Here is a 72089-nt window from a genome sequence, read left to right as displayed (position 1 = left end):
ACCTCCGCCAACCAAATTTAGAAATGCCCACTGGCCCTATGCACTTTTTTCTATATTGTCAGGAACCACTATCATGGTAGTTTTTGTTAATGTACAGAAAATTTGAAGGACGGTCAGCCACGATGGCCAATAGTCAAACATTTTACATTTATTTAGTTTTTTCAAAAATAAATCCCAAAGCGGTAATTTGTTTTTGGAAACCAAAAAAACGAATGACCCCACATCTTGGAAGTTTTCCTGCTGGTTATTGACTGGAATAAAAAGGCATTACACTCTGTGTTCTTCATTGGGTGGACAGTATAATGCCCTTCCTCTGACTTCCCTTACTCCATTGGTCGATTGGAGGAAGTATTCTGTCTATGGAGCCAATTGGGGCTCTGTCAATGGAATCCTTAATGTCTCCACAGTCAGCCTGTCTCTAAATGAAGAGGGTGGACCAAGAGTCTGGCTGCCAGGGTACTCCGTCTAATTTGTGACGCCCCACTTTAAATAAGGACCCTAGCATTTTTTAAGGTGCTCAAAATCCTACAGCAGGGCACGCCTTCAACTGAATCTGACAAAGTCCTCTCAAAATTATCTATAGTTGAAGTGAGGTTTTACTGAAGCTCTGGTGTTCTTGGAAGGCCAAACATTGTTCGAGTAACAACATTTAAGATTTTTCAGTATCTGTTCGTGGTCACCTAAAAGGAATACCAGGACCTCAGGGACAGCCTTTTAGGGACAGTACTCACTTTATTATAGTCTACCAGTAGGAGCTATTCCACTTTTTATTTGCTACTAGTCAGCAGGGCACTTTAGGAAAAAGGCCTTTTGAAGCTTATTGTGACCTTGCACCTCTGGGGGATTTTGACTTCCATTTCGGAGTCCTGGGTACAAATGGGAGTGGGATCAGCCCTTCAAGACCCCTACACAAGGCTCTCAAACAGCAGATTCAGTCCGCTTCTGTTCTTCTGTAGGTCCAGGAAGTGCTCACCCAGGAATGGCCAGCTGTTAAGGTTTCAGGAGTCAGTCGCTGGGGGTGACTACTGGATACTCCCTTACCATGAGAAAAAAGTTACAAAGGGCAACCCTTACCACTTTTGCAGCGGCCCTGTGATTAAAAACATAGAAAACATGACTCACTAGCCTCAGGTGCCCCTTGCCACAGCTTGTGATGGGACTCATCATTTTGCGTTAGACCACTGAGTAGTGATCTCAATTATATCGCTACTGTCCCATGTTAGTCAAGAATTAGTTAATGATACTTACCTTCTCCTTCCCAGGTCTTTGTCTTAAAATAAAATTCTGTTTCTTGGCAGGACCAACGTTATTCTCCAAAGACATGCAACACAGATCCTTAAAATTGATTTGGGTGAGATCCTTCCTAAAAATTGATATTGGCATTTGCATTCCTACCAAAGTTCCTGAGACACACCAGTAATGCACTCACTGTACTCTTTGACACTATTCCATGACTTCAAGAATCTTAGTACCTTTGAGGTATATTTACCAAGCCATCCTTTGAGAATCAAGTTTATCTTAATGTTAAGGCCAGTTCTGTGCTGCTACCGGTATTGCAAAGGATTGCGCCAAGAAAGCAATTGATAAATACTGTAACAAAGACATTGATTCACAAAATAGCCAAGGGTAGCAGAGGGTATTTTCGTTTTCAGAAGGAGAATCATGAAATTGGGGCTGTTCGCTACTGGTTGGATACATCCCCTCATTGCACTTTGCTTCTTCATTCCAAACAGCTCTGCATCCAATTTTTAAATACATGTGCCTAATGGCAGCTGAACAAACCTGTAGCTGAGTTGTGTGAAATTAGCTCATAGTTCACTACACATGCACTTGTGTGAATATAAAATATGAAACCAAAGCACTCATTTGTGACTGTGCAAAAATGTATGGCATCCTAGCAGGTTGCATAACTGAACATGAAGGGTAGTCTGAACTTAGACACACCTCCTTCTCATATACAGTCCCACCTGAAGTAGCACAGCAATATTGTAAGCCTCTGGACCTGCTTGAGTTGTCTGGAGTCTACACTTTAGCTGATCTGGCTGAATTATAACAGTTGTAAGTTGCAACTATTACAATCCTGAGGAATGCTGCCACAGAGCCTATGGAGCATTTTGCATAGTAAAATGCTCCTGGTCCTCTATTCCTGGGGGTGCTTATGTACCCTTATGTACTGTTGTGAGACTTTGCGCTCCAGGACCCTTAAGGTTATGGGTGGACTCAGCAAGGAATTACGTAACATGCTGTGAGGTGTTAAGGTGTGGTTTTAATGGTTATGGTGTAATGAGAGTGCAGTGTGTGATTGTATGTGGAGGAATAAAGACATACAATCTAGAGTTCCATGTGTGGCATATTCATTTGAATGCACCGGGGGCTTGGGAGGAACTACAACTGGTGATAAGTGGGGGATCCGAGCCCCGAAGAAACAAGACTGCTCTCCCTGAGAGTTTGCAACGCTACAGAAAACTGCTTGTGTGCACCACATGCGCCCCAGGCGATGAAAAGCAGTATGAAATTGTTGTGTGTAGAGTGGAAGCCCCGCTCTAGCCCATATATGGCCCTCAATGAAGTTGAACACCCTGCGAAGGAGCGCATTCTAAGTGCTCAGCAGGAAACCCCTGGTAAGGATAATGAAGAGATATTGAGCCACATCATAAGACAGAGCCATCATTAATACAAAGAGAAACTCTAAAGGCAGCCCCAAACAGGTATGATACAAAAAGCTAAATGCAACACTGATCAAGTGCAAGAGACAGAACCGCCATCCACCATCGAGAAGGAAGATGACAGCAAAGACAATCAGGTGTGAGAAACAGAAAACTCACCCACCATCCAGAAAGAAGGAACCGCAATACGATCTCTGAGTAGGCATGGAGGCCCAAGCTCAAGGAGGGTACTTACAAAACGTACACATTTAGGACCACAGCAAAAGCTGTCTGAACAACATATGCTCTCATATGCATTAGAAAAGAGCACAAAGTATGATGCAGGTGTGTTTCTGAAACCACCACAGCCATTCAACAACGCTAAGAAGCAGAAAATTGGCACCAGGTGGACTGTCTGGATCGAAACGTTCAATGATTTCATTGATGTCCTAGAAGAAGTGGAATATAAGGAAATCATTGAATATTTATAGACTCTTGCTGGTGATGAAATGAAAGAAATGATAAAGAAAATATCACAAGCTGATGCAGAATATTAACGTTAAAGTAAGGAAGCAATAGAAGCCAAGTTTAATCTATACAGAATATTGGCTATGAAAGGTACATTTTCAATCAAGCAAGACAGTAAGCTGGTGAAACGCTGAATGAGCTTGTTGAAAGACTTGATGTGCTTAGCAAACACTGAAAGTTTAGTGAATTTAATAATGAAGAAGCCATACGTCTCCAAGTCATCGATGGCTGTCTTTCAGACTCTTTTAGAAGACGCATGCTGAGAGAGACGCACAGTTTAGAGAAAGTACTAATGGCTGCTAGTGCTGAGGAAAGTGCAGATCGACAAGATACTGATATGGAAGCTGGAACAGCACAAAATAAATCAGCGTTGGTCCTGAACAGCAGGCACAAGTACAAGGAAGATGCATGCAATTCGATGTCTACAAAGAAGAAAAAGTTGTGCTTACAATGTCGGTTTTCATTTCCCCATGAAAGCAAATGTGTAGCCATAGGACAAATGAACAAAGGCTGAGGTAAAGAAAACCATTTCAATGTATTTGGCACAGTGAAACTAACTATATCACAGCGAGAAGTGAAAATAGACACCAGAATGGTCCACAAAGTCAACACTTGTCATCAAGTTCATCCACAAAGTCTTGTCAACATCATTATCGAGTGCCAGTGTAGAAGATGGCTGTGCGATGATGATATCAACCAAGGAAAAACAGGCACATGTAGATTTGGCTGCCTGCAAAGAAGAAGAGAGACAAAGGCAAACCACCACATGAAACAACAGAATTCATGTGGATATTCTCCAAGATTACAATAAAGGTCAACGGTTGCCACATAAACTTTACTATAGACTGTAGTGTGCAAATTAAAATTGTGCCGGTCAAAAAGCTCAGCAGCCTGTCTTCTATGACATGCCTCAGTCCGCCAAACATGAAAGTATACATATGAGGTGCTTCTACAATGTTTTAGAGCCAAGGATCTTACCTAGTGACGACACACAAGACAGTATCAGTTCAAGTGCCAATTCACCACTTTCTTCAAGGAGCCTCCTCCAGGGCATGCCTACTCAGTTTTGCCACCGCTGCTGACATTGGACTAATACCTCTCAATTACAGCCTCCACACTCAATCTAAAGTTGTGAGTCAGTTATTTCATGGCCTAGGCAGGTTCCAGACAATGAAAGTGCGACTTGACATCAATGATGAGGTTCACCCTGTTGCCTAGTGGTACCTCAGAGTCACTTTCCACTTCCAAGAAGCTGTTGAGAAAGAACTAGAAGCACGGTTGAAGCATTAAATCATTGAGAGCTCCACTGGTCTTATGCCATGGGCTTTGCTCATAGTGGGGGTGCCAAAAAGGACAGTGGAGGTGCAGTGTGCATCCGTGTTGATATGCACCAGGCCAACAAAGCAATCAAGAGAGAAAGATATCCTGGCCCACACATAGCGGGCGTGATCATGCAACTGAATGGTGTCAAAGTCTTTTCCCATCTTGACCTGAACAAAGGATACCATCAATCCGAGTTAGAAGAAAACTCATGTTGGTTTGTACAGATATAAAAGGTTGAGTTTTGGCGTGTCATTAACTGCAGAAATATTTCAGGATGTTATACGTCGAATAATTCAAATTGTTATGCATGCTTTTAACTATAGGGATGACATACTGGAATTTGGGACACAGAAAAAGGTGCATGACAAGGCTCTTATGCAAGTGTGCAAGTTACTAGCTGATACTGGACTCACTCTAAATACAGCAAAGTTTGAGTTTCACAATATCAAACTCAAATTCTTTGGGCACATATTTTCTGATGGGGGATTGACTCCAGACCACAATAAAGTGCAAGCACTATCAGCTTCCTGTCCCAAGACATCACATGCTGCGATCCTTCTTAGTGAGGGCCAGTTATTGCTCAAAGTACATTTGTGACTTTGCTACGGTGAGTGCCCTATTGTGAAAGTGACAAAACAAAATATCCCTTTGAGTGGTCTGCTAAATGTGATCAAAGCTTCAAAAGAATGAAATAAGTGATTGAAAAGGCAACAGAGATTACCTATTTTGACCCCAAGTTACATACTGGGAACACAATCAATGCAAGCATGGTGGAGCTGGGAGCAATCCTTGCTCAGCATAGTGGTCATCCTAATGCTCAGAGACACATTGTGACCTATGCCATTCTAAGCCTGTCTGACACAGAATGTGACTATTACCAGCCGGATGAAGGGACTCTGGATGTAGTGTGGGCCTGCCTGCAAACATTTTCATGTATTTCTATACCGAAAACGTTTCACTAACATTGCACATCACCAAGCACTGCTCGCTATTTTTGGAAACCCGAAAGCCAAGATGCCCCCTTACTTTGAGAGGTGGGGGCTGGGACTGCAGGAGTATGACTATGCAACTGTACACAAGCAGGGTAAAGATCAGAACCATTACCATTACATTGACATAGTTCGACATCAAAAACAGCTGAGGAGTACATTAACTTCATTTTGAGATCCAACAGCCCTATCCATTGAACAGATCGTTGCTGCTACTAATGCTGATAAGACCCTGTTTATCCTCAAAGACATCATTTGAGCACACTTTTTCTGACCAAGTTGAATTTCAGAAATTCAAAAATGTACAGGATGGACAGTCCATTACCAAGGATGGTGGTGTATTGAGAGGCTCACAAATCGTAATACTTGAGAGATTAAGGCAGCAAGTCATTGACCTAGCTCATGAAGGACATTGTGGCATTGTAGCCACCAAAAGAGCCCTAAGAGACCAAGTGTGGTTCCCGCGACTAGGTGAGCGAGTGGAGTGGGAACCAAACAGTGCAATCTTTGCAACTGTTTTTCTCCCAAAGTAATGCAGCACCCGTTGACAATGTCTGACCTTCCTTCACATGCGTGGGAAAGAACTACAGTTGATTTCACTCATGATAGTCTTTTATGAATATTCACGTTTTCCTTTAGCAGAGAAGTTATCATCAACTACCCATGACAAGGTCATCGAGTGGCTGGAGAAATCTTTGCAGCGTTTGGTTTCCCCACCTTTTCTGGTTAGACTAAATGTCAAACATCAAAAAAGCACACTTCTATGATCCTAAGCTAATCGTGTTCAACAATTCATTCATATCCTCAAACCGGTTATTCAACAAGCATTCAACAAGCATCAATGGAGGGATCAACTTAAGCAAGGCCCTGAATCAAACCCTCTATGCTTAGGTTCAACTTCACGCTCCACAACTTGTGAGATTCCTGCCACCTTGCCATTTTTGAGACCCAGCCCCTACGGACAGTGGACCAATACATAAATGGTCATAAGATTCATGTCACATACACTTCTAACATGTGCCGGATGTAAGCATATGCTGATCTTCGTCGAGCACAGGAAACAACCTTCGATGAAGGTGACTGGGTTCTGGTCAAGCAGAAACGAAAGTGGAGTACTCTTTTGCTGTTAATCTTTTGAGGCTTGTGACGTGCAAAGAAGATATAGTGATGGCGCATTGTCCCAGAAAGTCCATGTTATGGAACTTGTCACATTTTAAGCACCTACCTCGACATTTGTCTGCTCTTTCAATCATGAATGAGACAACCCTGCCCGATAGTCCGTATCAAGAATCAGAACCTTTGCCATCGGTGCACAATCAGAGTTCATCTCAATCATTTCTTACCACTTGTTCTGACTGACTAGTGTGAGTGCCTCAACACCTTTATGAAGAAATAAGATGTGACTATTGTTTGTGCTTTTTATTTAACAAGGGGGGAGATGTAGTTTCTTGAGACTATGAGCCTTATTATGAATTTGGCGGTTCCATGGACTGAAGTATCAACGGTGGTGGTCCGAGCATGGGTAGCTCAATGGTTCGACCGCCGTATTATGAGTTAGGTGGATTGGCTTTGAGAAGACTGCCGGGACCGCCAGCAAACCACCAACCACCAGGTCCGCCATCAGGGAAAGGCAACCATGGGGCGGTATGGGAAACCCTGTATGTGGTGATATACACATGAGTCTTTTTCATACCATATACCCACTACCAGGACTGCCCACATGTGCGCTGCACTCTGGAAAGGGATAATATGGTATTCTTACACAAACATCATGCATATTTGTCCATCGGACATATATGTAGTCGAAATGCACACACAGGCATCAATATATTTTGAAAAATACTCATCACCACGGCAAGATCACTGCTTTCACACCGCTGGCACAGAGGTCAACTTGTAATACAGTAGTTTTTGGACTGCCAGTGCCATGGGCTGCTGGCAGGGGTGGACGCAGTTCTACGACGGTCGGACCGCTAATCTCTTAATAAGGACCTAAGTGTGCTAGGACCCTTGCAGTCCTGGGCAGACTCAACAAGTAATTACGTAACTTGCTGGAAGGTGTCAAGGTGTGGTTATTGATGGTTATAATGCAATTAGAATGCATGGTGTGAGTAATGCTGAGGAATAAAGTCGTACAATACAGAGCTCCTTCTGTGGCAAATTCCTTTAAATGCTTCTGTGGCTGGGGAGGAAGCAACCCCTTGTAGACCAGGGGCAGCAAAGGCAGTGCCAGGGGAAAGGAAGGACTGCTGTCCCCCAAATGATACTCATATGCTGTAAGATATCTAACAGTGTGTTGTGAGATTGAGTTATAAAATCAGTTGAGGAACATTTTGAGCGCCTAATCATACTGCATTAGGGACCATAATCTGGATGAAATATGGGTGTTTATGTTTGTGGGTTTACCATTGGATAAACTTTTGATACTCAGGCAAAACATTTGTCAAATGTTGCAAATTGAAAATGCTAGACCATAAGTGATTCACTACTTTTTGCGACACAGAGGCCACATATTATTGATGTTTAGGAAAGGTATTTTTTCACTTCGTTTCTAGTCAGTTTCCCTCATGTTTTTGAAAGTTTGGTGTCTTTTCCTGAGAGTCATGTTAGCAAGGTCTATCAAGAAGTTAATCCCTCCAGAGATCCAGGTTCTAATTCTATAAGGGTTGATGTCCTTAAAGCTATCCCTTTGGGCAAATCTGTGAGTTGGATCAAATACTTACCGGTGCCTTAGTACCAAGACATGGCATCATCCACAGCATTTGGAGTTCTTTGATATTAGTGACATGAAAAATCTAATTTCAACATATAAGACACCAAATGGTTTTCAGAGAACTATTTAATTATTTGTGCAGTGTAATGATTATAATTTGATGATAATACATTTCTCCAAACAAAGAATCTGTGCTCTAGTAAGAAAAAAGATCACACAAATGCTATTTAAGAACCGAACCCCAAGAATGTTCCACCTACGCCTTCTTGGGGCACATGATTGACTGTCTTGAAAGGGATTTTCAGCCACACTCAAATGTTGGCTAGCTCACGTAACTGCAGGTCTTTCTCTCCCCAGTAATTGTTCTGGATGGATAAATGTTCATCCTGAGATACCAACGTTCGCTGATGAACTTAATTCTCTTTCCTGGCCTTTTCTAAGTTAGCCCTTGTTGTATTTAGCTGCAATGTCCCAAGACATATTAGCAGACTTAGGCTCTCTAAGCCTCATGAGTTCATTCATCTCGAAAATTGCCTATCCTTCCTTACTCTTTTTGATGTGAAAAATGTGATGATCTTTGCACATGTCGATTACAAGTACCAGAGAGGGTTACTTTGACTCACCAAATTTGGAATGCTCTGATTGGTTCATCCTTCTGTGTTTGCAATCTTGCTCAATATTGATCAAATTCTGTTCACTTTCCTTGTTTGATACTTTATAGAATGAGTAAGGATTGCCATCTACTTTGGACTTGTATTACCTATCCTAAATGCAGAGATATGAAGACCAACTTTTACTGGTTCTTGGAAGACCATCTCAGAGGATGTCAAGTAGTTTAGGCATTGCACTTTTCACCGGGAAACTGCTGATCATGTCTTCTGTATCTTCCAAAATTTCTTGACGGTCAGGACAATTCATTTAGAACAATTGTTTGTACAGTTTGGCTCTTGCATGTTCTAAGAGAGGCTATCTTGTTCCTACTGGTAGCACTCCTATGTACGCTGTGTACCAGCTTGGCTCTTTATGGTTTTTATTAATAATTACGTTGCTGATACCGTTCATCTTTCCATCTAGCTGTTGGTTTCGATCGTGTATTGAGGACCAGTAGTTGAGTGGATCTGACTGGATCTGTTTGCGTCTAGTTTATGTTCTCCTGTTTTATACCACTCAATACGCATAATATGGCATGTTTCAGTCCCAAAGGGAATGATTAAAATACAACCAGACATGTGAAAAAGAGAATTAAAAATTAACATAAAAAGGAAGTAAAAAATATACATGCATGGAATGAAAAATCAAGGGTGCATCTTACAACGTAATATTTATTTACTTTTGGTATTTATGTAGCATGGACGTAGCTGCAAGAGCAGCTGGGCACTTTTGCAGACTGAATACAGTAGAACAGAGTAACATAACTATATAGTGAACAATAAACGTAAGAATCCCATGTGGCGAAATATGCTAGCAACACAGCACTTTTCAGAGAACAAGCAGGGTACAGAAAAACATAGTTCCTTAGCCATATAATAAAAAGTACCAGTAAGAAAACCATAAGAAAAACATATGGCAAAACACCACTGATTTGATCATTTACTTTGCTGCAACAACGCCTGTGGATCACTCATAATACATATACATTTATAAGGCTGCAGCCACCAGCTTCAATTCAAGGGTATGGGGGGAGGAGCAGAGAGAAAAAGAAAATAAGAGAAAGTAAAATAAAATATGTTAAAATACAAATGAAATCAAAGACAGGCATGATTCTACACAGAACTCTAGTGACCCAATGTTTTGTTTGTTCTCCTGAAATAGCTTCCTCAATATAGCCAGATAACACGTGGTCTGTTCAGAATATGTGTACCTCTATTCCAGGAGTATTCAACGTGCTCAGAGTTAAAATGGACACCTGTTTCTTTAAAGACATTGGGGCAGATGTATCAAAATACCTATTTGCGATTCTCAAATAGCGATTGTTAGACTTGGCATCTTTGGCGTGGTTTTCCCCAATCTTTTTGCCTATACCTCCTGTATTTTTGATGCTGTGCTGGATTTCGTTTTTGCTGGTTTAGATGCTTTGGACACTCTGCCACTGCTGATCAGTGCCAGAGTGTAAGTGCTCCCTATGTAAATTGTTATTATGATTGGATATACATGATTGGCATATTTGTATCTCCGTGAAGTCCCTAGTAAAGTGCACTGGGTGTGCCAGGGCTGGTGATGACAAATGCTACTAGTGGCCCTGCAGCACTGATTGTGCCACCCAAATGAGTAGCCCTAAAATGGTGTCTCAGGCCTGCCACCGCAGTGGCTGTGTGCAGTCTGTGAACTGCCATGTCCTCCTGGTCAGTGTCCCCACTGACCAGGCCTAACCCTTCCCTTTTTGTGCACATTGGTCACCCCCATGGAAGGCCCAGTGTACCCCCCTGGGCAGGGTGCAGTGTATGTGAAAGGTAGAGCCTGTACTGGTGCAGGTGACATGCTCTGATAGTGAATTACAGCCATTTTCGTTTTTCACTATTGTAAGGCTATCTTGCTCCATAGATTAACATGGGGGATGCTGGCTACAGTGGCTGCCAGCATTTCTTCTCATAGGAACAAGATAGGACATAAGAGTCTAGTATCCCTGAACTCAGAATTAAATAACACATCTTTTAGGAAAGGTTGTTTTTAAATCCTGTGTTTGAGAACAGCACTTTCAGAAAGTTGCTATTCTCTTGTCTGACCCTTCTGTGTGCCTTGGCCTGTTTGTGTATTGACTGTCTGGTTTGAGAGTGACAGCGTCTGGGGATTCGCCAGGAGGCTGGCTGAGTCAGCCCTAGGCTGAATGACTGCATTTGCAACTTGAGTGGTGGGAGGAGATAGCACCTGGGCCTGAAAAGGGCTGTGCCTGCCTTCCACAGTGCTGGCTCCACCTCCTGCTGGGCAGCTGACAACCCTGCCCCTCTCCCTCAAAGGAAAGAAGATGCCAGGAAAACAAAGTGCTCAAGGAACTCCCAGAACTGGTTCAGACAGGGCTCAGAGCCCTCCTGCACAAAGGGATCCAAGACTTTTTGGGGTATAACTACAGGACCCCTGACAACAGGAAATCAGATCATCCTGGAATCAAGAAGGAACCTCTGCAAAGGAGAAAGCTGAAACTGAAGAAGGAAGATTGTCCAGCTGTTGCTCTGCTGGATTGCCCTGCTGTTGCTTTGCTGCCAAGGAGAGGGGAAGGACTATGCTGTGTGCTGTGTCCCCTTGCTTGAAGGAATCTCCAAGAGCCTGAGAAGAGCTGGCTCCCTGTTATGAAGTCCCATGAACAAATGGACTTCACCCCCAGCTTCCCCTGAGCTCTACAAAGAGAGTTCTGTCCTTCCTGGAGTGCTTGGCCCATGTGTGGTGCCTCTCGAAGTTGTACCTATGTTGGGAAGCTGTACACTAAGCTTGAGAGACTTTGCTAAAGAAAAGTTATCGCATCGCTCGCTGCGGAGCGCATCCCCGACAGTGCGAGAAGATTCCCACCGCTACGAAGGTCCAGATCGTCGCAGCGCCTGTTGCCGCTGTCAGAGCCGTCGCATCCTTCATTTGCGGGACGCACCCGATTGGTGCGGGAAATCTAACATCGCTGCGAGTGTCGTCGCAGAGCCTGTCGTCGCTGGGTAAGATCGCCGCACCGCCTGCTTGCGGACTGCATCACGTCGCTGCGAGAGTCATCGCCAAAGCCAACGCATCGAGGAGCTGCGAGAGAGAAGATCACCGCTGGTCCGCGCATCATCGCCCCGGAGATCGTCGCACCTCCAAAGATCGTCTCATCATGCCGTTGCGAGAACAAACTTCCTACGGAATCTACGCACCGGAATCCATACAAGTGGCCTTCCTCCCCATACAGACCGGATTCGTCGCAACACGCCCGCTGCTGCAGCGGAGCTGTCGCAAACGCCTCCCCAGGGTCTCAGGAACAACGCATCGCTTGTTTTCCACCGCACCAGCTTCTGCTTTGGAACTTTGTCACAACTAAAGGTACTGTGAGCTAAACGTGACGCAACTGTGAACTTTTCACGTAACTGTGGATTCTTTTGTCGCAACCTGAAGAATTTTTATCGCAACCTTAAGAACTCTTTTGAAACCATATTCTTGAACTGTGTATGTTATATTTTTGTTGTTTTGGTCTTGTGTAGTTTAGATTAAATACCTTTATTTTTCTAAACTGTTGTTGAGTCACTTTGTGGTGTTTTCACTGTGTTACTGTGAGTGTTGGTACAAATACTTTACACATTGACTCTAGTTAGCCTAGACTGCTCGTGCCAAGCTACCTAGAGGGTGAGCAGGGGTTATCTCAGAGGGTTTCCTCCTTGCCCTAACTAGAAGCAAGGGTCCCTATTTGGACAGTGGTACCTACCTCTGCCAACTAGAGACACCCATTTCTAACAGCGATTTTTTGAGAATCGCTATTTGAGAATTGCAAAATGGTATGTATATAAAAAATCACAATTTCTTAGCGATTTCTTAAAATTCCTTAATATCGATTAGTAAATTACTAGTTGCAATTAAGAAATAATTTCCCATTCATTTCTATGGGTCAGGAGGCCCATAGGAATGAATGTGTAGTTATTCTCAATTTGCGATTCGCAATTTGAGAATCGCAAATTGAGAATAATTTCAAGGGTGCAAGGGTGTCATAAGGACACCCTGATGCATCCCTGAAATTTACAGCTGTGCGCATATGGCGAACATACATGCCCTAAGGGCATGTATGTGCACCAAATGGCACCTTCACGAGTGCCAAAAAGTGCATTTGTGAAAGAAATCGCAAATTACCACCAACTTGAAGTTGGTGGTAATTTGCGATTTCTTAAGGAGAAATCGCAATAATTGAATGCTTGATGCATAGCATTTAAGGAATCACAATTTGCGATTCCTTAAATGCTTACGCAAAATTAAGGAATCGCAAATTTTGCGATTCCTTAATTTTGCTATGCAATTTCCTTCATACATACCGTTTAGCTAATTTTTAGTCGCAAACGCTGCTTTTTTGCGAATTGCTGCGTTTGCGACTAAAAATTGCTTTGATACATCTGCCCCATTGTCTTTCAGGAGTATGATTCATGGAGATCACAATTTAGAAAGTGTTTTTAGAAAGATAATGTAACTTATCTGGCTGCAAGTTGGAAATGGAGCCTATCCACAAAACAAAGCCATTTTCTTAATATATATAGCTTTTTTTCACGAAGAAAAGATTTGGGGCAGAGTATGCATAGCATGTACTTCCAGTATCATAGCTGATAGAAAATGTTTTTATTACTATGCAAAATATGTGTGTGGCCGTTACTTCATCAACGCACAACCAGAAGAAAATGGAAAACGTCACTACAAATAAAATTGCATTTCCGTTTCGGCTTAGTAGGAAAAAAGGCAGAGGGGACTGTTTCCACCCACTGCTTTATATCTGCTCTATGCTCCACTAAAGCCCCATGAAGATAATTAATCTGCTAGATGGGGGGTGAGAGTGTTCTATACATCTCTCTGTAAAATATTTTATGGGACTCTTTATGCTGAGTCAATATTTTCCCATAGGATTCAGCGAATCGCCTGTGGGTGTGAGGGATAGTTCAAGTTCAAGTTCAGAAATTTGTATAGCACACTACTCACCCAGAGGGTCTCAAGGCGCTTGAGAGAGAGGGGGGGGGGTGCTTTACTTATTGAATATCCAAGTTTTTAGTTGCTTTCTGAAGGAGAGGTGGTTCTGTGTAAGGCGGAGGTAGGTGGGGAGAGAATTCCAGGTCTTGGCCGCTAAGTAGGAGAAGGATCTTCCCCCCATGGTGAATCTATGGATGCGCGGAATTGCGGCAAGGGACGATCGTAGTTGGTGGGAGGGGGTGTAGAAGGACAGTCGTGTGTTGAGGCATTCGGGTCCTAGGTCGTAGAGGGCTTTGTGTGCGTGGGTGAGGAGACGAAACTTTATTCTCTTGTTGACGGGGAGCCAATGGAGGTCTTTCAGGTGGTCGGAAATGTGGGCTTGCCGGGGGATGTCCAATATGAGTCTGGCTGAGGCGTTTTGGATGCGTTAGAGTTTTTTCTGTAGTTTGGCTGTGGTTCCGGCGTAGAGTGTGTTTCCGTAATCCAGTCGGCTGGTGACCAGTGCGTGGGTGACCGTGTTTCTTGTTTCTGTGGGGATCCAACGGAAGATTTTTTTGAGCATGCGTAGGATGTTGAAGCTTGATGATGAGACGGCGTTGGCTTGTCTGGTCATCGAGAGGGAGGAGTCCAGGATGAAGCCCAGGTTACGTGTGTGATCCGTAGGTATGGGTGCCGTTCCCAGGGCCGTTAGCCACCAAGAGTCGTCCCAGGCAGAGGGGGATGACCCTAATATGAGGACTTCCGTTTTGTCCGAGTTTAGTTTTAAACGGCTGTTCTTCATCCACTCGGCTACTTCTTTCATTCCTTCGTGTAGGTTGGTTTTGGCGGTGTTTGGGTCTTTGGTGAGGGAGAGGATCAGCTGGGTGTCGTCAGCGTAGGAGATGATGTTGAGGTTGTGTTGCCGTGCGATGGATGCGAGGGGACTCATGTATACGTTGAAGAGGGTGGGACTGAGTGATGATCCTTGTGGTACGCCGCAGATGACTTTGGTGGCCTCTGATCTATAAGGGGGGAGTCGGACTCTCTGGGTTCTTCCGGCGAGGAACGAGATGATCCAATCCAATGCTTTTCCTTGTATTCCGACGTTGCTGAGGCGTTGTATAAGAGTGCTATGACAGACTGTGTCGAAGGCTGCGGAGAGGTCAAGTAGGATGAGGGCAGCTGTTTCTCCGTTGTCCAGTAGTGTTCGAATGTCATCTGTTGCTGCGATGAGGGCGGTTTCGGTGCTGTGTTTGGCTCGGAAGCCGGACTGTGAGGGATCGAGGGATTTGTTGGATTCAAGGAAGGCGGCGAGGTGACTGTTGACGGCTTTCTCAATTACTTTGGCAGGGAATGGGAGGAGTGAGATGGGGCGGTAATTCTTAAGCTCAGTGGGGTCTGCTGTGGGTTTCTTCAGAAGGGCGCTGAGTTCGGCATGTTTCCAGCTTTCCGGGAAGGTAGCGGAGTTGAAGGAACAGTTGATGACATCGCGAAGATGGGGTGCGATGATGGAGTCTGCCTTGTTGTAAATGTGGTGAGGACATGGGTCGGTTGGCGATCCTGAGTGGATGGAGTTCATCAGGCGGTGGTGATTGGGTTCCAGGCGCAAAGGTTGTTGGAGTGCGGTTTTGGTTCGGAGGTGGGTGGAGTGGACTGGTCTTCGGACTGGTTTTCAAAACTGTTATGTATGTCGGCGATTTTGTTGTGGAAGAATGAGGATAGAGAGTCGCAGAGGTCTTGGGAGGGAGTGATGTCGTTGGTGCCGGCGGTGGGGTTGGTAAATTCTTTGATGATGTTGAATAGTTCCTTGCTGTTTTGGGCGTTGTTGTCAAGTCGATCCTTGAATGCTGATTTCTTGGTGGAACGGATCAGTTGGTGGTGTTTGCGGGTGGCGTTCTTGAAGGTGGTCATGTTGTCAGTGGTTGTTTTTTTTTTCCAGGCTTTCTCTAGAGTGCGACAGTACTTCTTGGATTTTTTTAGGTCATCGTTGAACCAGGGGGCTATTATGCTACCTTGCTTGATTAGATGGTTTTTCAAGGGTGCTAGTTGTTCGGCGCTGTGGGTGATCCATTGTGTGAGGTTGGTGGCTGCTTGGTTTGGGTCCGATGATTTGGCTGGAGGGTTTTGGTGAAGCGATGTGAAGAGCTGGTCGGTGGTGTTTTTGTTCCAGTTTCTTCGAGGAATAGGTTGTGGTGGGTTGTGGGTCGTGGTCTTTTTGTAGTTGAAGTGAACGCAGCTGTGGTCTGTCCAATGGAGAGCTGTGGTGTGATCGAAGGAGATGTGCTTGCTGGAGGTGAAGATAGGGTCGAGCGTGTGTCCGGCAAAGTGGGTAGGGGTGTCTACAAGTTGTTTGAGTCCGAGATTGGCGAGGTTGTCCAGACGGGTGGTGGTGGTGCTGTCGTTGTTCTTTTCCAGGTGGAAGTTGAGGTATCCCAGTAGAATGTAGTTCTCGGAGGGGAGGGCATGTGGGCTGATGAAGTCAGTGATGTCTTCGCAGAATTGTGTGCGGGGTCCTGGTGGTCTGTAGATAAGGGTGCCTCTGAGTGTGGTTTTGGGGTCGGTGTGGATCTGGAAGTGAAGATGTTCGGCGGTAGTGAGGTTATCGTCGGAACTGGTCGTGATGCGGATGGTGTTTTTATGGATGATGGCGTTGCCTCCTCCTGTTTGGTTGGTGCGATCTTTTCGGATGATCTTGTAGGCGTCCGGGATGGCTATGGTGATGTCGGGTGCTGATGAGGCGTTCATCCAGGTTTCTGTAAGGAAGGCGACGTCCGGTGATGTAGTGTCGAGTAGGTTCCAGAGTTCAATGGAGTGTCTGTGGACCGAGCGGGTGTTGAGCAGGATGCACTTTAGGTGGTTAGTGTCGGAGCTCTGTTTCGAGTTAGTGGATTTGGAGTGGGTCCTGATGCAGATGAACTTGCAAGAGTGGCAGGTGAAAGATCCATGGGTGTGTCCAGGGGCAGCTTGGTAGCATTGTGGTGTGCGGCCGGGGTTAAGGGCTGAGAGGGTAGCGGCGTCGTATGTTATGCGGGAGGAAAGTGTTTTCCGGGGGCCAGGGGGTATGGCGCTGGGCGCGGTCCAGGCGCGGACGGGCGTAGACGGGCTTACCTTTGGCGCACCTTCGGCACGCATGGGGCGCGACCGCTGCGCGTGAACGCTGAGCGTAAAGGCATCTGTCATATGTAGATAGTGGAGGGGGGAGGGGCGAGGGAGGAGCAGCTGGGAGGCGGGAGCAGGGTGGAGAGCCGGGCAGGGAGGCACAACAACAAACAACAAAATGGCTGCAAGCCAAAAGCGAAACAGGATTGGGGCACAATGTAAATAAATGCGATGAAAAACAGCAGCGGCACCGGCACAGTCAGGCACAAATGATTTATTCAGGCAAAGGCAGCACAGCACAATGGAAATATCGTAAAAGCGCACTAACGCAATATAGCGCTGCAATACAAGTATACTAATCAATCAGGCACCAATACTTGTGGGAGCAATGCGAGCAAGCAGATAGCAATTTGGCAGTGTAGCTCTACGATACCCCAAGCACCAAGCAGAGCGGGGAGCAGCGTGAGGAGCGACCGCTTCTGAAGGGATCAGGACGGTCACAGCGCTACAATTGGAGAGCGGAGCCTAAACTATCAGTGGGAGGGAGGAGCAGCTGGGAGGCGGGAGCGGGGTGGAGAGCCGGGCAGGGAGGCACAACAACAAACAACAAAATAGCTGCAAGCCAAAAGCGAAACAGGATTGGGGCACAATGTAAATAAATGCGATGAAAAACGGCAGTGGCACCGGCACAGTCAGGCACAAATGATTTATTCAGGCAAAGGCAGCACAGCACAATGGAAATATCGTGAAAGCGCACTAACGCAATATAGCGCTGCAATACAAGTATACTAATCAATCAGGCACCAATACTTGTGGGAGCAATGCGAGCAAGCAGATAGCAATTTGGCAGTGTAGCGCTACGATACCCCAAGCGCCAAGCAGAGCGGGGATCAGCGTGAGGAGCGACCGCTTCTGAAGGGATCAGGACGGTCACAGCGCTAAAATTGGAGAGCAGAGCCTAAACTATCAGTGGGAGGGAGGAGCAGCTGGGAGACGAGAGCGGGGTGGAGAGCCGGGCAGGGAGGCACAACAAAAAAACAACAAAATGGTTGCAAGCCAAAAGCGAAACAGGATTGGGGCACAATGTAAATAAATACGATGAAAAACGGCAGTGGCACCGGCACAGTCAGGCACAAATGATTTATTCAGGCAAAGGCAGCACAGCACAATGGAAATATCGTGAAAGCGCGCTAACGCAATATAGCGCTGCAATACAAGTATACTAATCAATCAGGCACCAATACTTGTGGGAGCAATACGAGCAAGCAGATAGCAATTTGGCAGTGTAGCGCTACGATACCCCAAGCGCCAAGCAAGGCGGGGAGCAGCGTGAGGAGCGACCGCTTCTGAAGGGATCAGGACAGTCACAGCGCTACAATTGGAGAGCGGAGCCTAAACTATCAGTGGGAGGGAGGAGCAGCTGGGAGGCGGGAGCGGGGTGGAGAGCCGGGCAGGGAGGCACAACAACAAACAACAAAATGGCTGCAAGCCAAAAGCGAAACAGTATTGGGGCACAATGTAAATAAATGCGACGAAAAACGGCAGTGGCACCGGCACAGTCAGGCACAAATGATTTATTGAGGCAAAGGCAGCACAGCACAATGGAAATATTGTGAAAGCGCACTAACGCAATATAGCGCTGAAATACAAGTATACTAATCAATCAGGCACCAATACTTGTGGGAGCAATGTGAGCAAGCAGATAGCAATTTGGCAGTGTAGCGCTACGATACCCCAAGCGCCAAGCAGAGCGGGGAGCAGCGTGAGGAGCGACCGCTTCTGAAGGGATCAGGACGGTCACAGGGATAGACGTCTTCGCCCCCTGTGAAAACCCCACAAGTTTGGACAGAAAAGGTAAGCATTGTCTTGTGCAGTTTCCAGATAGCCTTTACAATTTCAGGGGCATATTCACAAGGAGCTATCACCGAATGAACAGCACTTTTGCTCAGCCAAAGTCGTGATAAATTTACCACCCCATTCACAAGCTGGTGCAAACAGGCCCCAGCATCAGTTTACCCACGACAGCAACCGCAAAAAACATCGGAACAGAGGACCCCAGCAAATATCGCGAATGAGCCGCAGAGTAGGCGTTCCCGTGCCAAAAGTCACTACAACACCACACCACAACATTCACAATGACCAGACAGAAACGCCGAAAAAAAAACACACGATCAGCCGCATTAGCTGCAGGAAATTTACACCTGCTCTGATCTGGTGTAAAGTAGGACCACAGTCTGCACCACAAAAGGGAGCACAGCCCACAGCCACACCTGAAGACAAACAGATGCCATGGAGCAACTGAACATGCAGCACGGACACCCAAGAGGGCCACAACAACCCCAATACCATACCCAGGCAGGCAACCCCCCCCACCCCCGGGTCCACCCTCAAACCCGGACCAAGAAACTGCACACCAACACCACAAATCACAAAACAAATATGTTGCCTTAGGTTGCACAAGCAGGAAAATCTAAATACATGTCGCCCGAAAATAGGGAACCAGTCATACAGCATTCAATCACCAACACAAAACACCATACAAGCAAAGCAACCATTCAGATGAGTCCTAGCGGGTCCACACTGGACAATCCATTGGACATATCCTGGAAGACAAAATCCAACAGAAGAAGGTGTGCCATGCGCCCAACAAAGGAAAGAGAGGGATAAAGCGATGGAGAGGGACGGAGTGAGTTTGCACAAGCAGAGCAAGGCCTTGCAGGGCACCTGGCACCACAATGCCAACATGTATGTGTGTATCGCCATCCGTACACCATGAGCCCAAGGCCATGTCCCAATCTCAGCCACAAAGCCACATCACATTCCGAAACCACAAGTAGTAGTCAGTCACACAAACCTCAGAGATGAAAGCTCCATTGTTCCAATGCAGAAGGCGGGAGGACACCTGCCCATCTGACCGTGGTCTTGAACACATCTGGAACACCCAGAGGCAGATGCAATGGCAGATGTGGATGACTCCCACACCACGCATTGCACAAAGGAACCACCTGACTGATTCACACCCCACACACAGAAGCCCCTGCCTCATGTCATGGCCTTGACTGGCACGGTAACAGCAACCCATTCAGTCCAACGTTGCACACACATGCGAATCATTGCTCAGAGTTGTGGTATATCCACCACACAACTGCCGCAGTACAGAAGAGTGCCGGTTCCACGAGATGCACCAAGGCAATGGCAGGCCATACCAGGCACATGCACAACCCCTGTCACATGGAACACTACCATGCACGTATGCTGCATTTTCTGGGCGCAGTGCCACTGGCAGTGCTGCGGATCAATTACCGGCTCAGATTTCGCATTGCCTACGTCACTTGCGTCCAGCTCTGGTTCCACTGCCGAACATGCACATTCGAGTGTCCCATGGATGTCTGCCAATCCAACACAATCGTAGATGAATTGGACTATGACTTGTGTATGTGTCTCCTGTTGGATCACGAACAGGAGTGCATGGGATTCCTTGACATACTGCGTATGTATTGGCAGTTGTGCATGGGAGATTTCACAATTCCTCATGTGCAGTGACCACATAGAGGCGCTACCCTATTGGGCTGCCTTGCGGATTGGTGAAAAAGCGTGGGCTGAGCACACCTGTCTGGACCAGTTAATGTATTAGCTCACCCTGGTGTTCCTTGAACACGACAACGACGTACTATTGGAACACATTGCTTATGAAGCTGCGCAGGCATTCATGGACGAGAAACCGCGTTCTTGCAGCCAGATCCGATTGTTGCCCACAACACAGGTCCCAACAACATGTTGCATCATGGGGATTGCTCAGGTATCCCACCACAATAGAGGACACATCTGCCATCGTCTGAACTCTGGATGCATGTGTGTCAAACAACGCGTGTGTACACACACCTGTACATGGAGAGGCAGGTCCATGGTCATAGCAACACAGCTCCGTTTGGCAACGTTGCCAACTCGGACACCCTGCTGGGGTACAGCACACAAACAGCACTGAGGCACGACATGTGAACCTGTCAGACCCTTTCACCTGAGCACTGTCAGCAGAGCAGACAATAGGCACACTCCGGTGGCAGGGCACTATGCAGATATATATATATAAATGTCGGAATTTGTAAAGCGCACAGCTACCTCCACCGGAGGTGTCCCGGCGCTGTCCGTATACCGCTTAGGAACCCTTCCTGGTTTTCCTGTGAAAAATGTCCACTCCTGGGCACCCCCCAGGTGCAGCCAGGCATCCCAGCGCTTTTGGGGCCGTTGTGGAGACTAAGCAAGCTATTGCCCAGAGTTGCAGCGTGGGACCCATGATCAGAACAGGCACTGAGGCGAGAATATCCAGTCAGGGGAATTAATGAGCCGGAGACCCGCCGAGGCAGGAATCGAACCCTGGTCCCTGGCCAGAGCTCTGCATCAAGGTCTGCCTGCTCTAACCATTGAGCCACACTTCTCCACCCATTGAGCCACACTTCTCCCATGGGCAGTGAGTTATGCCCCCCCACACGGGGCAATGGGCAGACACCAAACAACACCTGACTTATCCAGCAAGGCAAGGTGGGCTGGGAGCGTTGCCATCTGTGATTATGTTCGTCCATGGTTAAAACAACAATGTACACACCTCAACATGTACCCATGCTTCGTGCAAGTGTCTTAAGCATGTCCCTGCCTGTTGTGGCCATTGCTTCGTCCCTACTGACACACACATGCCAATAAAGTCTATTTCAGCCTACTGGTGTCTAACTGTAAGGTGTGTTGGTTTGATTGTCCACTCGTGTGCCACAATGAGCATCGTCCCTACACAGGGAGGGACTGACTGATGCATGTTCAATGGTGGTTTGTCTCTTTTGCAAGTTCCAGCTCAGTGAGCCAGACATTATTTTGGGATAGGTGCTTGCCGACATGTGACTTCAGCAATGTGAGTATGGTGTGCAACATATGACCATGTGGAGCAATGTCATACATCATAACAGAATATGTCCACCCAGGTGTGTAAGTGGGTATGCGACTTGCTGTTCTGTTGGCACATGTGATGTAGGCCACCACACCTGGCCTGCTACCGATTTGGTCAGTCCTACCCACAGCTCTATTCAACACATGGACGTGTGCCTAGTCTGGGGGGTTGTGAGATTAGTGTTGATGTGCAAAGGGGACACAGCTAGTACTCACCTTCACAGTCAACCAATTTGCATGTGTCTCAGGGATTCACATGCGCATAGATATAAGTTTCCATGGTGTACCTTCAGGTGCAATCATTGTCCCTACATCCTGCCATACTTCCAAACATGAGTGAACATAGTAATGACACATCTGTGTGATTTAGAATGTCTTATTCACATTCAGGTGAGTGATGGGGCTGGTGTTGTACATGGCCATCCAAGCCCACATTACAAGGAAGCCCAGTGGTGGGACAAACACAGTCCTATGGGGATTGAGAAGTGATTAGGAAGTGGGAGAATGCAGTCTGCATCAGGATGAAATGGCAGTCCGTGTCGGGGTCCGAGAGCATATCGCTGAGTGTTCGGGGGTCAGTATGAGGTGTTTCCCAGGGCATGACGAATAGGTCATAACCAGGCAGGGACCAGGCATAGGGCGATGATAGATGCTACTGCCTCCTTTCTCACAAAGTAATTCCCATCCCCGTCTTACTCCCCTCATACAGGTTCTGTGTCCGGTGTGTCCAGCATGTGTGGCAGGTGATGGCTAAATCACTGTGTGCCACTGACACAACAGACTGTGAAGGTGATGGTGCAGCATCACTGTGTGCCACAGACATATCAGGGCTCGAAGCTGTGTGTGTCGATGTTCCCGCTGCAGTCATCTGGGACCAGCTCAGGGGCAGCAATGGCACAATGAAGTATTGCAGGGCATTGAGGATCCCAGTTAATACTCACTGGTGTCCAGCCATGGCAAACAGACTTCCAGCCTGCATGTGCTCCATGGTCTCCATTGACCTCGGCATCTGTACCAACTCTGTGCTCTGATCGCTGGTGCCTGTCACACAGTTCTTGTATTAGTTCATTGCGCCCCAGCAAGGTCAGCCAAGGTCTGTGGTGGAGCATGGTGCATACAGGGACTGTCCGATAGGGACTGTACGTGGTCCCTGATGGGACTCAGACACCCACGTATGGCATCGAGTTTGGCTGCCAATAGTTCGAAGCCCACCCGCAGCTGGTCAGCCAACTCCACCTGGCAATGCCACATACGTTGTTGGAACTCCATGGCTAACAGTCAATTATATAACAAATTAACTTCACTATTCAGCTATCAAGTGCCTAAGTGCAAACCTTATGCACTATCTGTCCTGAGGCAAGGTAAATAAACAAAACATTTCACTTTATTTTACAGCAAAATAGTGCCACCATTTACAGTTTTGTCAGCAGCTATGCACACAGCAAACTAACTTCATTATTTAGCTAGCCACTGGATGAATAGCAGCATAATTCTTTATTTGGCTGGTGGGCTAGCAAATAGCAATGGAGCATCATTGTTTACATTGCTGCTGGCTGAATAGCACAAATTATGGACTGTTTGGCCATTCACCATGTAGATAACCCTAAGAATTCATTATTCAACTGGAGCCTGGCTAAAGAGCACATGATATTCACAATATTGCCTGTAACCATGCAAATAGCAGGGAAACTACAATATTTACCAGACAGTGGTCTTACCTGCTTAAAATATGTATTATTATGTCTAATACAGATTACAACAGTATTTACCACCAGGTAGTCCTGCAAACAAAATGTTACCTCAATTGGCACCCTTCTGCAAGGGCCAGGACACTGTGACTTGGAAAGACCATTGTAGAGCTTTTGTGAATCCACAAATGCTCCTTCTTATTTAAGTGCACCTGTGGAGATGGCTAATGCTGAAGATGATTAGATCCTTTGCAAGACTAAGGGCCTGATTATGAGTTTGGCAATGCAGAAGTGGACCTGCATGACATCGGCCTGCTCCCACAGCGCCAAACCCGTGGTCTGGCTGCCCATCAGATTACCAATTTTCCTTGTGCCTGACAGGCTCTTTATGGCATTCCCATGGTGGCCTGTTAAAGGTCTGGCGTACTGACACAGAGAGCGGTGCCTCAATCCCTGAGCTGTTGACAGGTGAGGCAAGGCGTTCACCCGTACACCTACGGGTGACAACAGAAGTCCTGTGAATTCTACAAAATGAGAACACAGGTTCTGTAGGGTGTATCTTTGAATACCACATCACTGTCTAAATTTGTCACATAGATTATGCAGGAGCAATCACTTTATAGGTCCTGAGGAATGCCACGATCAAGTATTGATCACCATGGCTGAAACATGTAGACCTGTTGATTAGATCATCGCTGTCAAAAATTCTTTGAGACTGCATTTGCTCTGTTTTTAACCTTGACACCAAGAGTTAATTAATACATTCTTCCTTTTTCTCTTGGTAGCCAATTGTATATCACTTATCACATCACGACTATTTGCACTGCAACCACCAACCTTCTTTATGCTTCACATCAAAAGGATTTTAGGAGATCCAATCAACTGATCAATAAAACATCCCTGTGCTCCCCCCTCACAGCGAGGGGGTTGCAGCCCTTGGTTGCACTCGGCTTTGTGACCAAGAGGAGATCCCAGATGATGAAGCATGCCACCTTGGTGGGTGATGGGATACCGTCCTTTTAATAGGGCTTCCCTGATGTTTAAGTAGGAGGTATAAGATTGTACTGATGGTGCTATAGAGCCCTGTATTGACCTCTACAGACCCGAAGATTTTCTGTTTTCTAAATTCCCATGGTGGTGCCTCGGAAAATAGGGACTGCAATGGAAACGCCAAAATCAGTTCCTGCACGGCATGGACTGTAAAGTCCATGCCGTGCAGGAACAGTGGTGCATGTACAGAGGTGGACACATTTTTTGCCCCCCTACTGCACCTCAGGACCCAGAGGCACAAAGGGCCCCTTTTGTTTCCTGTCCACCATGGGTTTCATGGAGGAGGATCTGTCAAGAAATCCGTGGCGGAGAGGAAACTCTTAATATGCTTGGTGGGATCGAGTATGGCCACATAGGTACACTGCAGTTGAGTCTCACCACATCTTATATTTTCTGTATGCAGTTTTCAAAAGGCTTCTTTCTGTGTCCTGCAGACTGACAATGAAATGATTCTCCCATCTCTATGCCATAGTTTTGTTATTTAAAAAGAATATATTAGGGAAACCTATAGATACATTTGATATGTTTTCAGAATAATAATCATCACAAGACGTTGAGGATGAGGGAGAAAAGTAGTGTAATTATTTCACTGATTATTCCATTGCACTTCTAACATCAGAAAATGGATTGGAGGGAAGTCCACTGCATGGCTTTTAAATGCTATGTAATACTACCGTTTGTTTTATTCAAGCTATTCCTGTATTTTCCTCCTGGTAAACTGAAAAACATGTATGTCCTTTGCAAGTGCTCCACCCTTTTGCTATTCTGTTTGTTGGGACTTTGATGACTGGGGGAAAGACAAACTTTACAAATTCTGAGCGAGATTAACTGCTGGCACATCAAACCATTATATTGGGTGACAGGTCTTAGAATCAACAGAATAATTTTGCTTGGTACGAGAATTTGACTGTATGTCACAGTGAGGAGATTGGCTATTGGCTGTTCAGATCCTCAAACTCTGGTCTCTTGCCTCTGTCCTCTACGAAGGCTCAGTTTGTGTGGTTTACTGATACCGGGTAAATGGTGGGTACATTTGAGTCTGACTACATGCTGCACTAGTTGGTCACCCTTCTGTGGTAGATTATCTTAGTCCATGGTGAACATGCTATCCTGCACACACTGCTTCTTAAATTCACCTCCTTGGAACATGTTTAAATAGGTAGATTAGGAGAACGCTGCTAAAGTATTCTCACACATTAAGTTTTTTCCTGTTGTAGTGAAATTAAGTGATCCCTTACTTCCAATATTGTTGCTGGTCTCTTAGGCAATTGGAACACATGGAAAGGACTGTCTGGCCTTGGTTCAATAAACAACTTTGAAAAGTCCATATTGGTCTGACCAGTGACTCTTGGATTCAGAAACCGGAAACCAAAGGAAAAAACATTTCTCCCAGATTGCACTAATTTGTATTGCAAGATTTGTGCAGTGTTTATGCCCTTCATAAGGACCTAAAGCCCTTCTGAGTCATCATCTAAAAAGTAAACCTGTTTGTTGTGCATGTTCGATGTTGATATCATGCCTGACTGTCGGAATTTTGGTCCAATCATTTCCTAGTTTTGTTTAAGCATATTGGGCCACATGTATGACCATTTCATTTTGCAAGTCTCTAATTGCAATTTTTTGTTACTCACAATTAGAGACTCACAAAATGAAATTTTCTAAAGTGTCTCAGACAAATTAGTGATTTCTAATGGGGGCACAATGGACCTACCTCATCAATAATCAGGAGACAGATAGCAATATGCGACCCATTGGAAATGGGCAAAAACACAGGGATAGTGGGCTGCTGAGGACCATATCTGTGTTTGCATTTAAATAAAGTAATTTTTTTTTTTAAATTTAGTCCTTTTTTCTTGAAGGAAAACGGGATGCATTTCAAAAAGAAAAATGAAACCTTTCCGTTTCATTTTTTAAGAGTAGGCAGTGGTTCGTGGGACCACTGCCTGCTATTAATCCTTTGGGCGTGGCTGGAATTCCCCCCGCTGTGCGGGCGAACTCCACGCATGCGCAAATCAGACGGCCCCTGGCCGTCCAACGCACACGCCCACCATGACGTCAGACGGGGTTAAAAAACATCTTCGCTGTCAGTCAACTGCAATTATTTTGCAACCTGTTTCCGATCACAAACCAATCGTACATCCCCTTGTCATTTGGAAGGGACGCCCTTGGAATGCCCCTTCTTTGTGGCAACTTGTAAAATCCAATTTTGCGAGTCGATAACAAGTTACTGACTCTCTAAAAAGGGTTGATTCATGCTACAATCCTTGTTAGCAGTTGCAAACGGCCCGCATTTCAGTTTGCAACCGCTAAAAATGGTCATACATGTGGCCCAAAATGTGGCAGAGAGTATTAAAAAAGATAGAGTTGCATTTCCAGAGACGTACCAACTTCCTGGTAAAATTGTAGTCTGATCTGCATGACAAGTATTAGGTATAATGTGCAAGTTTTGAAGAAATGCACCAATTTTTCCACAACAATTTTCAAAGTGTGCTTATGAGTGGAGTGTGGCAGAAAATTGTAAGCTAGACAGTGTCAAACTTATGGCTATGCAGCATCATTCTCCAATCTGACCTATGTATGATCATCTGTGTGGGAGCAGCATGGGTAATCCCTAAAATAATAACCTGAGCTAGTCCATACAATAGTCCAGATTCCTTTACTGTAATACAAAAATGGAGATCCTTCAACAGCAAAAGTAGTAGTATATGACCAACAATACCCTCTCGATGACTTGTGCACAATCGACATACAAAGAATGAAAATAGTGGCAACGTAGATGGTTCCTAAACCAATTACATTGTTTGCATATTTCACAATTACTGACTCCCAGTTTTCATTTACTTTACCCTTGTTATGATAGGTAATAAAACAGCAAAAGTACTTTTTGAAAAGGTTGCTAGTATAATGGTTGCTTATAAAGTATTACATTATTTGCACTGCATATTTATCTTTAATTCTTGGTGGGAATCTTTTGAAATATCAGAATAGTTGATGTGGCTTTCATATAGCCCTTCTCGTATATATAATCTTGAAAGTAAAAACTACCACTTTTGTAATTATTTATCTTTTATTGGTATGACCTAATACAAACACCTCAGACGGTTATATGACATTAAAGTGTATGCCTTTAACATGCATGCGTTTACCATGCAGTCTTTACCACAAACATATACCATTACCATGCATGTCTTTAGCATGCATGTTTTTACCATAAGAATACTTAGAGATACATTAAATGAACCATTACCACACATATAGTTACCAGGCAGACCTTCACCACACTAACCTTTAAAATGCACCTTTTTTAATTGAAACATTTTCATAAATATGGGTTGAAAAATAAAACATAATATAGGTACACACAAGGTATTGATTATGTCAGAGATCATATTTTACTGGTATGCTTATGCATTAAAAAAATAATACATTGCATATCTCCATGAAACTAACATCAACACTACGCAAAAGATCGCGTCAATGTAGTACTTCACAATGTACCCAAATTGTCCCAAGTTCATATTACCAAGCAACATAACGCAAAACACCCCAACAGTACATACCTTTTTTAAACATCACTATAAAATAATGCAACACAACACAAATTATGACACCTAAGAAATATTTAGAAAACTTGCGCTGCCTTGTGGTACTTTAGATTTAATAGGCCAGTGATTCTTATCTTTTTTCCTTCTGTGGTCCCCTTGTAATCATTACTGGAAGCACGGGACCTGGCACAAGTACTTTCAATGATTTGAACTGCAAATGAATGCACAGAAAATACTGAAACATGCATTCATCAAACCAGCACACAAATGGTGAAATATTTTATTTAATTCACAAACAAATTTAAGAAAACCAACATTTTAATTTTAGTGGAAGGTTGGAGCATTTCTAAATTCAATTGTGGTCACTCATCATCCATACTATAGGGGTCAATATGATGGCAGAAGGACCGCCACTGCGGGCCGGCCGTGGTGGTCCTTCCGCCATCACATAGTAATTTACCAGCCCCCAAAATAGGATGGTGGTGGGTACCACGGCAGATGAAAAGTCGGTCCGCTGCCCCACCGCCAAAGGCAATCGCACCGATTGCCTGACGGACGGGTCAGGGCGCTAATATGGTGGGAGTGCCTAGCAGGCACCATCCACCAAATGAAGATGTGGGTTTAAAAAGGCCTCTCCATGATGATGCCGCCATGGAAAGACCGGTGGGGATTGGGTTAGGGGGCATGTTGTGGGACCCTTGTTTGGGCGGGTGTCGCTGCACTGGGGTGTACCCATGGTAACCACCTGCATTTCCATGCACCAAGTGGGAGGCACTGCTTGGTGCCTGCCACGTAGTGCAGGGAAATGCAGTACAAGCACTTTTAACACTGTAGACGGTGCTGCAGTCAACAGCACCGCCCGCAATGTTAAAAGCATAGGATGCAGCCGCCAGCATGGGGGCGCATCCTACTCGCAGTGGTGGGACCACCACAAGTCTGGAGGGCAGTCCCAAACACTGCTACAATGGTGGGCGGACTTGCGTAATCAGCCCCTATATTCTGTTAGATGCAATTGCAGTACTTTCATGAATCAATCTGAGGATACCATGTTATTTTTTAGCCTCCAATTTCAATGTCCTTCACACTTACTGGACAATTTAAATTTTTCGATTTTGCATTTTGCTTCTTCATTTACATACACCTTATTAATCTGGTAATAATATTTAATTTTCTAAGCAGTCACTGACCCCCTGAATAGGCTTCAGTGTTCCCCAGACAATAAGTTATAAACCACTTTACTAAGCCACGCAAAGGCATGCAGGGTGTTTTTGTGGCTCATTAAGGGCTTGCGTTGCCTTGCATCACCTTGCATGACACAAGGGCAATGTAAGCCCTTAGTAATTCTGTGTCCTACTGTTTTGTGGACTTAAAAAAATACACCCATTTTTCATTTATTACATTTTAGTATATGAATTGCTGCATGGTCTGTACACAATAAAAATCCTCGCAAACCTCAGCTCATTTGTTGGCTCTGGATACTGTATGTTATGGACAACCCACACTATGGGGTATATGTACAAGCCCCTATCGCCACGGGAACGTCACATTTTGAGACATTCCCGTGGCGATAGGGACCTTGCCTTATGTACAAGGCAGCTGCCTTGTACATAAGGCACCCTTTAACGCTATGTTTAGCGTGAAAGGGGCATGCAGTGGGTGTTGTGGTGGGCGTTCCATCGCAACACCCATTGTATTTGACGCTGCCCCCTATGTAAAAGGGTGGCATACATAGGAGGCAGCGCCAAAATTAAGATCAGGAAAATTCTGGTCTTAAGTTGGGGAAACAAGGAGAAATACATTATTTCTCCTTGTTTTTGCTTTTTACATGTGTTCTGCCTTGTGCAGCACACATGGAAAAAGCAAAATGTCATGTTTTTTTTATATACATGAAGGTGCTCTTTCCTGTACATAAACAAACGTTTTTAAAAAACGCCATTTTTTAACTTTCATGTGTGCTGCATAAAGCAGCACACATGAAAGTGACCGTATGGCATAACCAATCCTCCCCTGCACACAGACACCCTTGCACGCAGGCAATTTTGCACCACAGTGCAAGGATGCCTGTCTTGGTGCAAGGCAGCACAGTGTGCGCCAGCTCAAGGAGAGGACAGTAGTGCACCATATGATGTTAAGTATGGCGCATTTCTGCCCTCTTCATTTTACGCAACAAAGCATAGCAAGGTGTCTTGCTGTTATGTGTGAATTTTGTATGGATTTAGTCATCCTTCTGTTTGTCACACTGAGGGGCATATTCACAAGAAAAGGTGGGAGCGCAGAGTTGCACTAAATTTGGCAGCGCCATGCTATGAACTTTTCAAAACTCAGGGATGCTCCATATTTACAAGAATACAGCGCACACCAGTTTCCCCTAGCGCTGGTGCAACAAAAGCTGCCTAGCACCAGTGCAGGTGCCCTGCCACCATATTGCAAGCGTCCCTGTACTGCAGGCAGGATTGTAACTTTGCAACATGTCTGCAGGAATTGGCGTCCTGGATAGCCAATAAGTGCCTCATCTTGAATGGAAATAAAATGGAGGTGCTGATCATAGGGAGAGCTCCATCAGTGTGGACATCGGCTTGATGGCCACAGATGCTTGGTCCTATACACATGCTTAGCGAACGAGTTAGGAATTTAGGGGTATGGTTTGATACCAAGTTCACGTTCGAGTACCACACAAGACGAGTTGCAGGCACATGTTTTGGAATCCTGCGGGGACTCAGGAAGATCTTGGACTTGCTACCTACTACAGCCAGGAAAACCATGGTCCATACCTTAGTGACATCGAGGCTGGACTATGGTAATGTCCTTTATGTGGGTGCTACTTCTAACTGCCTCCAGAGGCTGCAATGTATACACAACGCGGCTGTGCGCCTGGTTCTGATGTTGCCTAAGAGAGCCCCTTCCAAGAGGGCCCTTGGCACTCTGCATTGGCTGCTGATTAAGGAACAAATCCTGTTCAAAGCCCTCTGTGTCAGCCATCGGATCATACAGGGGAAGGGGCCCATCTATCTCCACAACCTACTAACCCTGTATAATCCCACCCGGCAATTAAGATCCAGCAGGATGGGGCAAGGTTAGTGTTGCTAACATCAGAAGAGCAAGGATGGGAGGCCGCTCCTTTCGCTTTTTGGTGGCACAGCAGTGGAATAGACCTGGCGTTCCGCAAGGAGTTGAAAACCCTTCTTTTGCCCGTAGTCTAGACCAAGGCTGTAATGTCGGTAATTTGTGTGGGTGCTGCTAGGTCTGTACCGTAGTGCAGGGACACACTAGCCTAGTGTAACCAGGCGCTTTATAAACGTACTTATTATTATTATTATCATTATTATTATTATTATTATTATTATTATTATTAATATTATTATTATGTGCAGAAAGGGACACCTTCCTTCACACAAACAATCAATAATGGCGATTTGCACCTTCTATTTGTGCTAAGGAATGCAGCACACAAGGAAAGCAAAAAACAAGGAGAAATTAATAATTTCTCCTTGCTGCACCATTTTGAAGCCTGGTATTCCATGGCGTTTGTTTTTGGCGCTGCCTCAGCCTTGTAAATCTGGGGCAGAGTCAAAAAGCAATAGATGTTGTGGTGGAACGCCCGCTGTTACACCCATTGCACACCCTTTTGCCGCAGAGGACTGTGGTGGAAAAGGGCATATTTACTAGGTGGCATTCGGACATGAAAAGTGGCTTAGCACCACCTTGTAAATATTGAAAACGGCTCTGCACTCCCCAGGGTGTCAAAAAAAGTGAACCTCTGGTGGAGCTGAGGGCTTGTAAACATGCCCCTGAGAGCACACGCTCTGCTCTGTGCATTCTGCTGTGTGCTGGTAGGAGTCACCATCCAAGCACAACCTCCAGGTGCTGTCATACCTGGCCTTCCATCAATGACTCCTGTCAGAGTTCAATGCAGAGCTCATGCCTGCTAACCTTAGGCAATAAGTACAGCAGTGGGGGATAAATATCACTGCAACAGAAGGCATAATGCAAGGTATTCTTTTCGACAAAGGAGTGTTCAGGTGGCAGTGGCTGTACAGAATTAATCTGAGCCAACACAGAGTCCTGGTTAATTTATTCTTTCCTTGGCTACTAATCGTCTGGCTTTTTTCCAGGGAATTGTGTTTTCATGTATTCCTCCTGAAAGTTGCAATCAATAATAACAACTTCTTTAAACAGGTGTACTCTGAAGAGGCGGCATAAAATGGCGGCTGTTAGAAAACATCTCCTGCTGTTCATCACCTTGAGCGTTCCAGTTAGCACCGGAGCAGCTCCTGAGCCCGAGGGCGGAACAGCCGCCTGTTCCTTTGGTGTTGCGTTTGAAGAAAGGCACATCCTCATTGTTCTCACCTCATGCAGGTCAGCAGCAACAGCACTCCTCAGGGATTTTCCAGAGGCTTGTAAAATATTAAGCTGAAATATAAATCATATTCGAAGAGCTGTGATGCAGCTTATGAAGACATAATTTTTGAAAACAGGTGTCTGACTTGATACCAGTTGTTCACATGTACCAAATCTGATGAAGACAAAGGAGAGAATTCAAATATTCATTAGAAGGCTGTAGAGTGAGATTTTAAATTTAGGTGAGCCTTAACTTTTAGTTTATAAGATAGGTGTTTATGACTGTGATACAAGGATAGGAGAGGGTCAACACCATATTTTGTTAGATAGGGAGAGTAGACAAATATAGGTTATCTTCCTAGTTCTAAGTACCCCATTCCTTGCCTTCACAGAACGGGGCCTCCTACATCCTGAGCTTGGTCCAGGAGAGTTGAGGTCTAGTCCCCAGTCAATCTGGGTGAGTAAATGAATTCTTTATCCTGTGCAAGTGCAACATGTACAGGTGGGAACACAGTTTTCCTTTTTACACAGTACTCATTTTGTTTGTTTGTGTTTTAGATGTGAGACACATCGGGTGATACGGAGGAATAGTAACATGGATTGTTCACTTATATCCTTTATTTAGATTGATTGATTCACAATTTCTTGATTTATTGTCAAATCACGCAGTAGCAAATACTATAGAACAGAGGCCCTGAAGAAAGCCGTGGGATCTCTTTCCCTGTCGGCTGAAACATGTCTGCCCTTTTTGCAGTTATATGTTGAAACTGCTTCTTTTGCACTGTTCTTGTTTTTAGCTAGGGAAAGGTCAATATCCATTAAAGTTTCTTTTTCACTCTTTACCCTATTTTAAGTCACCACTTGTTGTTTTTTGTTTTGCACTGCACACGGTCCCATCAATACTACATGCTCATGGTTAAGAAGTGATTGTGGGCGTGACCCAACTTCATGTGGGCTATGGAAAAGGTCCCAATGATCAAGAGACAGACCATCCCACTTTGGATGACCAAGTGAGAATATTGATCATGACAAGACTTTGATGGGAATCCAATGTTCGTGTATGGGTCTCACCAATTATCAAGTGCGTTTCTGTTGATTAGGTTTCCTGTTGCTCTCATGTTTAGATAGACTTAAGAGGATTACATGCTTTGACTCACTTTGTAAGGAGTTCTTAGCCTTTTTTGAGCTCCCTTGAGCTCTTATATAGACCCCCACTTTTTCTTGTTGTTATTATTTGTCTGACGTTGCACAAGTAAAATCCTGTCTTGATTTTGGGATGGGCTAGGGGTCGCTCCCCCTAGGAAAGTGACACCGACGCTATATCCCATCTGGCGGAGATGCAAGGTTTGCCTTCTTCCAACTGTCCCCTGATTATTTGGCGGAATGGAAATCGAGCCCGGGTTACATCCTTCAATAGCCCAGAAGATAGGTGTAACAGGTGCATTTTAATTAATAGGATTAAGGCCTGAGCCTTCATAGACACCCTAATTTCAATTAGCCACAACTGCATACAAATCTGGGGAGGTATGTATCTACAAAGCACTGATGCATTCGGTGTTACAATACTGCGGACAGGATAGCAAAATGTGTCAAAATATTCCTCTGTAATACCAAAAGGTAGGGAGCCTGATAAAAGGATGCTAAGTGCGGCTTTTGTAGTCCCTTCACTTGATAAAATATGGCACCAAATTCAGCATCTTTAACATAATATTATATACAGCATGTGAATTTGTAAAGTGCACTTTCACCTTTGGGTCTCTATGGGTCGGTGCCATTTATTTATTGTATAGAGAAAATAAACTCTGTTTTCAAGAGTTGCTGTCACTAAACAGCAACAAGTCCTGAACATGCATTTCAAATATAGCATCCACTTGTCACACCTTCAGCGCTGACTAACTTCACAGCACTGAGATCCCTGCCTATCAGATGGGGGTCTGTAAATAGGGCAGATGGTCCTCTGATAGAGTTGTAAAGGCCTGAGTCTCCACCCATCTGTTGGACCGGCAGGCCACCTGCCATGGCTTAATTCTCCCAAAATACATTTTTACCAGGTGGATCTCCAGCAGTTTGGTTCACAAAATAGTCAAATATAAAAAAATATGGGCAGCATTTGGGTCAATCATGGGTCCACTCGCCCTGACTACTAGATGTCCGCTGCCTGAAAAATCCATCCCAGGTGTGTTCACTATTTCTTCCTATGGCATATACCAAAGCCAATTGTAGATGTGAATTATGGAAATTGACTAATTCTAAATATGGCACCAAAGGAAACAAACAATGATCTGTTGGCTTCCCTCAAGGTTCCCCATCGCCAAATAAAGCTCACCCTTATCAACTCACTTACACCAACCAGGGTAATGAACCAGACATGCCATGGAAACACACCACTACAACCATCACAAACACTCAAGCCCTCATTTATGAGAGGGTTATGTTATGTTTGCACCATGCACTGTGGTAAATGTGTGACGCAAAACTCTAAGTCAGATTTGTGAAGCCACGCACAGCCACTTTGCGTGCCTCTAAGTAAGGTAAGGTAAGGTAAGTATACTTGTAAAGCGCACTGTTACTCCATCTCCGAGTGTCCTGGCGCTGAATACCGCTGGGGAACCCGTCCTGGCTTTCCCTGTGAGATGGTCCCTCCTGGGCACCTCCAAGGTGAAGCCAGGCATCCCCGGCGCTGATGGGGCCGTTGTGGAGATTAAGCAAGCTATTGCCGTGAGTTGCAGAGTGGGGCCCATGGTTAGCGTAGGCACCTCGGCGAGAATTATCGAGTCCGCGGACATTGACCCAAGACCCTGCCGCATCGGGAATTGAACCCTGGTCCCGGGCCGATCTCTGCTTCAGGGTCTGCCGCTTCTAACCAGTGAGCCACACTTCTCCATAAGTGGCTTCAAAAATACGAAATAACGCACCGCAGCTCAAATTGCTGCATTGCCCTAGGTAGGCATTTTATGGGCATTTTGAGGGTGGCTTGTTTAGCAAAATAACGATGGATTAAACCCAGATCTGTGTCTGGGGGTGAATATTTTGCCATTGTGCAACATTCTGTCCATCATCTTGTGTGTTTTGCGTTTCACCCTATGTGGGAAGGGTATGCCCAGACGTGGGTCCCTTGCTCACTAAGCCACTGGAGTCAAGCTATCCGGGCTGAAGACAGCTGATAGCCAGAAACCGGTCATAGGATGCTTGATTCAGGTCCAGGAAAGAGATGGCTTGGTAGTTCGGGCTGGACTGTTCCCATGAGGCACAATGTCAAGACTGATTTGTATATGGCCATGTCTGAACTGGGGTGGATTAGTGAGCAAAATAGCGATGGATTAAACCCAGATCTGTGACTGGGGGTGAATATTTTAAATTGTGCAACATTCCGTCCATAATCTTGTGTGTTTTGTTTTTCACCTTATGTGGGAAGGGTATGCCCAGACATGGGTCCCTTGCTCACTAAGCCACTGCTATCCTGGCTGAAGACGCCTGATAGCCAGAAACCAGTCCTAGGATGCTTGATTCCAGTCCAGGAAAGACATGGCTTGGTAGTTCGGGCTGGACTGTTCCCATGAGGCACAGGGTCAAGACTGATTTGCATATGGCCATCTCTGAACTGGGGTGGCTGGGTGAGCATAATAACGATGGATAAACCCAGATCTGTGACTGGGGTGAATGTTTTGCCATTGTGCAACATTCCGTCCATCATTTTGTGTGTTTTGCATTTCAACCTATGTGGGAAGGGTATGCCCAGACGTGGGACCCTTGTTCACTAAGCCACTGGAGTCATCCTATCCTGGCAGAAGACGGCTGATAGCCAGAAACCTGTCCTAGGATGCTTGATTCCGGTCCAGGAAAGACATGGCTTGGTAGTTCGGGCTGGACTGTTCCCATGAGGCACAGGGTCAAGACTGATTTGCATATGGACATGTCTGGACTGGGGTGGCTTGGTGAGCAAAATAACGATGGATTAAACCCAGATCTCTAACTGGGGTGAATGTTTTGCCATTGTGCAACATTCCGTCCATCATCTTGTGTGTTTTGCGTTTCACCATATGTCGGAAGGGTATGCCCAGATGTGGGTCCCTTGCTCACTAAAGCCACTGGAGTCAAGCTATCCTGGCTGAAGACGGCTGATAGCCAGAAACCGGTCCTTGGATGCTTGATTCCGGTCCAGGAAAGACATGGCTTGGTAGTTCGGGCTGGACTGTTACCATGAGGCACAGGTTCAAGACTGAATGGCATATGGCCATGTCTGGACTGGGGTCGCTTGGTGAGCAAAATAACGATGGATTAAACTCAGATCTGTGACTAGAGGTGAATATTTTGCCATTGTGCAACATTCCGTCCATAATCTTGCGTGTTTTGCATTTCACCCTATGTGGGAAGGGTATGCCCAGACGTGGGTCCCTAGCTCACTAAGCCACTGGAGTCAAGCTATGCTGGCTGAAGACGACTGATAGCCAGAAACCGGTCCTAGGATGCTTGATTATGGTCCAGGAAAGACATGGCTTGGTGGTTCGAGCTGGACTGTTCCCATGAGGCACAGGGTCAAGACTGATTTGCATATGGCCATGTCTGAACTGGGGTGGCTTGGAGAGCAAAATAACGATGGATTAAACCCAGATCTGTGACTGGGGTGAATGTTTTGCCATTGTGCAACATTCCGTCCATCATCTTGTGTGTTTTGCGTTTCACCCTATGTGGGAAGGGAATGCCCAGACGTGAGACCCTCGCTCACTAAGCCACTGGAGTTAAGCTATCCTGGCTGAAGACGGCTGATAGCCAGAAACCGGTCCTTGGATGCTTGATTCCGGTCCAGGAAAGACATGGCTTGGTAGTTCGGGCTGGACTGTTCCCATGAGGCACAGGTTCAAGACTGAATGGCAAATGGCCATGTCTGGACTGGGGTCGCTTGGTGAGCAAAATAACGATGGATTAAACCCAGATCTGTGACTAGAGGTGAATGTTTTGCCATTGTGCAACATTCCGTCCATCATCTTGTGTGTTTCGCGTTTCACCCTATGTGTAAAGGGTATGCCCAGACGTGGGTCCCTTGCTCACTAAGCCACTGGAGTCAAGCTATCCTGGCTGAAGACAGCTGATAGCCAGAAACCGGTCGTAGGATGCTTGATTCAGGTCCAGGAAAGAGATGGCTTGGTAGTTCAGGCTGGACTGTTCCCATGAGGCACAGTGTCAAGACTGATTTGTATATGGCCATGTCTAAACTGGAGTGGATTAGTGAGCAAAATAGCGATGGATTAATCCCAGATCTGTGACTGGGGGTGAATATTTTTACATTGTGCAACATTCCGTCCATAATCTTGTGTGTTTTGCTTTTCACCCTATATGGCAAGGGTATGCCCAGACATGGGTCCCTTGCTCACTAAGCCACTAGAGTCAAGCTATCCTGGCTGAAGACGCCTGATAGCCAGAAACCAGTCCTAGGATGCTTGATTCCAGTCCAGGAAAGACATGGCTTGGTCGTTCGGGCTGGACTGTTCCCATGAGGCACAGGGTCAAGACTGATTTGCATATGGCCACGTCTGAACTGGGGTGGCTGGGTGAGCAAAATAACGATGGATTAAACCCAGATCTGTGACTGGGGTGAATGTTTTGCCATTGTGCAACATTCCGTCCATCATCTTGTGTGTTTTGCGTTTCACCCTATGTGGGAAGGGAATGCCCAGACGTGAGACCCTCGCTCACTAAGCCACTGGAGTTAAGCTATCCTGGCTGAAGACGGCTGATAGCCAGAAACCGGTCCTTGGATGCTTGATTCCGGTCCAGGAAAGACATGGCTTGGTAGTTCGGGCTGGACTGTTCCCATGAGGCACAGGTTCAAGACTGAATGGCAAATGGCCATGTCTGGACTGGGGTCGCTTGGTGAGCAAAATAACGATGGATTAAACCCAGATCTGTGACTAGAGGTGAATGTTTTGCCATTGTGCAACATTCCGTCCATCATCTTGTGTGTTTCGCGTTTCACCCTATGTGTAAAGGGTATGCCCAGACGTGGGTCCCTTGCTCACTAAGCCACTGGAGTCAAGCTATCCTGGCTGAAGACAGCTGATAGCCAGAAACCGGTCGTAGGATGCTTGATTCAGGTCCAGGAAAGAGATGGCTTGGTAGTTCAGGCTGGACTGTTCCCATGAGGCACAGTGTCAAGACTGATTTGTATATGGCCATGTCTAAACTGGAGTGGATTAGTGAGCAAAATAGCGATGGATTAATCCCAGATCTGTGACTGGGGGTGAATATTTTTACATTGTGCAACATTCCGTCCATAATCTTGTGTGTTTTGCTTTTCACCCTATATGGCAAGGGTATGCCCAGACATGGGTCCCTTGCTCACTAAGCCACTAGAGTCAAGCTATCCTGGCTGAAGACGCCTGATAGCCAGAAACCAGTCCTAGGATGCTTGATTCCAGTCCAGGAAAGACATGGCTTGGTCGTTCGGGCTGGACTGTTCCCATGAGGCACAGGGTCAAGACTGATTTGCATATGGCCACGTCTGAACTGGGGTGGCTGGGTGAGCAAAATAACGATGGATTAAACCCAGATCTGTGACTGGGGTGAATGTTTTGCCATCGTGCAACATTCCGTCCATCATTTTGTGTGTTTTGCGTTTCACCCTATGTGAGAAGGGTATGCCCAGACGTGGGTCCCTTGTTCACTGAGCCACTGGAGTCATCCTATCCTGGCTGAAGACGGCTGATAGCTAGAAACCGGTCCAAGGATGCTTGATTCCGGTCCAGGAAAGACATGGCTTGGTAGTTCATGCTGGACTGTTCCCATGAGGCACAGGGTCAAGACTGATTTGCATATGGCCATGTCTGAACTGGGGTGGCTTCGTGAGCAAAATAACAATGGATGAAACCCAGTTATGTGACTGGGGGTGAATGTTTTGCCATTTTGCAACATTCCGTCCATCATCTTGTGTGTTTTGCGTTTCACCCTATGTGGGAAGGGTATGCCCAGACGTGGGTCCCTTGCTCACTAAGCCACTGGAGTCAATCTATCCTGGCAGAAGACGGCTGATAGCCAGAAACCGGTCCTAGGGTGCTTGATTCCGGTCCAGAAGAGCCATTGCTTGGTAGTTTGGGCTGGACTGTTCCCATGAGGCACAGGGTCAAGACTGATTTGCATATGGCCATGTCTGAACTGGGGTGGCTTGGTGAGCAAAATAACGATGGATTAAACCCAGATCTCTGACTGGGGGTGAATGTTTTGCCATTGTGCAACATTCCGTCCATCATCTTGTGTGTTTTGCGTTTCACCCTATGTCCGAAGGGTATGCCCAGACGTGGGTCCCTTGCTCATTAAAGCCACTGGAGTCAAGCTATCCTGGCTGAAGACGGCTGATAGCCAGAAACCGGTCCTAGGGTGCTTGATTCCAGTCCAGGAAAGACATGGCTTGGTAGTTCGGGCTGGACTGTTCCCATGAGGCACAGGGTCAAGACTGATTTGAATATGGCCATGTCTGAACTGGGGTGGCTTGGTGAGCAAAATAACGATGGATTAAACCCAGATCTCTGACTGGGGGTGAATGTTTTGCCATTGTGCAACATTCCGTCCATCAACTTGTGTGTTTTGCGTTTCACCATATGTCGGAAGGGTATGCCCAGATGTGGGTCCCTTGCTCACTAAAGCAACTGGAGTCAAGCTATCCTGGCTGAAGACGGCTGATAGCCAGAAACCGGTCCTAGGATACTTGATTCCGCTCCAGGAAAGACATGGCTTGGTAGTTCGGGCTGGACTGTTACCATGAGGCACAGGTTCAAGACTGAATGGCATATGGCCATGTCTGGACTGGGGTCGCTTGGTGAGCAAAATAACGATGGATTAAACCCAGATATGTGACTAGAGGTGAATATTTTGCCTTGTGCAACATTCCGTCCATAATCTTGCGTGTTTTGCATTTCACCCTTTGTGGGAAGGGTATGCCCAGACGTGGGTCCCTAGCTCACTAAGCCACTGGAGTCAAGCTATGCTGGCTGTAGACAGCTGATAGCCAGAAACCGGTCCTAGGATGCTTGATTATGGTCCAGGAAAGACATGGCATGGTGGTTCGAGCTGGACTGTTCCCATGAGGCACAGGGTCAAGACTGATTTGCATATGGCCATGTCTGAACTGGGGTGGCTTGGTGAGCAAAATAACGATGGATTAAACCCAGATCTGTGACTGTGGTGAATGTTTTGCCATTGTGCAACATTCCGTCCATCATCTTGTGTGTTTCGCGTTTCACCCTATGGGGGAAGGGTATGCCCAGACGTGGGTCTCTTGTTCACTAAGCCACTGGAGTCAAGCTATCCTGGCTGAAGACAGCTGATAGCCAGAAACCGGTCCTAGGATGCTTGATTCAGGTCCAGGAAAGAGATGGCTTGGTAGTTCAGGCTGGACTGTTCCCATGAGGCACAGTGTCAAGACTGATTTGTATATGGCCATGTCTAAACTGGAGTGGATTAGTGAGCAAAATAGCGATGGATTAATCCCAGATCTGTGACTGGGGGTGAATATTTTAAATTGTGCAACATTCCGTCCATAATCTTGTGTGTTTTGCGTTTCACCCTATGTGAGAAGGGTATGCCCAGACGTGGGTCCCTTGTTCACTGAGCCACTGGAGTCATCCTATCCTGGCTGAAGACGGCTGATAGCTAGAAACCGGTCCAAGGATACTTGATTCCGGTCCAGGAAAGACATGGCTTGGTAGTTCGGGTTCGGGCTGGACTGTTCCCATGAGGCACAGGGTCAAGACTGATTTGCATATGGCCATGTCTGAACTGGGGTGGCTTCGTGAGCAAAATAACAATCGATGAAACCCAGATCTCTAACTGGGGTGAATGTTTTGCCATTGTGCAACATTCCGTCCATCATCTTGTGTGTTTTGCGTTTCACCATATGTCGGAAGGGTATGCCCAGATGTGGGTCCCTTGCTCACTAAAGCCACTGGAGTCAAGCTATCCTGGCTGAAGACGGCTGATAGCCAGAAACCGGTCCTAGGATGCTTGATTCCGGTCCAGGAAAGACATGGCTTGGTAGTTCGGGCTGGACTGTTACCATGAGGCACAGGTTCAAGACTGAATGGCATATGGCCATGTCTGGACTGGGGTCGCTTGGTGAGCAAAATAACGATGGATTAAACTCAGATCTGTGACTAGAGGTGAATATTTTGCCATTGTGCAACATTCCGTCCATAATCTTGCGTGTTTTGCATTTCACCCTATGTGGGAAGGGTATGCCCAGACGTGGGTCCCTAGCTCACTAAGCCACTGGAGTCAAGCTATGCTGGCTGAAGACGGCTGATAGCCAGAAACCGGTCCTAGGATGCTTGATTATGGTCCAGGAAAGACATGGCTTGGTGGTTCGAGCTGGACTGTTTCCATGAGGCACAGGGTCAAGACTGATTTGCATATGGCCATGTCTGAACTGGGGTGGCTTGGAGAGCAAAATAACGATGGATTAAACCCAGATCTGTGACTGGGGTGAATGTTTTGCCATTGTGCAACATTCCGTCCATCATCTTGTGTGTTTTGCGTTTCACCCTATGTGGGAAGGGAATGCCCAGACGTGAGACCCTCGCTCACTAAGCCACTGGAGTTAAGCTATCCTGGCTGAAGACGGCTGATAGCCAGAAACCGGTCCTTGGATGCTTGATTCCGGTCCAGGAAAGACATGGCTTGGTAGTTCGGGCTGGACTGTTCCCATGAGGCACAGTGTCAAGACTGATTTGTATATGGCCATGTCTAAACTGGAGTGGATTAGTGAGCAAAATAGCGATGGATTAATCCCAGATCTGTGACTGGGGGTGAATATTTTTACATTGTGCAACATTCCGTCCATAATCTTGTGTGTTTTGCGTTTCACCCTATGTGAGAAGGGTATGCCCAGACGTGGGTCCCTTGTTCACTGAGCCACTGGAGTCATCCTATCCTGGCTGAAGACAGCTGATAGCTAGAAACCGGTCCAAGGATACTTGATTCCGGTCCAGGAAAGACATGGATTGGTAGTTCGGGTTCGGGCTGGACTGTTCCCATGAGGCACAGGGTCAAGACTGATTTGCATATGGCCATGTCTGAACTGGGGTGGCTTCGTGAGCAAAATAACAATCGATGAAACCCAGTTATGTGACTGGGGGTGAATGTTTTGCCATTTTGCAACATTCCGTCCATCATCTTGTGTGTTTTGCGTTTCACCCTATGTGGGAAGGGTATGCCCAGACGTGGGTCCCTTGCTCACTAAGCCACTGGAGTCAATCTATCCTGGCAGAAGATGGCTGATAGCCAGAAACCGGTCCTAGGGTGCTTGATTCCGGTCCAGAAAAGCCATTGCTTGTAGTTTGGGCTGGACTGTTCCCATGAGGCACAGGGTCAAGACTGATTTGCATATGGCCATGTCTGAACTGGGGTGGCTTGGTGAGCAAAATAACGATGGATTAAACCCAGATCTCTGACTGGGGGTGAATGTTTTGCCATTGTGCAACATTCCGTCCATCATCTTGTGTGTTTTGCGTTTCACCCTATGTCCGAAGGGTATGCCCAGACGTGGGTCCCTTACTCATTAAAGCCACTGGAGTCAAGCTATCCTGGCTGAAGACGGCTGATAGCCAGAAACCGGTCCTAGGGTGCTTGATTCCGACATCTGTGACTGGGGTGAATGTTTTGCCATTGTGCAACATTCCGTCCATCATCTTGTGTGTTTTGCGTTTCACCCTATGTGGGAAGGGAATGCCCAGACGTGAGTCCCTTGCTCACTAAGCCACTGGAGTCAAGCTATCCTGGCTGAAGATGGCTGATAGCCAGAAACCGGTCCTAGGATGCTTGATTCCGGTCCAGGAAAGACATGGCTTGGTAGTTCGGGCTGGACTGTTACCATGAGGCACTGGTTCAAGACTGAATGGCATTTGGCCATGTCTGGACTGGGGTCGCTTGGTGAGCAAAATAACGATGGATTAAACCCAGATCTGTGACTAGAGGTGAATATTTTGCCATTGTGCAACATTCCGTCCATAATCTTGTGTGTTTTGCATTTCACCCTATGTGGGAAGGGTATGCCCAGACGTGGGTCCCTAGCTCACTAAGCCACTGGAGTCAAGCTATGCTGGCTGAAGACGGCTGATAGCCAGAAACCGGTCCTAGGATGCTTGATTATGGTCCAGGAAAGACATTGCTTGGTGGTTCGAGCTGGACTGTTCCCATGAGGCACAGGGTCAAGACTGATTTGCATATGGCCATGTCTGAACTGGGGTGGCTTGGTGAGCAAAATAACAATGGATTAAACCCAGATCTGTGACTGGGGTGAATGTTTTGCCATTGTGCAACATTCCGTCCATCATCTTGTGTGTTTTGCGTTTCACCCTATGTGGGAAGGGAATGCCCAGACGTGAGACCCTTGCTCACTAAGCCACTGGAGTTAAGCTATCCTGGCTGAAGACGGCTGATAGCAAGAAACCGGTCCTAGGATGCTTGATTCCGGTCCAGGAAAGACATGGCTTGGTAGTTCGGGCTGGACTGTTCCCATGAGGCACAGGTTCAAGACTGAATGGTAAATGGCCATGTCTGGACTGGGGTCGCTTGGTGAGCAAAATAACGATGGATTAAACCCAGATCTGTGACTAGAGGTGAATGTTTTGCCATTGTGCAACATTCCGTCCATTATCTTGTGTGTTTCGCGTTTCACCCTATGTGGGAAGGGTATGCCCAGACGTGGGTCCCTTGCTCACTAAGCCACTGGAGTCAAGCTATCCTGGCTGAAGACAGCTGATAGCCAGAAACCGGTCCTAGGATGCTTGATTCAGGTCCAGGAAAGAGATGGCTTGGTAGTTCAGGCTGGACTGTTCCCATGAGGCACAGTGTCAAGACTGATTTGTATATGGCCATGTCTAAACTGGAGTGGATTAGTGAGCAACATAGCGATGGATTAATCCCAGATCTGTGACTGGGGGTGAATATTTTTACATTGTGCAACATTCCGTCCATAATCTTGTGTGTTTTGCTTTTCACCCTATATGGGAAGGGTATGCCCAGACATGGGTCCCTTGCTCACTAAGCCACTAGAGTCAAGCTATCCTGGCTGAAGACGCCTGATAGCCAGAAACCAGTCCTAGGATGCTTGATTCCAGTCCAGGAAAGACATGGCTTGGTAGTTCGGGCTGGACTGTTCCCATGAGGCACAGGCTCAAGAATGATTTGGATATGGCCACGTCTGAACTGGGGTGGCTGGGTGAGCAAAATAACGATGGATTAAACCCAAATCTGTGACTGGGGTGAATGTTTTGCCATCGTGCAACATTCCGTCCATCATTTTGTGTGTTTTGCGTTTCACCCTATGTGAGAAGGGTATGCCCAGACGTGGGTCCCTTGTTCACTAAGCCACTGGAGTCATCCTATCCTGGCTGAAGACGGCTGATAGCTAGAAACCGGTCCAAGGATGCTTGATTCCGGTCCAGGAAAGACATGGCTTGGTAGTTCGGGCTGGACTGTTCCCATGAGGCACAGGGTCAAGACTGATTTGCATATGGCCATGTCTGAACTGGGGTGGCTTCGTGAGCAAAATAACAATGGATGAAACCCAGTTATGTGACTGGGGGTGAATGTTTTGCCATTTTGCAACATTCCGTCCATCATCTTGTGTGTTTTGCGTTTCACCCTATGTGGGAAGGGTATGCCCAGACGTGGGTCCCTTGCTCACTAAGCCACTGGAGTCAATCTATCCTGGCAGAAGACGGCTGATAGCCAGAAACCTCTCCTAGGGTGCTTGATTCCGGTCCAGGAAAGCCATTGCTTGGTAGTTTGGGCTGGACTGTTCCCATGAGGCACAGGGTCAAGACTGATTTGCATATGGCCATGTCTGAACTGAGGTGGCTTGGTGAGCAAAATAAAGATGGATTAAACCCAGATCTCTGACTGGGGGTGAATGTTTTGCCATTGTGCAACATTCCGTCCATCATCTTGTGTGTTTTGCGTTTCACCCTATGTCCGAAGGGTATGCCCAGACGTGGGTCCCTTGCTCATTAAAGCCACTGGAGTCAAGCTATCCTGGCTGAAGACGGCTGATAGCCAGAAACCGGTCCTAGGGTGCTTGATTCCGGTCCAGGAAAGACATTGCTTGGCAGTTTGTGCTGGACCGTTCCCATGAGGCACAGGGTCAAGACTGATTTGCATATGGCCAAGTCTGAACTGGGGTGGCTTGGTGAGCAAAATAACGATGGATTAAACCCAGATCTGTGACTAGAGGTGAATGTTTTGCCATTGTGCAACATTCCGTCCATCATCTTGTGTGTTTCGCGTTTCACCCTATGTGGGAAGGGTATGCCCAGACGTGGGTCCCTTGCTCACTAAGCCACTGGAGTCAAGCTATCCTGGCTGAAGACGCCTGATAGCCAGAAACCAGTCCTAGGATGCTTGATTCCAGTCCAGGAAAGACATGGCTTGGTAGTTCGGGCTGGACTGTTCCCATGAGGCACAGGGTCAAGACTGATTTGCATATGGCCACATCTGAACTGGGGTGGCTGGGTGAGCAAAATAACGATGGATTAAACCCAGATCTGTGACTGGGGTGAATGTTTTGCCATCGTGCAACATTCCATCCATCATTTTGTGTGTTTTGCGTTTCACCCTATGTGAGAAGGGTATGCCCAGACGTGGGTCCCTTGTTCACTAAGCCACTGGAGTCATCCTATCCTGGCTGAAGACGGCTGATAGCTAGAAACCGGTCCAAGGATGCTTGATTCCGGTCCAGGAAAGACATGGCTTGGTAGTTCGGGCTGGACTGTTCCCATGAGGCACAGGGTCAAGACTGATTTGCATATGGCCATGTCTGAACTGGGGTGGCTTGGTGAGCAAAATAACGATGGATTAAACCCAGATCTGTGACTGGGGTGAATGTTTTGCCATTTTGCAACATTCCGTCCATCATCTTGTGTGTTTTGCGTTTCACCCTATGTGGGAAGGGAATGCCCAGACGTGAGACCCTCGCTCACTAAGCCACTGGAGTTAAGCTATCCTGGCTGAAGACGGCTGATAGCCAGAAACCGGTCCTAGGATGCTTGATTCCGGTCCAGGAAAGACATGGCTTGGTAGTTCGGGCTGGACTGTTCCCATGAGGCACAGGTTCAAGACTGAATGTCAAATGGCCATGTCTGGACTGGGGTCGCTTGGTGAGCAAAATAACGATGGATTAAACCCAGATCTGTGACTGGGGGTGAATGTTTTGCCATTGTGCAACATTCCGTCCATCATCTTGTGTGTTTTGCGTTTCACCCTATGTCCGAAGGGTATGCCCAGACGTGGGTCCATTGCTCATTAAAGCCACTGGAGTCAAGCTATCCTGGCTGAAGACGGCTGATAGCCAGAAACCGGTCCTAGGGTGCTTGATTCCTGTCCAGGAAAGACATTGCTTGGTAGTTTGGGCTGGACTGTTCCCATGAGGCACAGGGTCAAGACTGATTTGCATATGGCCATGTCTGATCTGGGGTGGCTTGGTGAGCAAAATAACGATGGATTAAACCCAGATCTGTGACTGGGGTGAATGTTTTGCCATTGTGCAACATTCCGTCCATCATCTTGTGTGTTTTGCGTTTCACCCTATGTGGGAAGGAAATGCCCAGACGTGAGTCCCTTGCTCACTAAGCCACTGGAGTCAAGCTATCCTGGCTGAAGACGGCTGATAGCCAGAAACCGGTCCTAGGATGCTTGATTCCGGTCCAGGGAAGACATGGCTTGGTAGTTCGGGCTGGACTGTTTCCATGAGGCACAGGGTCAAGACTGATTTGCATATGGCCATGTCGGAACTGGGGTGGCTTGGTGAGAAAAATAGCGATTGATTAAATCCAGATCTCTGACTGGGGGTGAATGTTTTGCCATTTTGCAACATTCCGTCCATCATCTTGTGTGTTTCGCGTTTCACCCTATGTGGGAAGGGTATGCCCAGACGTGGGTCCCTTGCTCACTAAGCCACTGGAGTCAAGCTATCCTTGCTGAAGACGGCTGATAGCCAGAAACCGGTCCGAGGATGCTTGATTACGGTCTAGGAAAGACATGGCTTGGTAGTTCGGGCTGGACTGTTCCCATGAGGCACAGCGTCAAGACTGATTTGCATATGGCCATGTCTGAACTGGGGTGGCTTGGTGAGCAAAATAACGATGGATTAAACCCAGATCTGTGACTAGGGGTGAATGTTCTGGCATTGTGCAACATTCCGTCCATCATCTTGTGTGTTTTGCATTGTGTTGATGTTCCCACACAACTCCCCTGGATTTTGACACATCCCCAGCTCTATAAGATTTTGTAAACCTGGGGATGCACCAAAAACATACACTTTCCCAGGGGAGGCAAAATGAGCAGACGTATCTCTATTTTTGATTGTTTCTTTATCTTTCGGTGTGTGCTGCATTCCTAGCACACATTGAAGGAGTGGTGTGGCTCACTGGTTAGAGGCGGCAGACCCGTAATCAGAGGACGGCCCGGGACCAGGGTTCGATTCCCGACGCGGCAGGGTCGTGGACCAGGGTCAGCGGGCTCGATAATTCTCGCCTCGGTGCCTACTCCAGTCAGGGACCACACTCGGCAACTCTGGGCATTAGCTTGCCTCATCTTCACAACGGCCCCCCCAGACTGCCGGGGATGCTTGGTTGCACCTTAGAGATACCCATTAGGGACCATCTCTCAGGGTGAGCCAGGATGGGTTCCCCAGCGGTCGAAGCGCGGAGATACTCCTCCGGGAGTTGATTCTAGCGCTATATAAACCCACAATTAATTAATCAATTAATTAATTAAAGCAAAATATGCCTCCCAAGATTGGTTTTGTTCAGGAACGTGCCTTTTCCTGCACAACAACAATCCTGCATGCAACACAGGCACCCTTGCACCATTGTGCCAATGTGCCTGAGTTGGCACTAGGCTGCCAAAGGGACACCAGCACAAGGGAAAGGACAGGAATGCACCAGCTTGACTTTTGATCCTTGCTGCACTGCTCATTGGGGGACTACAGTTCCCGCCGCCGCTCTCTCAGCCTGAGGAGGGTCCGCAATGTCACGGGCAGGTGTCGGAGCACCATGAATGAATGGGATTTGTCCCACAATGCGGGATCCTTGCTGCACTGCTCACAGGGGACTACAGTTCCCGCCGTTGCGTTCTCGGCCTGAGGAGAGGCCACAACATCACGTACAGGCGCCTGAGTGCCATAAATATATGGGAGTCATCCCGCAGCACGGGACACGCGTGGGGCGTGCCTGGGCTCGGGCCCGGTAAAGACCGGGCCAAGAAAGACCTGTCTAAGCCCATCATAGCCCGGAATAGGCTGGGCAATCACTCGGAAGTCTCGTAGACGGGACAGCAGGGAAGAGAATCTATATGCTGCTTAATACATTTTGATTGTTTTTATATTCTGGGCCTCCTCCTGTTTTATCTATCAAATTAGTACTGCTGAAGTCTATATGAACATGGAAAAAAGAAAGGGCACTTCTAGGGCACCTAGCACTTCACCGCCACACACTTGCTCCACAATTGAAAACTATCTGACACAGGCTGTGGATATGGTCTCCAATGAAATTAGACTGGTGGAGCGATGTCTTTCCCTTACTTTGGGGATTGTTCACCAGCTCGAGCCTCTACCCAGAACAACCATCATGTATCTTGTGGCTCCCCCGAGCTTTCCTTTTTAGGGTTGCCTAGCGCTACTGCATCAAGCCCATAAGTTGCTCTAACTGTTGACATTTATCCTGGGGTTAAAGGCCTAGTTAATAATGATACGCCAGTTGGTCTGGGTTGTGATTCACATACACCAGCAAAAGGCTAAGTAGATGAGTTAAATCCCATTTGTACGTTGGGCCCGGACAAAGACTCTGAACCGGAAACTGGGCCAAAATCAAAGCGTAGGAGGAAAGCTGCGAGATCTATGATAAATAAACCTCCAGTAATCAAAGGCAATCCTGCACTCCGTAAAATGTCTTGTAATGAGGATGTGCCTGTGCTACCATCTGCCATCTCAGAAGAATCCTGGAAACATTTGAGTAGCTTTTAGATGTGGGGGTTTGGAGCGGCGCTTCAGGGGACATCCAAAGCTCCTGCAGAACCTCTTGAGTTGACCTACTTTGTAATCTCTTAACATTTCAATATCAAACTCCAGTTCCACAACCTGACTTGCTGGTTTACCATTCTGAGACATGATGCGTGGATACTTTCAGGGTTACGTTCAAAAATAGAACCAAAACAAAATCACAGTATGTGGTTGTGTAGTGGTCTGCACTAAACTAATGATGTACACCAATCACTGAGGGTCGAGTACAAATACAAGTTCAAATCCTCACCGCTGACCACCAATGTTAGATCTGGGGGTCTCTAGTTGGCAGAGGTAGGTATCAATGTCCAAATAGGGACCCTTGCTTCTAGTCTGGGTAAGGGGGATACGCTCTTTAGATAACCCCTGCACACCCCCTTGGTAACTTGGCACAAGCAGACAGGCTTATCAAAGGCAATGTGTAAAGTATTTTTACCAACACTCACAGTAACACAATGAAAAGTCCACAAATGGACTACACACCAGTTTAGAAGAATAGAAGTATTTAATCTAAACTAAACAAGATCAAAAAGAAAAAAATCCAACATACACAGTTCTAGGATATGATTTCAAAAGAGTTCTCAAGGTTGCGTTAATATAATCCACAGTTACGTCACACTTTAGCCAAAAGTACCTTGAGATGCGACAAAAGTTCCAATGGAAAGATGCAGCGTTGAAAAACATGTGCGACAACACCGCTGGACGCAGAGGGCGTGTTGCAGTGACTCCAGTCTGTATGGGGAGGGATGTGATACCTTGTATGGATTCCGGTGTGCAGGTTTTGTATTAAGCATCTCGCAAAGGTACGATGCGACGATCTTCGGGACAGCGACGATCTCAGGAGCGGTGGCGATGCGCAGCGCAGCGTAGATTCCCTCCTCTCGTGGCCCCTCGATGCGATGGCTCTGCAGCAACGTGATGCGGTCCGCAAGCAAGCGGTGCGATGATCTCACCCAGTGACGACAGGCTCTCTGACTATACTGGCAGTGATCTTACTCTTCGCTCGTCGGTTCTTGCAGCGGCAACAGGCGCTGCGACGATCTCGATCTTTGTGGCAGCTGGAATTTCCTCGCACCGACGGGGATGCGCTCCGCAAGCGAGCGATGCGTGACATTTTGCAGATTGTCTTTAGTTTCTTCTTATCCAGCTTCCCAACAATAGGTACAACTTCCAGAGGCACCACAACTAGCACAAGCACTCTAGGAAGGACATAACTCTCTCAGTAGAGTTCAGGGGGGAAGCTGCGGGCGAAGTCCTTTTGTTCCTGGGACTTCTTAACAGGGAGCCAGCTCTACTCACGCACTTGGAGATCTATTCAAGCAAGAGGACAGAGCACAAAGCAAAGTCCTTCCCCTCTTCTTGGCAGCAAAGCAACTGCAGGTCAGCCCAAAAACACACAGCAGGACAGTCCTTCTTCTTCAGTCTTCCAGCTTTCTCCTTGGCAGAGGTTCCTTCTTGATTCCAGGATGATCTAAGTTTCTGAAGTCTGGGTAGCCCTTTCTACACCAATATTCCCTGTGTTCTCTGAGGGCAGAGAGGCCTTTGCCCAGCCCAAACCAGTTCTGGAGCACTCTGTTTACATGACTCCTTCCTTCCTTTCACAGTGCGGAGCAGAAACATCAGACGCCCCACAGGAGGTTGAGCCAGCATTGTGAAGGGAAAGCACAGCCCTGGAGCCCTGGAGCACTTTGATGACATGATTCCTTCTCTCCTTTCACAGTGCAGGGCAGAGACATCAGACACACCACAGGTGGTGGAGCCAGAACCGTGGGGGGCAGGCACAGTCCTATTCAGGTCCCAGGTGCAACTCCTCCCTCCCATCCCTTCTAGATGCAGATCTCTCTATTCACCACTGGGTGGACTCATTCTGTCTCCTGGATTCCCCCAGCCCTGTCACTCACAAACAGGCAAAGGTACACAGAAAGGTCAGACAAGAAAACAGCCACTTTCCAAAAGTGCTGCTTTCAAACACAGGATTTAAAAAACATCCTTCCTAAAAGATGTGTTATTAACTTCTGAGTTCAGGGATACAGACTTCAATATGCTATCTTGCTCCTATGGGAAGATATGCAGGTAAACATTATACACAGCATTCCCATTATAGCCTTAGGGGCAAAATAGCCTTTCAATAGTGAAAAACAAAAATGGGTGTGATTCACTACCAGAGCATGTCACCCACACTAGTACATGCTCTACCTTTCACATACACTGCACCCTGCCCACCGGGGTACCTTGGGCCTTCCATAGGGATGCTCAATGTGCACAGAAAGGGAAGGGTTAGGCCTAGCCAGTGTGGACACGGATCAGGTCAGCATGGCAGTTAGCAACTGCATACAGGCACTGTGGAGGCAGGCCTGAGACACCATTTTAGGGCTACTCATGTGGGTGGCACAATCAGTGATGCAGGCCCACAAGTAACTTTGAATCACCAGCACTGGCACACAGTGCCCTTTACTAGGGACTTCTTGGTAATACAAATATGCCAATCATGGATAACCAATTACAATAACAATTTATACAGAGAGCATATGCACTTTAGCACTGGTCAGTAGTGGTAAAGTGCCCAGAGTCCTATTGCCAACAACCATGGGTCAGGAAAAATAAAAGAGGAAGAAGCAAAATGTTTGGGATAACCCTGCAAAAAGGGCCATTTCCAACAGTAGCCATTTAGTAGAACTGTTGGATACTAAATTGCGTCCTATCATTGAGCGCCTTGCAGACATCGAGGATAACTGCCAGAGTCATCTGCTGCCATGCTAACTATTTGTTCCCAGTGAGCCCAGTACTCTCCATTGATTCTATCACCTCATGCCCATGATAATATGGGCGGAAAAGGTTGTTAAAAACCAAATTTCTGCTCCTGATAATGGTCTGGAACTGAAGAGAGCACTATGGTACAATGAAGAGCAATCTTCAATAAATGTAAATGTAAATGTGTTGGACTTGTAAAGCGCACAGCTGCCCGTAAGCGTCCCGGCGCTTGCTTAGGGAACCCGTCCTGGTATTCCCCTGTGAGAGACCCCGGCAGGGTGTCCACAAGGTGAAAGCCAGGCATCCCGCCGCAAGGGGCCGTAGTGGGGATTAAGCAAGCTATTGCCCAGAGTCGCAGAGTGTGACCCCGTGAGTTGAGTAGGCACCAGAGCGAGAATTGTCGAGTCCGTGGAATTTTGAGCCCGAGACCCGCTGAGGCAGGGAATCGAACCCTGGTCCACGGTTGATCTCAGCTTCCAGGTCTGCCGCCTCTAACCACTGAGCCACGCTTCTAGTCAAGTAGGTTGCCAAGCAGGCTGAAAGACATTACCCCAGTATGTTCCCTCTTCCTGTCATCGTCCTCACTTCTGCGTCTTCTCCCTATGTATTCATTTTAGCTATTGTTCTCAGGCTTCCTGCTGACAACTTGAAGTCGACAAGGGGAGTTATGAAGAAAATCATATACTGGTTTAACATTTACGTATGTGTCTATTGGGACTTCTCCAGAGAGATTCTGCTGGCAGGATGTGCGGGGATTGGCGGGAAGCACAAACGGTATAATGCCAATGACATAGTGATTAACTTCCGTAATTTCTCTGTTATAAATGAAATACCATGAAATACTGGGTCTAGCGAGGGCTGGAATGGTCAAAACTAGTCTTGTTAAGTTCTTGCCATTGTTTTTTTTACATGCGTTTGGCAACCTCTATTTCTAAATCAGATGGGCCAATGGCACCAAAGAGAGAATTCCTTAGATCTTCATTATTCTCGCCAGTACCCCTGAAAAACAGATTTATGGCATTGGCAGGGTTGGAGGATAAAGATTGACCGCATAGCAAGGAGTGCGGCAGCGCCGGTGCCTCGGACAATGGAGGTGTGATTAATAGTGAGAGACCTGCAGCTCACTTGTCTATTTTCCCTCCATTTTCAAGTCATGGTAACCTGGATAGTGAACAGGTCCGAGTCAACTTTCCAATTTTATTGGAAGGTCTGAAGTGAGAATACATGTGATAGAAAGTGGTGAATATCCCCCCTGTGTTAACCTTTTAAGTTGGAATGCTGCAGGCCTAGCTTCAGAAGATTTAATTGAAGGTTGGCAATCCCTTATTCTTGATTATGATATATTTTTCATGCAGGAAACCTGGGAATTGAAAGAAGTAGCTTTTAATGGATATATGTGTTTTAACCTGCCAGTGGTAGAATCGCCAACTTGACAAGCTAAAGGTGGGCTGTCTGCCCGGTTTAAAGTCAATATTGATTGCACTATTTTTCCTATTCATGTAGACCAGCGGAAGGCGCACGTTTTTTGTTGTCTTCGCTGGAATGATAATTATAGCGTTTTTATGATGAATTTCTATTATAATAATTTTTCCAGCAAGGATGATTTTAACTTCAAGGGTTTGTTTTCAGTGATCGATGTGTTAGACGAAATGAGGCTCTGGCACACGGTCCCTTTAACCTGCTGGTGGCCAGTGATTTTAACACTACATTAGGCCATCTGCCCCCTCTATCACCAACTGTTTTTGATCCACTTACCTGAGAAGCTGATCATAATGTTATGGATGCTAGGGGATGCGTCCTGTTCTCTCTGCTAGCAGAGCGTGATGTAGCCAACAAGGACTCTAATTCTGCTGGTTCTGAATTCCCGACCATTATAGGAAGGGGCGTCAGGAGCACTATAGATTGCATCTTTACTTCCTGGTGTGTGTATTCAATCATTATTAGCAACAAGGTGCTTGCACAGATTTATAGTGATAATCCCATCACTGTGCAAAGGCGGCCCTGCAAAAGTGACATAAGCTTAAGTCTATGCCTCCCCAAGTTCCAACTGTGAAGGATGCAGGGCGTAGAGTGGCTTGGCTAACTGCAAACTTGAAGCTTATCATGTCCGAGGCTGGCTGTCACAGCACGTTATTGGTAAAGTGTTGTAAATTGGAAACATGTGATCTGACTCTTACATTAATTCACATTACTGATTTTTTAACGTGGATTAAAGGGATGCTATCTAGATACCTTTCCCAGCCACGTTCCCATGTTAAATCTTGGTTTGACAAAGAGTGTAGTGCAGACAATGAATCTCTAGGGTTCTAAATCCATCCCCCTAGAGACCAGTGCGTTATTGTAGCCAGCAGAAAGAATTACTAACTGGCTCTAAAGAAAAGGAAGTTGGCCATGAAGGAGGAGAAATGGGAGTCTATAGTTAGAGCTTGCCAATCTAAAGATTTTCAAACTTTTTGGAACACAGTGCGGTCAATCCTACCTACTCCGACATCCCAAGATAAAGTAGCGGTCCACATTATGGCAGAGGCTGGTGCAATTTTCTGGGATGTATGCTACTGATAACAGGTCCGTTGAAGAAGCAACAACAGTTGATTTCTGTTGTTCAAAGCTTGATTTTAGAGAGGAAGAGGTGCTTAAGGTGATTGTCACCACCCAGTGCAAGAAGGCGCCGGACCGGACAGTGTCTCTCTTAACTTACTCAGGTAGAATCTGGGGTTCTGGACCCTTGTGCTCACCTGTGTATTCAATTTTGTTGTTCGGGTGTGCCTATGTCGTGGCACACTTAAACTATTGTCCATACATTAAAAAAATTAAATGTGCATGATGAAAAGTGCTATTGCCAGAATTCTCTCCTAGACACTACAGCCAAAATCATTGCTAGAATAGTTTTGGACAGCTTTCTTGTCTGGATAAATAAAAACAACATTGTATCCCAAACTCAGACTGGGTTCAGAAAGGGGCTTGGTCACTATTAAATAGTGATTCAACCTCCACCTTATTGTGGCAAAATACAAATATGCCAAGGGTGTCTCTACTCATATGGCGTTTATGAATTTGTCAAGCGCCTTTGATTATGTATGGAGATCCAGGATGTGGTCTATATAGGAGAGTATGGGGTTTGGTTTCATTCTTAAGACAACTACGCTGTGATCTCAAAGCATCTGTAAGACTTGGCAATGCTGGTGAATACACAGAATCCCTCTGAGTAGAGCGTGGGGTGCGTCAGGGATGTGGCCTTTCCCCGATATATAATTCTCTAAATAAATGACCTGGAAAGAACAATGGTATTTGTTGGGCTGCACCTGGGTACAGTTCATTATCAAAAACAGTGGTCCTAGACCTAGTATTTAAGATAGAGTAAAGCAAGCCTATAATCATACATTTTTTGTTTCGAGCATTGAAATCAATTACTAATAGTATCATATACATTCAATTAGACTAAGAATGCAACAACCCAAACTCACTTGTAGAAAAATAAAGGGATTTTTATTCTACTGAATTCAACATTTAACTTACAGGTTCATTTCATTTTTGACACATTAAGGTAAATAAGGAGGAAACTCCTAAGAACGTGCAAAAGAGAGGTGCTCAGGAATTGAAAGGGTGAGTGAAAAGAGCGAAAAGTTGGTGACTGTATTAAAAGGACATAGAGTTATTGAATACAGACTGGTTTACTAATTCCAGTCACTTTTTCTCTTGGCCACTTTTTGTTATTCAAACATAGTTCCTTATCACTCATGTAATGGAATACAATTCCATGTGTCGCACCTTTTCACAATTCAGGAATATGTGTGATCCAAGAGGGGTCATAAGAGCGTCGATGCTTTGGGGTGATTGGGGGCCTCAGCCTGCGGGTCTTCTTCAGGACAGGAGGACAGTCTCAGTAACAGTAAAGTGTCAGGCTCCTAAACATAAATGGTGGAGTGTCAGGGTTGCGCAATAAATAATTTAATTTAATGAAAGGACTGTGCCAGTGTAGTCAATACTTGATGCAGGGTAACTCCAGAGGTGAAGCTTGAAGTTCATATGGTCCCTCAGTGGCAGCGTCCTGCACTGTGTGGGGAGGGAGTGTCATTAAATTATATAGCAGTCAGCACAATCAAGACTGAATGTTTCTTAAATCAATTAGCCTACCCGTCGCGCGTTGCTGCGATCTCAGAAGAAAGGAACTTCAAGGAAACTTGTTATGATAACATTCAATTTACATTGTGTCTTTTTTATTGAAACGTATTCATTTTAATATGGAAAAGATTTCAAAGTGTCGTTTTAATTCTATTTATTTATTCGAGTGCTTGTGGATACACGATATTTTTTGTTTTTCTGTCTGGTGCGTACACAAATAAATCAGAAGGTTTTCCTACGCGTGAGCTGGCCACATACAGTTGTCCATGTGAGAAGCACGGATTCTCCAAATGGAGTCCACATACTTGCTTCGATTGTCCTTGTGCTTTGTTGATGGTCATTGTAAAAGCGAGTCGCACCGGAAACTGTAAACATTTGAATTAAAATGGCATATCTGTTGGGATCATTGGAATACGTGGCAACAGTACATCTTTCCCCTTGAATTTCCCATTCAAAATTGTAGCTTCAATGACATTGTTAATCATCTTTTTCACCGAAAGTCTTGTACCATTGCAAAGTCGTGGTGGATTGATGTTTCAGAGAAGAATGATACGCACGCCAATTTTCAATGTCAAAATGTGCGGTGGCATACTGGACTAATCCAGTGAATTCAAGAATTCCGTTGGGTAATTGACAACTTCGTCTTGATTCATCACAGTATCAATGGACTTATACATTGTCGCCTCGCTTGGTATTCCGTTTTGAATGCTGAAATTGATGGCATTTACATCGTTCTTCCTAGCTGCTAATATAGCACCTGCACTGAGCCACTGATGTTTTTTGTAATTCCGCGCGATATTCGAAAGAGTATGAGGGCCCTGGGGGCCGTTATTTTAAAAAGTGTTAAGCCAGAAACCTTCGCGGTAGTGTACTCAACAACGTCCCAAAGTTTCATGGCGATCTGATAAATGGTGTAGTAATGCCTAAAAGGAGTGATGACGCACGTTATCCAAGGTAAAAGAACTCCGTCTCTAGACCCCTTGACCCTGTTAGATGCCTCACGTAGGCCCCCTTCCTTAATCTGATTCCTCTAACTTTGACTTCTCTTCCAGCAGTGACCCCTCCGGCACACTTGAAGAAGAGGCAATCATCCTCACATTCCGCGTAAATATACACCCTGCAGACCTCTCCAACTAGGCTCGATTAGACCCCTGCCTTGTTTGTAACAGCAGCTCCTCTCACCCCAGATGAGGCAGCAGCCATCCCGAGAGGATCCACATGCAAATACCGGTGACTAAACTGCACCCAGCCAGTGATTCTAAGCACCCTTATTAGAAGAGGACCCCACTTTCTTTGTATGGGGTAAGTTGCCAACGCCAATTATTGATTTATGAAACGTTCAGCCTTGATTGTGCTGACTGCTATATAATTTAATAACACCCCCTCCCCACACAGTGTAGGACGCTGCCACTGAAGGACCATATGAGCTTCAAGATTCACCTCTGGAGTTACCTGATGATGCCCTGCATCAAGTATTGACTACACTGACTGCCCTGATCATCCATGGGGTGAGTCTCTGACAGTGCTCCACCAGCACAGTCCTTTCATTAAATGAAATTATTTATTGCACAACCCTGACACTCCACCATTTATGTTTAGGAGCCTGACACTTTACTCGTACTGCGGCTGTCTTCCCGTCCTGAAGAAGACCCGCAGGCTGAGGCCCCCAATCACCCCAAAGCATTAAGCCGGGTCGAAACGTCAACGCTCTTATAACCCCTCTTGGATCACACATATTCCTGAATTGTGAAAACGTGCGACACATGGAATTGTATTCCATTACATTAGTGATAAGGAACTATGTTTGAATAACAAAAAGTGGCCAAGGGAAAAAGTGACTGTAATTAGTAAACCAGTCTGTATTCAATAACTCTATGTCCTTTTATTACAGTCACCAACTTTTTGCTCTTTTCACTCACCCTTTCAATTCCTGAGCACCTCTCTTTTGCACGTTCTTAGGAGTTTCCTCCTTATGGACCTTAACATGTCAAAAATTAAATGAACCTTTAAGTTAAATGTTGAATTGGGTAGAATAAAAATCCCTTTATTTTTCTACAAGTGAGTTTGGGTTGTTGCATTCTTAGTCTAATTGAATGTATATGATACTATGAGTAATTGATTTGAATGCTCGAAAATAAATTATTATGATTATAGGCTTGCTTTACTCTATCTTAAATACTAGGTCTATGACTACTAGTGGGCCTGCAGCACTGATTGTGCCACCCACCTGAGTAGCCCTAAAATGATGTCTCAGGCCTTCCACCGCAGTGCATGTGTGCAGTCTGCGAACTGCCATGCTGTCCTGGCCAGTGTACACACTTGCCAGGCCTGACCCTTCCCTTTTCTTACACATTGGACACCCCTATGGTAGGCCCAAGGTACCCCCCTGGGCAGGGTGCAGTGTATGTAAAAGGTAGGACATGTACTAGTGTGGGTGAAATACTGCCAATGTAGTTTTTCACTATTGAACGGCCGTCTTGCCCATAGGATAGAATGAGGAATGCTGTGTCCCATGTGTACCTGCATATCTCCCCATAGGAGCAAGATGGGAAGCTGAAGACTGGTATCCCTAAACTCAGAATTTAACCCCTTTGCTGCTGGGGTAATTCCCCCATGGTGCGGGGGGGTGCGGTCCTCGGCACCGGGGTGTTCGTGACAAGCCCAGCTCGTCATGACTCAAAGTGGAGCTGTGCTCATGACAAGCTGTGCTCGTCACAACTCCGCCCACTGATTAATTCGCTCACACAGGCGAGAATCCACTGTGACTCATGACGAGCTGGGTTCGTTATGAGCACGGAAGGAGTTAAGAACGCATCTTTTAGGAAAGATAGTTTTTAAATTCTGTGTTTCAAAATTGCATTTTTAGAAAGTGGCTGTTTTCCTGTTCAACCTTTCTGTGTGCCTCTGCCTGTTTGTGTATTGACTGTCTGGTTTGTGAGTGACAGGGCCTGGGGTTGGCTCCAGGAGACTGGGTGAGTCAGCACTAGGCTGAATAGACCCATCTACATTTGGAGTGGTGGGAGGAGTAGCACCTGGGTCTGAATAGGGCTGTGCCTGCCACCCACAATGCTGGCTCCACCTCCTGCGGTGCTTCTGATGGCCCTGGCCCACACCCACAAAGGACAAGGACATGCCCTGGCAGAGGGCACCTAGAACTGGTTTGGAGTGGATCCTGGACCCCTCACACATGTATGAACAAAGACGTTTGAGGAATAAAAGTAGGAGCTGAACCCCCAGTAAAATTAGACTACTTTTGCCACCAAGAGGAATCCCTGCCAAAAAGGATCAGCCAAAGAGACTGGAAAGGAAGACTGCCCTTGCTGTGTGTTCTGGGGATGACCTACAGCTTGCTGTTACTATTAAGGAAGGGACAGGGAACTTAGCTGTGTGCTGTGTTCCCCCCACCTGCTTGAAGGAAGGACGTTGCTGTGAGCTGTGTCCAGAAATAGGTGTCTCCAAGGGCCTGAGAAGAGCTGGCCTCCTGTTAAAACTCAGGAACACAACATTTTACCCAAGACAACTTCTACAATCAAGAGGAACCTCTGCCCATGGAGATCAACGGAAGAAACTGAGGAGAAGCACTGCCCTTGCTGTGTGTTCTGGGGCTGGCCTGCAGTTTGCGGATTCTGCTGAGGGTGAGGCTGAAGGAATTGTCTGCTGTGTCCCCCCCCCCGCTTGAAAACCAAGGACTTTGCTGTGTGCTATGTCCCAGAAGAAGGATCAGTCTCCAAGGGCCTGAGAAGAGCTGGCCTCCTGTTGGAAACTCAGAGCTACAAAAGTTTCCAGGAAATCTCTTTCACCATTGCTGTGTGCATGTTCCTGTGCACAGCCTGTACCTGCACGAGACCTGCTTGGGCTCCACGTGTTTGTGACCTTCAACTCTCCACCCTGAATTGTGTGTGGCCGCACTTTGAGGAGAAGTGGGAATTCTCTGTGCACATGCTTTTCACCGCCACCAGCCCGAGTTTGTGCTGCCGACGAGAGCATCTGAGTGGCACTGCTGTGGGGAAAGGCTGCGCCATCACAAGAGCAGCCCCGAGGCAGTGCTGAGGAAGTGACCACGTCGTAACCACGGTCGGCTGTGAGGCGTCTTTGGGAGAAGAACAGTGAGAATCCCTCTCCGGCATTCACCGCCACTGGCCAGGTTCCCATAGCATCATTGCGAGGCCGCGCTGGATTGGTCTTTGTAGGGCGGGCCTCCCGGTGACACAGAGACTCGTCCCTACGGTGCCGCACTAGGATTGGAGGAGGCATGGGGTGGCTCCTAGCAATGAGGCCTAAGCACGCCCCCTGATGATGAGGAAGCCTGTGTCTGAAGCCCGAGCCACGCAGGAAGGACGCTGCTCGACCCGGGGCCGGCAGGGACTGGGAAGCCACCCCTCTCTCTCCGGCATGTGAAAGGGTAACCTGCATTTCCAAGTTGGCAGTATTACCGCATTACAACCCGGTAGTTGACTCATGCGCCTTTTGTGACACAGGAGTGATTTGCCGATTCCCGCATTTGCAAGTTGGCAGTGTTACCACCTCACAACGCTGAGGTTGGCTTGCGCCCCCAGTGCAGCGCATTCCGTGCTACAGCTGGGGCATTCTCTTTGATACGGGCACCATTTCCCTGATTAACCCATGCTGGGAATGAAGGCTTACAGTCCATTGGGCCTACAATTATTTGTTTCTTTTGTGTCCTACAAGGAACTGTTTTAACACTACAAGAGGATCTGTGTTGTTGAAACCAATTTTATTGTGTATGTTGGATCTATGTCATTTTGGTCATGCTTCATTTCAGATAAAGACATTTATTTTTACAAATACCAGTGTGGTCTTTCACTGTGTTACTGTGAGTGTTAGTGCAAATACTTTAGATATTGCCTTGGGATTAGCCTGTCAGCTCGTGCCAAGCAACCAAGGGGGTGAGCAGGGGTTATCTACAAGGTGTTTCACTCTTACCCTGACTAGAGTGGAGGTGTCTGCCTGACTTTGGCGCAAGCCTCAGCCAACCAGAAATCCAATTTCTAACAACTACAATTCTAGTACAGACTATAGAGTGCAGTATGACCTATCAAAAATAATATAATTCGGATGGGCATTTTGTTGGTAGCAATTTTCAAAATGCTTCTCAAGAAGAAGACAACCTGTAAAGGACTGGACTGAGTGGCTAGAGGTATTGGTGAATCTGAGTTTTTGAAACAAAATAATAGTGGGTTACTGGGCGGACAATCAGACCTGGGGTCTTCTGTTCTTGGTTGGAAAATGTAATGGTGCCATCCTCAATCCTCAATACTCCCTGCCAGTCAGGGTCCACGGTAATCAGATCACCATTAACTGCTGCTAATATATATAATACTACGTCTAGATTAGATGAAGACACAACTTTGAGGTGTTCAACATGACCAAGGCCACTCTTATTGTTTGTTTTACTGATTGTGCATGAGAAAGTAAAAGAAAACCTTTTCATTTTCAATCTCATCTCAACAAAAATGTGTAGAATACCTTACTTGGGCATGCAATCTGCATGGCAGAGTAGTAGCACTAGTAGTAGTAAGAGCAATGGGTTCTCTGAGTCTCACAGTACCACCACCAGGCAGGGCACAAAATAGGGGAGAGGGAAAGCTGACTAAAAAAACAGAAGAAAGCAAGCTACAGACAAACTAGTACAGACAGAGGCAGTTTGAGGTACAAAATAAAATACAGACACTAGAAATATAAAATAACTAAGTTCGTAAATAGGATAATGCAGGAATAACAAGAATTTAGAAACAGTAGATTGATCAAAGATGATTTTTGAAAAAATAAAATTAGGAAATGCAAATAACAGTTCAAAATAAGGAACAGGAAAGGTTAGGGAAATACATGTATATTATTAACAACAGGAGGACTTACTGGGGCCAGCAGAGCCATCAAATGAGGAGTGTTCCTGCTGAGACGTACCACCAGCTCCCACACCTGCCTTGGAAGACCTCATCTGTGTCTCACTCATACCTTCGGATGCTGATGATTGTGTAAGACATAATGAAAGAGTGGTGTTAAATATTAAAAAGCTCCAAAAGATTATTTGACATGAAGCGGCAATTGCAATAACATTGACCTTGGCTTTCATACAAACAATCCGATTCCTGAATCCTACACCTACCTAACCCGTGTATTCCAAAGACTTTGGAATGAATTGCAAAAAATGTATATTTGCTTCTAAGTTCCAATCTTATTTGCAAATCGCAATCATCTCAACCTCCTTTGACTGGCCTTTAGTCTTCTGTATAGATGGACGCATGCATGTTGCATACACCAAATTGCTTGGTTGCTGCTATTTGCTAGTCACTCACTATATGAACTACAACAAAAAAAAGTTTTATTAAGTGATAGAGTAGGTGGGCCGCTAAATTATTACTGATACTACTAAGCAACTAACTACCACTATCTTAATGACAGGACACAGGAAAGGAGTCTCTCTAGTCTGCCTTACCTAACTTAAGTTCTTATATAAACTGCCCAAGCGAGCACTATGTTGCAAACAAGTACAATTAGGTAGCTTTGAGCAATTGTCTAGAATAACAATCATGTGATGTAATATAATATTTTTAGACCTAGCTTACCTACATGCGAGCAGCAGCATTCTTGCTATTTTGGAAAAAAATAATATTTGCAATAACATAGAACACGTAATAATATTTATAATTAGCTAGTCACCAAGTCCTGTGACTTCAACACGTAGAAGGTCCAGCAGGTCCTGCTCCTGGCCCAGGATATCGGAACACCGGTGCGTCAGTTGGTTATGGGTCTGCCGAGAACAGCAAGAAACTGTCGGGGTCACCCTCACCCACCACTGGTGGCACACCCAGATCCTGTACCCGGACCCAGGCCTGCCGTCTGCTTCCAGGCTGGAGGGGAGGTGGCGCTGAACAAAACAAAAAAACTAACGCTGCCACCTCCACTTCTGAAACCAAAGCCCGGACCTACACCCAGCGGGCACAGCAGCTTCTTTTTGCCCAGGTCGCACTCTCTGTCATGATAATGTGGGTGCAAGAAAATGTAGAAAGTAAAAAATTAAGTGAGGAGAAGAAGAAAGGAAGTAAAAAAAGTAATTTAGAAAAACAGAATAAAACACGCTAAAAACACACACTAAAAGTAGAAAACAGCACATAATATACACTTATGAAAGACCCAGGGAAAGATAATAAATAAAAAAGATAAGAAAAATAGTTTTCAGAAAGAAGGATTGAAAATATTAAGGCAGAATTGAAATAGTCCCCAGCACTATAACAGAGAGAAGAAAACAAGATGGCCACACCCATGCGCAACCGTGTAGTGACATTCGGGCAATATTACCCCTTGAACATGCAATCAATGTTGCCGTATGGCAGAAACTTCACACAAACGGGCGGATCAAGCAACTCCTCCCATTCGCTGAGTTTTTTTTACTGATTTGAGGATTTCCACATAGTGCCGCTAATAAACTCCACCAAGGCTTACTTAAGACATGCAGAACCACACAAGTTGGTCTTGCTTACCTTTACACATCTCACTCAGGTTTTGTCGTGACCTTGCTCCTCCTTGCATGATGCAAGACCAACACCAATAGTGTACATGTCCGGGCCATGAGTATTATTTATCATTGACAAATCTGAATGAGTGGGGATCACTGGTATGAGTAAAATGCATGTTTTTATATTGTGACTAAATAGAAATTTTGTACACCTACACTGACCTTGTTGGGTAGTTTGACATATTATAATTGAAGAAGTCACTGAACTGAAGGTATACAATACATATTTCTCTATCCAAAGATAGGTGTAGGTATGCACTGGCACTTATGATTAAATAACAATGTCAGTTACATTATGTCATACGTGATGTACATATGAAATTCCCCCTAATATGAGGTATGATTTTCTCCCTAGCTAATACGATAGCGGACATGGCAAAGACCTTTGCTTTGAGAAGAGCACGCTAGGGGAGCATCCGCAAGATAGCCCATGGTTTTAGGAAAATGGGACGCACTTACAAGAAGGCAAAGTCAGCATGCATATGGGAAACAGCTATATAATCAATGACAAGGAAGACCCATGCTGCTATGGCATCTTAGCTTGCCACTCAGCAGCATTGCAGGTCCCAGCCCACTCCTGGACCCTCAAGTTGACAGCAGCTGGCAGTCTCAGGACAAGAGAGGGAAGGAAGTTCAGCACCACATTTTACTTGTCCGACGTCTGCGCCGTGTGAACTGCAGGATTGCCAGGATTGGGAAGGAGCAGTAGTGCCAGAGAGAGGTGTTGCAGAAGTGTGAGGATGCACTCAAGAAAACTGCCAGTCATATTTAGTTCTTGGACTCTCCCTCTGGACATCCCATTCCCTGCTTTTTAAAAATTTTCTGATAGTATTTTAGTGGTCATAGTTACAATTTGTTTTTAGTGTAGGTTTAAGAGTAGTGTTGGTTAGTTATAGTTAAGTAATATGTTTTTATGTGGAATAGTTATAGTAAGTTTTTCTTATGAACAAAAATGGTCCTGCATTCAAAAGAGCAAATAGTCAATTAGCAAAAGGATGTCAAAATCCATAGTCCATAAGAAGAACAGCATAGAAGTATTGTCCCAAATGAAAGACGGTAGTTGATGTTTATACTGTAGAAAACGATTCTTTTATTCCGTAGAAATTCTTTAAAATCACCAGACGCATTTGACAAGACAGCCAACGTGTTTCGTCCCTCTTGAGACTACTTCAGGGCTTGATAAGTATAAAACACAAACCAAATGTTTCTTTTGAAGTACTCCTTAAGTGAACATTAGAAAATAGTTGTAACACAAGTAAATGGGATATATATCTACCAAGATTCAAAAATAAGTTGTTCTTATGATGGGCTTTTAAGTGGGTGGGGCTGATGTTTCTTTGTTTATAAAAAAACATATTTTTGTTTAGCAAGAATATATGTATTTGTTTAGGCTTGTAAGTTTAGGTAGTATATGTTCAGAATGTGGTTTGTATTGTACTGACCTATGTGTATTAAAGGGGTAGGGAATTGATGTTTACCTTGTAATGTGTCAACCATGGTCATGCTCCCTATGGTTATTGCGGACCCGTTTATGGGCCTTGTTCCAATCGAGTCTAGGGTTGCAGCATTTCTCTTCTTTGTTAGCCAAAGTGTCAGCTAGACTCTCGAAGGTAGCCACCTCACTGCAATTCTGTTGTTGCCTATGGAATTGACTTAGGAATTGGTCCTGAGAGCTCATGGAGGGTGACTGTCAAAAAGGAGGAGAGTGATCCTGTCGATGGCTTTATGGAAAGTTCTGTTTTTTATGAATCCATCATCTGGCGATATTATTAGATCCAGTAAGAATAGTTTTGTATTAGAAACAGTGGTTGTGAACTTGTGGAACAGATCACACCCATTGATCCAGGTGGTAAATGCAGGGATATATGAAGTGTCACCTCTCCAGATGTTTATGTTGTCAATATTTCTGCCCCACAGTTGGATCCTTGAGAAGGATTGGTAGAATCTGGAATACATTTTTTCTTGAAACTGAGCATGTACAGGCATGCCAAGTTGGGGGCAAAAGTACTGCCCATCTGTGTCCCTTGTTATTGGAGGTATTGGATGTATAATTGATTTTCAAATTGGAATTTTCTTTCCTGCAGGCTAACGCAAGTTCCATGATGAAACCAATTGCTGTGGCAGAATCCCATACCTCTTCTCTCAATGCCTCTTATATAACTAGTAGGGTGACATCCAGGGGTATGTTGGTAGAAAGAGCTTCTAGGTCAAGGGTTATTAGGAGATCAATGCTCCCACCATTGTTTATGGTTTCAATGAGGTTCAGTATATGTTTTGTATCCCTCAGGAATATTGGTGTCTTTTCTACCAATGGGTTCAGGAAATGATCATAAAACTGCAATAGTGGTTTGAGGAGTGATCCAATCCAAGCGACAATAGGTCTTTTAGGAGACGGTCTCCACTTTTTGTGGCTCTACGGTAAATGAATAGAAATAGGGTATACTGGGATTTAAATTGAGCAGGAAATCTGCTTCCTTCTTGGTTATCTATCCATTGGTTTCTGCATCATTGACCAGAACCCAGATTCATACCGAGAAGACCCCTGTCCAACAGTCGTCTTTCTCAGACAGTGTACCTTTTCCTTTGCACTCAAGACCAGGTTTCACAAGCCAAAATGAAAACACATAACCTCAATAGGAAACCTGCAAGTTCAGAATCCCGAGAAATGTGTAAGAGGCGCCTCGCTCTACACCGCACAGTGACAGAAAAAATATGCAGTATCTCAAATTCTTGGATTTAATCTGATAACTCAATTCAATTTCAATAGGAAAATACAATTTCTAATGTGATTACAAATATTTTGAGAACACCATAACCACAGTAATCAAGCCACCAATTGAGCCCACAATCATCACCACATCAATACAGAAACAGACGTCGATCAACACGATCTCACACTGCAGTTCAGATTCACCCACTGAGTTTAGCCTTATTCAAACATACACTCCAAATTCGCTCAGGAACACATAGCTAATGCAGCTAGTCACTTCTCAGGAGGATCAAACAGCAGAAAGTTGGCAAAATTCCCAAAACTCCCTTCTCCCTCATTCCAGGCATTAAGGACTGAGAACTATGGGGATCTTTTGGGATCCCTTAAAGAAGAGGTGCTCTTACGCTAACTATCCACTGATACCAAGATTTGTTGGAGCCGAACCCAATAAATTACTGGACCCCAACAATTTATGAAACTTGATTTTTACCTGCGGCGATCCCGCTCCTTTTTTCTTAGTGGTCTTGCAGCAAGAGACACCATTCTCCCTGACATTAAACTTATTAAACAGAGCAAAATTCAAATAGTAACTGGGACCACTCAAACTCTAAATTCTAGATCTGGAGTAATTATAAAAGGATTTATTACAGAATTATTCATATATATGCTATAGAATAATGCTTAGATATCATGAAGGCTAAAATACAGAAATGCAAGGTCTAAAAAATAAGAATTCCTATCTAAACAGATTAATATTTCCACTCTCTAATTGTCAAACTCAAAAAGAGTACTGACAGCATTCTAAGTGAGAAGAAAATAAGAAGTAACCCCAAATCTTCAAACTAGGGATTTTTATAAAAAAAAATTGCATACATAATTTGCAAAATTCATTAAGGCAAGGTCATGGTTAGGTCGCGTTGGCAAATCAAAAGCAAATTTGTAATAGTTAAAACTCGTAACACCCATCCATTTATTAAGGGGCAAAGAAATCTTTTGTTTACCTCCTCATCAACTACACACTAGAGATGTACAATACAATATAAACATTTCTCAAACAAAAGCTCATGGAATTATGTTCTTCCAGAGGCCTACATCAGAACTTCCAGTGGAAATCCTTCCAAATTATAAATAGAATACACAACTAAAAGTTTAATTCACAATACATACTTTCTGAAAACGGTAGGTATTTACCTCATTGCACTATGTGCTCTGTGGAAACTGTGAAGTGAGAAGACTTGCAGAGGGTCTCTAATTGGGACAGGGAAATGAACAGGAGCCAGAGAGCAGAACAAAAGATTCAAATAAATGGATTCTTGCACACAAATGCGGAATAGCTATAATATATTATTAATCACATTACTAGAGTTAATGACTCTGGCTTAGAAGACAATTGCCTGCCCCTGAGCTCAGTTGTGACAATGTCTGGTAGGAGGTGAGCTATAGGAGACTGCCTAGAGAGCTAAAGAGAGACTTGCCTGATAGAAGAAGAACGTTGCCCTTTTGAAACAAGGGTCCTGAGTTTTTTAATAGTCATCAAATGCAATAAAGTTTATTATTATTATTATTATTATTATTATTATTATTATTATTATTATTTAAAAAAAATAAAAATAGTCATCAAATTGGAGGCGCTGCAAAATGAAGAGGGCATAGAGCAACATGTACCCAGAATTTAGTAGGGAAATTTCTCTAGTCACTGAATAACGCACAGGAAACTCATCACCATCTCCTCGAACATTCCTGGACCTGGAAAAATGCCAGAGCAAAAAAGAAGAGCCTGCTGGGCAAAATGTCTCCAAGGACTCCTGACTCCCTCTGGAACCCAGGCACTAGGACTGCTATCCATGGGTCACATGGGTGCCCACTTGTGTTTGTTCTCCAGAGACAGAAAAAGCAGACTGGCAAATGGGCCCAGTTGAACACAGAGGACTGAATATTGTAAGAGCACTGGCTGGCAATATACCTAGTACCTTGTAGCCCATACTCAGGTACTGGGTGGTGAAGGGCTGCTGAAAATAAATGCCCAGCAATTTGAGAAAAGTGTGGCATAGACATTGTTTCCTCCTACAGACGACCGGGACAATGTGCTGGGGCTAGGCCAGCAATGTCACATCCAAGACATATGTTAGACCTGGTATCATTGGTGTGAGTGTCCCTTCCAATTTTACCTCCTCTGTTTTTGATCTGTTTTGCTGGTCAGATGCTTTGGGCGCTGTTCCACTGCTATTCAGTGCCACAGTGCAAGTGCTCCTTATGTTAAATTGATGTATTGATTAGTGACTCCATGATTGGGTTATTTGATTTACTTGTCAGATCCTAGTACAGTGCACCATGTGTGCCCAGGGCTTGTAAATCAAATGCTGATGGTGGGCTTGTAGCACTGGTTGTGCCACCAACAGAAGCAGCTTGTAAAGAGTGTCTCAGGCCTGCCACTGCAGAGCCTGTGTGCAGTCTAGTAAGTGTCAACTTGGTAAGTGCACTCACTTGCCAGTCACTAAACCTTCCCTTTCCTTCATATCAGACACCCCTATGGTAGGCCCAGGGGCAGAGTGCATTGTAAGTATAAGGTAGGACATGCCCTCGTGTGTGTGGCATGTCCTAATAGTGAATTACAGCCATTTTCGTTTTTCACTATTTCAAGGCTACCAGTCCCCATAGGTCAGAATGGGCAGTTTGATTATAATGTCTTATAATCCTAACTGACCCAGGGAACATGGTAGAAATTCAGATTTTGTATGCATGAACATGATAAAATACATCTTTTAGTGAAGTTGGTTTTAACATTCTGTGTTGGAAAATACCACTTTTAGAAAGTTCATATTTTCTTGCCTAACCATTCAGTCTGCCTCTGCTAGCTTGTGTATTGTGTGTCTGGTTTCATGAGTGACAGGGGCTGGGGGATTCCAGGAGACAGGGTGAGTCAGCACAAGGCTGAATAGACCTATCTGCAAGCAGATGGGGGGAGGAGTAGCACCTGGTTCTGAATAGGGCTGTGCCTGCCTTCCACAATGCTGGCTCCACCTCCTGTGGTGTGGCTGGTGACCCTGGCCCACCCTGCCAAAGGAAAGCAGGAGTGATGTAAACAAAGTGCTCCAGGACTGCACAGAACTGGTTTGGACTTGGCACAGGACCCTCTGCCTTCAGAGGACAAAGGATTTGCTAGTATAAATATGGGGACCAGGCCCCAAGACTTTAGATCACTTCTGGAACAACAAGACAAACCTCTGCCAAGGAGTAGAACCAAGGAAGCTGTAGGAGTTTAACTGCCCCCTGCCAGTGTGCTGTGTTGCTGGGAAGGCCTACAGTGGTGTCTTCAGTGCCAAGGAGAGGATTAGGAACTTTTCAAGAACTTTCATCATCTTCCAGAATATTACTCCAAGGACTTGAACTTGTGCTTGCCTCCTGATGAAGTCTTGAGGACAAAATACTTCACCACCAGCTCCCCTCTGAATTCCCTTGCTGGGAATTCTGTCTGCAGAAGCCTGAATGTCACTGGGAGCTGGAAGGGTGACGCATCAAGAAGAAGCATGTCACAGTCGCAGCTGTTGCCATCGCATCACTGGAGAAGCGTGTCACCACCGCAAAGTTCGCCGCCGCATCACCAAAGAAGCATGCCTTTGTCAAAGCTGTTACCCGACGCATCACCGGAGAAGCGTGTCACAGGGCTGTTGCGGCTCTAAAGTTACAGAGTTCGCTGCACAGCCGCCAGGTATGCATGCATTATCTTTACGTCATCGCATCAAGGGCGCCATCTTATCTCATTGCACCGGATTGTCGCATCGCATCGAGGCGTCATTTTGCCGCATCATAACCGGGCCGCAGTACAAGACTCTACGCATCACCTCCTCTGTGGTAAGGACCAAGACGCATCCCCTACTCTGTGCGATGCATCGTCTCCCCCGAAGCATGGAACTGAACCAACTCCAACTCTGCGAGCCATCTGTTTGTTTTGTGTTATCCATCCAGGTACTTTTGGGAGAGCAGTGTTGCATTTCATCTACTAGAACTAAGTGACTTCTACCTTCTTTAAGTCTATTTTAAGTACAGTATTGTGGATTTTTTTCTTTGTCGTCTTGTATTAAGTGTATATAAAGAATACTTATTTGTATAAAACTGAGTTGTGTCGATCTGTAGTGTTTTCACTATATTACTGTATGTGTTCACAAATGCTTAACACACTGCCTCTGAGATAAGCCTTTCTGCTTGTGCCAAGCTACCAAGGGGGTGAGCAGGGGTTATCCAGTAGTGTAATCCCCTTTTCCTGACTTAGAATCTATGGCAGCGACACTCTGCGTCTTGATGCGTCCCGCTTCCAGCTCCCAGCGGCACGCAAGTGTCTGGAGTCAGAAATCCCAGCAAGGAAATTCAGTGGGGAGCCAAAGGTGAAGTCTTTTGTCCCTGAGACTTCAGCAGGTTCAAGCCCTTGGAGAATATTCTGTAGATGAAACTCCTTACAAAGTTCCTTCTCCTTTCCCTTGGCCGTGAAGCAACCACTGCAGGCCAACCCAGCAAACAGCACACTGGCAGAGGGGCAGTACAACTCCTGCAGCTTCCTTGGTTCTTCTCCTTGGCAGAAAGGTTTCCTGTCCAAAAGTGATCTAATTTCTTGGGATCAGGGTCCCAAAATTTCTATCCCAAAATCCTTTGTTCTCTGAAGGCAGAGAGGCCTCTGCCTAGTCCAGAAGAGTTCCTGTGCACTTTGTTTACATGACTCTCTTCTTCCTTTCCTGTGCAAGGCAGAGACATCAGCCGTCCCATAGGAGGTGGAGCCAGCACAGAGGAGGAAAGATACAGCTCTGGAGCACACTGTTGACATGATTCCTCCTCTCCTTTCACTGTGCAGGGCAGAGACATCAGACAAGTCACAGGGGGTGGAGCCAGCGTTCTAGAGGGAAGGCCCAGCCCTATTCAGGTCCAGGTGCAACTCCTCCCTCCCAGCTAGATGCACATCTCTCTATTCACCACCGGGCTGCCCCAGCCTGTCTCCTGGAATCCCCCAGCCCTGTCACTCACAAACCCAGACAAGGAATACACAACCCAGCAGAGACAGGCCTGGATAGTTTAGGCAAGAAAATACCTACTTTATAAAAGTGGTATTTTCAAACACAGAATATTAAAACCAACTTTACTAAAAAATGTATTTTATTATTCTGAGTTCAGGCATACTAAATTTGATTTTCCACCATGTTTCCTGTGTCAGTTAGGATTATAAGAATGTAATAATCTAACTGCCCATTCTGGCCTATAGAGAACAGGTAGCCTTCAATAGTGAAAAACGAAAATGGCTGTAATTTACTATTAGAACATGGAACACACATCAGAGCATGTCCTACCTTATACTTACAGTGCACCCTGCCCCTGGGCCTACCATAGGGGTGTCTAATATGAAGCAAATGGAAGTTTTAGGGACTGGCAAGAGGGTGCACTTATGCCAAGTCGACATGGCAGTGCTAGACTGCACACAGGCCTTGCAATGG

This window comes from Lissotriton helveticus, chromosome 4_1 (genome assembly GCF_964261635.1).
Source record: "Lissotriton helveticus chromosome 4_1, aLisHel1.1, whole genome shotgun sequence".
NCBI lineage: Eukaryota > Metazoa > Chordata > Amphibia > Caudata > Salamandridae > Lissotriton > Lissotriton helveticus.
The sequence above is the reverse complement of the archived record's forward strand: the minus strand, read 5'-3'. Positions refer to the sequence as shown.